The following is a 70594-nucleotide window of genomic DNA, read 5'->3' as shown; positions in this document are numbered from 1 at the left end:
CCAGCAGCCACCTCTGGCTCCTTTTGAAGGGGCTACAAATTGCCCAAGGAGCTCCAGATGTGCTTTACCCTCCGGGGTGAAGGCACTGCAGGCTCACCATCGCCATTTCTGCAGGGCATGAAAACCATTTTCCACCACAGGCCCAGAACCACCGACGCCAGCCCCTCTTGGGGGCTGCAGCTGTTTCCTGTCCTCCCCAGGCCGGGGGGCTGCATTTTGGGATGGCTGGGCTCCAGAGCGGGCTGATGTGACAGCCTTGCCGTGCCATCCATCCATCCACATGGAGCTGAGCCACCGGGGCCGGAGCCAAAGGCACCCTGGAGCCGCATCCAAGTGCCAGATGAGCCGCTGCCTGCCAGCTCTCCGCCTGCTGCTCCCTGGAAAGCTTTTGTCAGCCTGATGTGCAGCAGGAAGGGGGAACAGGCAAGTGCAGGAAGCTGCTGGCACCTTCCAGGGCTCTGCTGAGGCTCGGGAACTTGCTAAGCATGTTGGAGTCTCAGCAGCCAAACCTGAGAAGAAACAGGGCTGTTTTTCATCCCAGGCCGCCCCTCTTGGACAGATGTTTATGGCATTCCCCTGGCTCCATACCTCTGGATGGCCTCAGGCTGGCAGATGCCGCAGGGGACGTGGCCTGTGCCTGCTCTACGGTGCCAGGGTGGCATTTCCTTCAAGCCTTCATGGTCCCAAAGCCACAGCATCTCCCATCCAGCCAAAATGGGAGGCACCTACAGCCTGGCTTCTCAGCGCACCCCGAACCCACCCAAAATGCCTGGATCCAAAGCAGCTATGCCAGGAATGCTCCGGTGGGCTACCAGCCAAAAATGTGAACTCCTCCAGCAGTGCCATGATAGGTAATTCGGACTGGGGGGTTGGCTCCTTTGACTGCAATTTTTGTTTTTTTCCTGCTGGTTTTGCCTCAGTTCTGTACCTTGGAGGTCTCAAGTGCGCTCATCCTGCCTTTGCAGTTCCAATAGGGATGTGATGGCTGGATATTCCCAGTGATCCAAGGGAGAATAAAGCAGAGTTAAAGAGCTTGGGTTGTGAAGGGGGGGGGGAGATGCAAAGCAGAGAGCAAGGAAAAGCTAAGCCCTCCTGAACTCCTTGATGCGACTTATGGGTGTGTCAGACACAAACGGACAGCCAAAATCTTCGGGAAAACACGGGATTTGGGGTCCTACCTGAAACAGGAGACGACGACAGCAAAACAAACCCTGATCCGAGCTCAGAGGTGGCACCCTGAGTGTCATCGGGAGCTATTCCCGGGTGGAGTTCACAGCAGCCCCACCTCGGCACCGCGGGTCCCAGCCCCGGCTGCCCCTCTCATCCCGCGGGGAGGGAGGAGATGCCACTCCCGGGGATGTACAGATGTGGGGATCCACACCCCGCTCTCCCTCCGGCCGCCCCGAGAGCAGCACCCGCAATGCTGACCCTAAGATCTCCCACGGAAAGTTCCCCTCCTCCCAAAACGCTGCATTTCAGAGCAAATCCTGCCGCCAGCATCTCTGTTTACACAATATCGGGCGCTGATGCCATTTAACACCCCCCTCCCTTTTCCTGACGTTCCCTTAAGCTGCCCTGCCAAACCAAGCAATCCTGCTGCCCCCAGCGCGTGTTATTCCTCATCCTTCCCTCCTCTCTCCCCAGCCACTGCCACCACCATCCCTCAAAGGCATCCAAGCACAAATAATCCAGCCCCTGCCACTTGGACTGGTTTTAATCAAAGGATTTGCCGGGTTTTCTACCGTGTGGGACACCTCATTAACAACTTCACACCTCTAAGAAAGGAGGGGGGAAAAAAAGATGTTATCCATGCTGGGAGCCGGCGTTTTGCACCAGGAACAAGTTTTATTTTGGTGGGGAACAAAACAACAACAAGATTATATGTAAAATAAAAAGCTTTGCTGGGCTGAAAGGGCTTGGAGATCTGAAGGAGCGTATTTGTCAGAGAGGAGATTAGAGCCTTAATGAAATTTGTCTTTGTGCATGTGTCTGTTTCTCTCTTTTTTGGGGGGTCTTTGTCAAAGCCAGGCTTATTAAAATGCAGGGAGAACCCCACACAAAAGACACTTCTGAGGGTCCAAAGGCTAGCTTATTCATGCAGAGGTTTTTTGTACAGGACATTCCAGTTTGGGGAGGTTCTGGGGCATTGTTTGGGGAGAAGAAAGCAAGCCTCACTGATCATTTTCTTCTCCACTTTTAATCAGAGCAGCTGAAGCAAGCAGGTGCTGCGATTCAGAGCGCGTGAAAAAGGGGGGGGGAGGGAGACATCACGGGGAAAACTCATCTGCATGAGGGATTTTTAGGATTTTGGCTTCTTGAATCGCAGCACAGCGGTGTTGGCTCTTCGGGGAGGGTTGCAAGAAGCTGCTGGAGAAGCATCCCGTGGGCACCCACCAGAACTCAGAGCCTGCTTCAGCTGCACCAGGCTGGCATCAATATCCAGCAATTTTAATCAAAGCATCCATTTCCCACGTATCTCCCAGGGAATGGGCACAGCCCCGAGGCCGCCAGAGCTCCAGGAGTTTGGACAGCGCTCTCAGGGACGCACAGGGTGGGATTGTCAGGGTGTCTCTGCAGGGCCAGGAGCTGGACTGGGATCCTTGTGGGTCCCTTCCAGCTCAGGATATTCCATTATCTACCTCCTTCTGTAATCCCTGAGGATGCCAAGCTGTTGGCAAGGGGTTGTGGCAGAGATCCTGGTGTGCAGCACAACTCTGGGTTCTCCCGTTGATCCCAAAACACCGCGGGGTCAGCACCCAACACACCTGAATGCCTGGGAGCAGCACGGCTACGATGGGATGGGAAAAGATGGGGCTGGCACCTGACGGATGGGGAGCTTTCCCACATCCCTCAAGGACGGAGTGGCAATGACAGCAGCCCAATCACACCGGCACGGGGCTGGGAAAAGGGAGAGGCAACCACTGAAGGCCTCCTCAAGTGCCTTGGTTCCCCTCCGAGGCAAAGTTTGCACAGTTGCAGAAGCAAACCGAGCAGTGGGTCGGGCAAGGGGTTGGACCCCACCAGGTCGTCTTGTGCAAGAGGTGTGAAAACCTCCACAAGGCACTTGTGGCACTTGCCAGCACTCTCAGCCCAAGGGGGAGAGCCCCATCTGCCTCCAGGTCAGGAAACCTGCCCAAGGCTGCTGCTAACAAGTGTTTCTGGAGCGTGGCTTGTTTGCTGTTGGCAGCAGAGCCCTCGGGAGTGTTTGCTCAGGAGCAGCTTCTGACACTGACAGCAGAGCTGGGTGCACCCAGCTGGCTTCTTTTCCACCCTGCCTGCACGTTTCCACCTGCTACGCTCTGAAAAGTGTGAGAAAAATGCCATGTGTTTTCTTCTGGGATTTTTCCTTCTGAGGAGACGTGGGAACCGGCCCCACAAGTGCCTCAGCCTCGAGAAGAGTGTGCAGAGCGAGGACACGAATGCAGGATGGAACAGCGAGCCCTGGGAACTGACCAGCACGGAGAACCCAGGGCAAAGCATCCCAGAGAGGCACAGCTCCAAATTCCCCTGGCACTAATTTTTCTCCTTAAGCTCCATCTGAGCTGATTGCATCAAACCCCAACTCTGATGCCGAGGATAAAATACCACGAGCTGCCCCTGTTATTAAAGAATTCACATGCATTAAGGCTCTATGAAATATCTGATGGCTGTGTGGAAACACAACAAGGAATGACAATAAAATTCCCTGCAAGCCCTGCATGGAACATCACCCAGCTTGTTCTGCAGAGCCCCAGACAGTCACGACACACACTCAGCAATGCCAGCCAGTTGAGATATGACGAATTTGTGGGTTACAATCACTTATAGCTCACTTCTATCTCCAGTCAAACATCTGCCAACAACTCCTTCACCTCCTGCCGGTGCAGAGCAGACCACAGCAAAAATCTTTGTGCTCAAGCACAGAGAAAGACACGTTCCCTTACTGAAAATGCTTTGATAGATCAACATTTATATGATAACTGCATTAAAAAATTCCGGGGATAGTTTATCCCTCCTTGTGCACCAAAGGAGGGACAGACCCATGGCCAGCAGCAAACAGGACAGGGGAAGGAGCTCCAGTCCTAAGGAGCATCTTTGACCTGTTTTCCTGCAGATAAAAGGAGGATCAGCTGCCTGGAAAAAGCCAAGGAACATCCTGGGAGAATGTTTCCCACCCCAAAGCACACACAGAGATCCAGGACTGTGCTGAAAGGTCAAGGAAAAGACTGAGGTTTTTAAAATGCTGCGTAATTTTCATGTGATTCATCTGCTTTTTGGAGGTCACCATCCCCAGGTTCTGTCAGCACAGCACATGGAGTGTCTGGGTAAGGGTTGAAAGGACCTCACAGGGCTCTGGAGAAGTCCACGAGGAACAGGGAAAGTGTGGATGGTCCAAGGAACTCAGGCACAGCTAAATCCCTCTCTCACAGAGGAAGGCTACAGATGGGAGCATGGAGTATCAGCCAGCTGAAAATGGATATATATATATATATATATATGTATATATATGAGAGAAATGGATATAAATACACACTCATAGATCCATGGAACCCATGGCCACGTTAAAACTGATTTTAAGGTATTATCCATTTCCAAAGAATCACAGAATATCCTGAACTGGAAGGGCCCCACAAGGATGGTCCAGTCCAAAGAAGAAAGAACAGATGGATATTCATGGTAGGAGTTTTGTCCTCCCACTTAGGGTTTTTTGCACACTTCAGGGAGCACACCAAGCTCTGTCCATCCAAAAGCAGGCAGAATTTGGGGATGTTTGGCCATTATTTCCACCTTCTCCTTGAGGCAGCTGTGGGAAGGCAGACCGGGAGCACCCCAACCAGGGATACTTTGAGCAGCCCATCCCTGGCTCTGATGGCCACATTCCCCAGCCCCTCAGCCCACCAGATGGTGCTCTCAGTATTAGTTAATACCGACTTAATTTGGGCCTTTTCCTCCCACTGAGAAACTCCAGCACGGGGTTGGGTGTGGAGAAAAAAACATCAGCGAGCCCTAATAAAGTCCTAATTGTGGTACCAGGGGTTCAGTCACAGCAGTGGGAGAGATGGGAGAAGCCAAGGCAGGGGGGAACATGAGCTCAGCACTCAGGACATCATTCCTTGTGCCAGTGAGCTCTTTGGAAAACCTCAGATACTTCGTGTCTTGAAGGCCTCCTCCGCAGGGCCACTTTTTGGAGATTTTCTGGCGTGGTCACTCACAGCCACGAGAGCTGGCTGGGCCATTGGTGGGCTTTGGTGTTTCTGCTTGCCAGAGGTACAAAATGTGCCCTGTTTTACAGGCAAATGTTGGAATAAGAGGGAGAGGTCACACAGGGATCTCCATCACCCAACAAACCCAGCGTGCACCGACACCCGCCAGCTGCGAGTTCGGACGAACTCCAAAGTCCCTCTCAGCCTTTATTTCTCCCCAGTTTTCTCTGAGAGGAATTCCTGCAGCTCCCATGCCCTCTGCAGACTGTGATACCCATAATTATATCAGGCCTGGAGAACTGGGCTAATTGTGGTGTTGATCCTAAGGTTGTTTCTTCGGCCCAGCGGGACGGCCTGTTCTCCTTTCATGTCCCCAGCTTAACAAGGCTCCCTTTAATTTCTCCTTAATAAAACTTGGGGCAAAGGGGAACATTTAATGCGCGCTTAAATAAAAAACAGAGAGCACACCACGCCGCCCGACTTCCTAAAATCCAAGTGCCTGTTCTGCAGCCATCCCCAGGACGTCAGCAGCCAAATAACACCTCCAGCACAGGAGCCTGAGCGCTGAGCGAACCAGCAGCTCACTCTGAGGCTTTTGTGGGAGTTTTTTTTTCCCCCCAATAATGTGTTTTTATCGCTGGGAAGCCGGAAAAGAGAGAGCATTAAAGGTTCCCTACGTGGGTACACGGGAGCGTCGCAGCACATAATGAGTTCTGCTGCCTCCGAGCAGAGCTCAGTTAATAACAGCCCGTAAAGCAGGTTTACCACCCCAATTGCCAGTCTCAGAAGGTTACTAAAAGCCTGTTCGAATGAGCATGGGCAGAGCTGCCTGGCTGGGTGGAAATCACCATTTTCTTCGGGGTTGAAATGGGAGAAAATCAGGAGTGCAGCAAACAAAGGCGACTTCCTTTTGCCCAGAGCAGTTTTGCCAAAATTGCTTAAATTTGTGTGATGACGCCGTTTGTTTGCTCCATCCAGAGCTGTCCCGTCAGCTCATTGACTAATTATATAATTCCTTATAAAGCATCCCCACACCAGCTAGGGTTAGTCCAGCCCTGGGATGTGTTTTTGAAGTGTCATGCCTGGAAAACCCTCTGGGTTTTTTCCCTTGACGGGGAAAGAAGTACCACCACTGTGTCCCAAGGGCTTGGACAAATGGGATGATCCCCTGGGAGTGGAGCTGATGGAAGCTCTGGGGATAAAGAGTCCCCACTCTCCTTGGTCCCCACTGCCCAGAAGAGCCACGGGTTGATTATGTCTAGTGGGATAAAATCCATCTTTCCTTGTCTTTTAGGATGGGCGGTGGTGCTGGAGCATTTCCAACAGCCTTTATAAGAGAAACCCTGTGATTGTATCACTTTTCCAACCCAAAAGGGCCCAGGAAGGTGGGCAGTGCTCTGGGAAAGAGAAAAAAGCCCCATGAACATTCATTGCTCTGGTTTCAGAGCCCTGTTTTGCCGCCCATCCATGGGATATGGAGAACATCAATTCCCAGCCCACCTTCCCTTATCCCACCTGAGCTGGCATCACTCTCCCTGGCACAAGCACCTCCTTGAAACCTCCACCAAGATCAAAAACTGCTTTTTCTGCTTAGCCTGGACCAGGATGTCTCCTCTTTCATCCCAGAATGGTTTGGGTTGGAGGGACCTTAAGGTTCAGCACGTTGCACCCCGTGCCATGGGCAGGGACACCTTCCTCTATCCAAGGTTGCTCCAGCCTGGCCTTGGACACTTCCAGGGATCCAGGGGCAGCCAAAGCTTCTCTGGGCCCCCTGTGCCAGGGCCTCCCCACCCTCACAGGGAAGAATTTCTTCCCAATATCCCATCTAACCCTACCCTGAGAAGTGCCATTTCTCCTTCTGGAGAAGCCAGCTCCATCTCCCAGACATGCTTTTCCATTTATAGCCAAAAAAAGAGGGGAAAAAAAGCCGTATTTCCATTGTTCACTTAGCCCTTTGATTTCTCTCCATTTTCCTTGCCTTTGTCTGTGTGGGAATGTGCATTTATAATATATTTTAATGTTTTCTGCAGTTGTTTAAGCAGGTCCCTTTCTGAAGCCTTGATGGACCACCATGGGCTGAGAACCCAGGATGGGAGATGTGGGGAGACAGCCCTGCGCAAATCCAGCGTCATCCCTTTGAAGTCCTTGGGGCTTCCACGGCAGCCAGAAGTAATTAGGGAGGGAAAGGGATTGCAAGAGCTGTGCTGGCTCCTTGTCAATGCTTCCCGCTGGCTCGGAATAAAGCCGGGCTGAGCCAGTGCCGAGCACTCCTGGAATCACCACATCGAACGTCGGGAGGCTCGCAGGCAGCTCTCCCTCGACCTCACACCACGTCAGCACCAAAGTCACACCACTGTCCCATCAAGCTGGGTGGCTTTAAGCTCTGATTTCCTTCTCAGAGCAAGGCCAGGTTGGACAGGGCTTGGAGCAACCCGATCTAGTGGAAGGTGCCCTGCCAATGGAATGAGATGGTCTCTTAGGTCCCTTCCATCCCAAACCGCCCTGTTATTGATTCTCTGAAGACCAACCAGCAAGAATCACCAAGTGGCTTTGTGCAGCTCCAAGATTTCCAGGGAAAAGCAGTACTGGGTGATCAAAATGCTGCTTCTCACCTCACTAAACCTTTCGATCTGCTCAGGGCTCCCTCTGCCGTGGGGCGCTGAGCCTACTCCTCCCTCTGGGTTCACACAGTGGCTCCTCCATACGATTTGGGAATTCTGGCTGCCTTTTCCTGCCCTCTCTATAAAGCAAAGGGGGTGAAATTAATGGCCTATTGCTTAATGAGCTGTGCCTTCCCCATTAATGGGTGCACCCCACAGTCAGAGACGTCGCCTTCCCGAAGACACCACACCTGGAAAATCCCATCTCCACCACTAAACTGAGGTCTGTAGGGTGGCTGGAGGACATCACTCTGAGGTTGGACTAGATGACTTTAAAGTCCTCTTTCAACCCATATTTTTGGTAGAAAAGATGGAAGGAATTTTAAATTTGCAGCCTGGAAAGAGTGGAGAAGTGCAAGCTCTATTCCTGCTTTTTCCCTTCCAGGCATGGCTTTGATAAACATGTTCCTCTACCCCATTTTAATTCTCCTCTCTTGCTTTCTTTCCTCCCTCCTCGATCTCTTAGCAAAATTACTCTTTTCCACAGACTGTGGACATCACCAAAGTCCAAAGGGACCTCAGGAGGCCTCTAATCCAACCTCCTGCTCAAAGCAGGGCCACACTCAGAGCTGGATCCTGAATTTTGGATGTGCTTACGAGCTCTGTGTTATGACGGGCACAGATGTGAGAGCAGGCTGTGTTTGGGGCAAACCACAAACATTCCCACAGCAGTTTTTCAGCAGTAAATTCCCATTCATCCAAATTCATTTGAGTATGTGGGAGAATTTTGATTTTGAAGGAGCTGGACAGCAAAATCATTAAGTTCAGACCCAAAAGCTTCATTTCTTCCTTTTCTATATTGATTATTCCACCCTTTCCTTCCATTCTGGATATCCATGATTTGTATCACTTTTACCTGGTGTTTACACTAAATTTTCCACTTCAATCAGGTCACTCCTGCATTTTTGACTCTATTTCACAAAGACTTCCAATCAGTGGAAAAAAAACTTGGACTTTTCTCCCTCATCTGGAACAAAAGCAAATAGAAAACCATCAGGACATTCCATTCCATGGAATTCTACTTTTTGGACAGCTTTTGGTTGCTGTCAAGAAGAAGGGGAGGCTGGCTGAGACAGCTCACGAAACCTTCGGAAGTTCATCCAAAGGCTCCAAGCTGGCAGTGCGTCCCCAAATCCTTGCATCCTCTGCCAGCATCGTGAGGATGGGATCTTTCAGGGTCCCCCTCAAACAACTGAATATTGCAGTTCCCAAAATGCCTGAGGTCTCTAATTCTCCTAGGCTCCTTTTGAAGAATCCCAGCCCTTTTTTTTTTCCCCTCCCCGCCTTGTTTTCCATTCTGCTTCAGATAACCAGAGTGGGCCCCTTGCTCATTGTTCTCTGCGTCACCTCCCACCAAGAAAAGTGAAGGAGAGGGAGGGGAAAGAGCCACATGAAGATATTAAAACAAGCAACTGGAATGTCTACAAACCGGTGGGAGAGTTTATTCCTAATTCACATATCCCTCTTTACTGGTGGAAACAGCTCTTTAGCTATTTATGGCATTCTGAGCAATCGCTCCTGGTTCCTGCTCAGCCTCAGCTGGAGGGTTGGCCCATATGGCTCGTGCTGTACTTCAGTGGGGTGGGAAAAAAAAAACCAAAAAAACCCTAAAAGAGAGTGTACAGAAGCGAGCAGAACTTTTGGGATGGGCACATCTGGTCCCCACGTGGAAGCCCAGCCTGAGGGGAAGGCTGCTGACAGGGAGAAGCTGAGTGCTGTGGTTCTAGACAAGCTTCTTTCACGGATGTATTAAGGATATATAGACACATCCATTTTATGTTTGTGTGTAAACACACACAGAGATTTGTCTCAGGCAAGAAAGAGCTTCCAATATTTTCTTTTCTGAAGCTTGCAGACTCCCAGGCAGCACTGATTTATCACGGAGCAGGGATGCTCCTCCTCCTTGTGTGCAACTGCAGAACAGAGAGGAGCTCCAAAAACCCCTGAGTTTATCAGGGGAGGTCCTGAAAGCAGAATCAGAATGGCCCAGGTTGGAAGGGACCTCAAAACTCATCCCATTCCACCCCTGCCATGGGCAGGGACACCTTCCACTGTCCCAGGCTACTCCAAGCCCCAGTGTCCAGCCTGGCCTTGGACACTGCCAGGGATCCAGGGGCAGCCACAGCTGCTCTGGGCACCCTGTGCCAGGGCCTGCCACCCTCACAGGGAGGAATTCCTTCCCAGTATCCCACCTAAACCTTGTCTGTGTCAGTGGGAAGCCATTCCCGCTTGTCCTGTCACTCCACCCCTTGTAAATAGTCTCTCTCCATCTTTCTTGTGGGTTTCCTTCAGGCACTGGAAAACCCCCAAAGCCTTCTCTTCTCCAGGCTGGAAAAAATTGTGGATGTGAAGTGATGGATACATTTATGTGAACATTTTTTCTTATGCCAATTTTCCAATGTTTCACACAGAGCACAGGTTCTGGTGGAGGGCGAGACCAACACTTTGCCATCCAGGCAGATGGACCAGGCCGTTCCCTGATGCCCAAAACCCAGAGCTGGTGTTGTTCTCTGGCCAGCAAAGCCTGTCCTGCTCTGCTCCCATGGAAAGGAGATGCTGGGAGATGCCTCCCCTTAATTTCAAACCCACCATCAGCCTTTATGCACCTCCTTCCTCAGCTCCAGAGTTCCCACTGACTCATTCTCCAGGGACAGAACAAATAAAGCTTTTGGGATGTTACCGCTGATCAAATGGTGTCTACAGACACCCACATGGGAAACAGGCTGAACAGAGAGTAAAGGAAACTGGAAAATAGTGGAAAAAAATTTAAAAATAGTGGAATTGGTGGAAAAGATTACACAACAGCACCCAGTTCCTTCCACAGGCTGCGCCCAGCTCTGGGCCTCTTGTTTCAATAAAGACATTGAGGGGCTGGAGCGTGGCCAGGGCAGGGAACGGAGCTGGGGAAGGGGCTGGAGCCCCAGGAGCGGCTGAGGGAGCTGGGAAGGGGCTCAGCCTGGAGCAAAGGAGGCTCAGGGGGGACCTTGTGGCTCTGCACAAGTCCCTGACAGGAGGGGGCAGCCGGGGGGGAAATCGGGCTCTGCTGCCAGGGAACAGGGACAGGAGGAGAGGGAATGGCCTCAGGCTGGGCCAGGGGAGGCTCAGGGTGGAGATTAGGAAAAAACTCTTCATGGAAAGGGTTGTGAGGCCTTGGAAGGGGCTGTCCATCCCATCCCCAGAGGGATTTAAAAGCCATGTGGATGTGGCACTTTGAGACATGGATGAGGAGAGGCATTGGCAGTGCTGGGGGAATGGTTGGACTTGATGGTCTTAGAGGGCTTTTCCCACCTGAACAATTCTGCGATTTACATAGATTTAAATTATTTAAATAGATTTTTAATGATTTAAACCTTTTCCCCCCACTTTTTCAAAGAACCCAAAAATGATCCCTCAATAAGGCCATGGTAAATACCAAGGAGCCTCAAATACGTGCATCAGAAGCTGCCATTTGTTGTGGAAACAAGCAGGAAAAAAATCCCAGTACAAGCTCAAATCCTCCATTTTCCCCTAGCAAGCCCCAGAATGCTTTTTCAACGTTCTCTTAAAGTTTTACAAGTCAAATCATTTTAGCCTAAAGTACCATATTTCTGCAGCATCTACTGACACTGAACATGCAGTTCAAATGGTGAGCAACATGAAATCATTAAGAAAAGCCGTCTAAGATCATCGATTCCATGCATGATTTCCTGCTGGCTTTCTCCAAGGACAGGAGCGTGGTTTCATAAGGGCATTAAAGGGGACATTTCCCGAGTATTTGAGGGGGTTTTATACTACAAAACACCCAGTAAATGACAAAGACAACTTGTTGTTAAGAAGTTCCATAGGGATTACATTTTCTTTTCCTTGGATCAGGCCATAACTCTTGAAGCAGGGGGAAAATGTCTTTGGATGAAAATGAAAATAAGGACCAGGGTTTGACTGAAAGGTTCTTGTGCTGAGCTTTCGTGGAATCCTTTGGGTTGGGAGGGATCCTAAAGCTCGTCTTATCGCACCCCCTGCCATGGGCAGGGACTCCTTCCACTATCCCTGGTTGCTCCAAGCCCCATCCAACACGACCTTGGACATTTCCAGGAATGCAAGGCTTTGCCCATATGCATATTTCTTTGCACTTTCAAAGACCATGCAACTTTTCCCCCTTTGTTTTTTTCCTAGCAGGAAATTTGAGCCAGGCAAAAGCAGAAGCAATTGGATTATGCAGGAAGAATGCAAGAGCTGAAAAAAATTGCCAGGTTTTCTGCACAAATCTGGGCATCAGCAGCTTGCAAGATAGAGGAACTCCTGGGGATCATCCAAAATAAAATCCGTTTTCCCATTACAAGGGGACTGAAAATAGAGCTGCAAATCCAACCCTTTTGAAAACCAGGCTGCAGTTTGGATGAGACGCCCCAAGTCTGGAGCTATGGCCTCCTGATTTGATGTGGGAAGCCAACCCAGACCCATTTCATAACACTGCTTCAGATGTGGCTGGAAAACTGCTGGAAGTGACAGATTTTCCCATGTTTTCCTGCTTCCAAAATGGCTGCAAGTCGTGGTTGGAAGCAAGGATCATGAGTCCCGCTGGCAAAATCTGTCAGCATCAAGTCTAAGACCATTTTTCAACGCAGTCACGAGCCTTTCTGAAAGCCCATTCCCAACCAAACTACACCATGGCACTTTTCCATAGCTTCCTTGGAGGGTACTTGAAGCACAAAGCTTTGCATCCTTTTGGAAAATCTGGTTTGGGGTGAGTTTTCTGCATTTGCTTGGCTCCCCTTCCAGTAACTGCTGTTCATGTCCCAGGCTGGTTTGAAAGATGCAAAATATTCCCGTTTGCAAACGGAGCAAGTTTTAATTACTCCCAGAATGGGGCCTGGAAAGGAAGAGTCAAACTGAAAGAGAGCAGATTTAGATAAAATATTGGGAAGGAATTGTTCCTTGTGAGGGTGGGGAGGCCCTGGCACAGGGTGCCCAGAGCAGCTGGGGCTGCCTCTGGATCCCTGGCAGTGCCCAAGGCCAGGTTGGATGAGGTTTGGAGCAGCCTGGGACAGTGGAAGGTGTCCCTGCCCATGGCAAGGGGTGGGACTGGATGAGTTTTGAGGTTCCTTCCGACCCAAACCATTCCAGGATTCATATTAATTAGATAAGAAAAGTAATAGCTTGAGGTACCCAAATACACAAGCCAGGGGATGATGTCAAAAAACAAACCTAAAGCACTGTTTGGATTGTAGGAACGTGCTGTAAAACACAGGAAAATTTACTTGGGAGCCTTTTCTCCACCTTGGGACTTTCCTCTCCTCCCTCCATCCCCAGCCTCTCTCTCTGCAAGCAGGACCTTTGCCAAAGAATACTTCCAGTCATATTTGAAGGATAAGGCCTGCAAAGCAACGGGGCATTCAAATAAAGACTGGAAATCATTTCCTTACAGGAAGGAGCTATCCCAGTTTGTCTTCCCTTCCTTTTGATTATACAGCTCAGATCGGGGAGACTCAGGAAATTACATCGTCTTAGGAAAAATAATACTAATAAAAAAATTTTAAAAGGAAAGAGAAGAATATCAAGGAAAAGGAAATTTTTTCATTTCCTGCCAAGACCAATCCCTTCTTTGAGGTTTCAAAGGCTTGGTTACGTTTGGTTTTTTTTTCATGTCTTACCGTGACAAATTCCACTTTGCACACGCTCCTTGTTTTTAAACCAAACATGGGCCACTATGAGAAGGAAGAATATTTTCAACCAGTTTAATATTTTAATATTAAAAGTGGGTGGATACTGACAGGGAAACCAAAAGCCAACACCTGCCCCGTGATAAATCCTGAGCACTGCTGAGAGGAGTAACTTGGCTCTGTGTATAAAACCATCGTGGAATGGTTCGGGTGGGAAGGGACCTTAAATCCCATCCAGTCCCACCCCCTGCCATGGACTGGGACAATTTCCACTACCCCAGGTTGCTCCAAGCCCCATCCTTTGCTCTGAGCATCCTCTGAGCCAAAGTCACCTTTTCTAGGTAGCAAGGCAGGAAAAAGATGAAACGCCATGAAACACATCGTGCCTAAACACAGAATCCACGGTTCTACAATCATTTGTTGGTCAGCCAGCATGGACAATCCCGCTGTCTTACCTCTGCTCCTGACAAAACTTGGTGGGCAAGAGGGAGAGAGCCAAGATTTTTGCTGGATGAAGCTGAAAGCTGAATTATTTTCTCTCGGTGTTAGGTTAACCACGCCATGGAACGATGGGACCAGGTGGGTAAAACTCATTCATCGAAATTATTCACGTCTGGCTTTTGTAAGGAGATTTCTCTGACAGGCTGTACCAGGCTCAGCTTAACTCCACCTGGACAGTCTCAGCACAGCTGATGCCCTGCAGTTTACACAGAAATAGGATTTTTCTGCAGCACAAAGCAAGTCAGGATGTGCTGCACCCACTTGTATTTTAGCAAACACACACAAAGACCTGACACGGAGCAGCAGATCAGGAGGGAGCAGCCCCCAACTTTCTGATCAACTTTCCTTAACCTTTCACAGCTGTCCTGCACTTGAAAAACAGTCACACAAACCCTTTCATGCTGCTGCTGCCTTGCACTTTCCGAGGAGAGGAATGTGGTCTGAGCACCCCAGCCCCACGGAAGAGGGATGCCCCGTCTCACAGCTTCTCTGAAACCTGTAGGCAATCCCCCTGGCTGCCGCTTTGGTAATGCTCCTTGAGTGTTTCCCTGTCAAAGAAACACTCCCAGCTGTGTGATTTATCATCGAATTAAGGGCTGGGCTTTGCTAGGTGGCCTGGGGTGCTGGGGTGAGACAGACTGGGACAGCTGGGGGTGTTCACCTGAACAAGAGAAAACTCCAGAGACCTTAGAGCCCCTCCAAGTGCCTAAAGGGGATCCAAGAGAGCTGGAGAGGGGATTTTCACAGCTCTTTTGTTAGAAATGTTTTGCACTTTGGTGCTGTGACAGACAGCGATGGCACAGCACAGCAGCCTGATGTCCCCACACAGCTCCCAGCCTTCCTCCTCTGCTCCTCTCCCAGCCCTGCTGCTGCAACCCACTGCCCAGACAAGCTCCTGATTGCTCATTTTACACATCCATCCCCTGGGAGTGCTCCTGAGATAGGAATCTTAGAGCAACACCCACCAAAGCCTCTGTGAGCTTTGGCCCGTGGGCGTTTGAGACGGGCTGGAGAAAATCCGTCCCTTATCCCCGATCTGAGGAGCATCCCCGGACTGAGGTGGAAGCAGAGCATCAGTTTGTTTTCTTTTGCTATTACTGAAGATTAAAACAAAGCCAGGAGCACGGCAGAGGGTCCCCAGCGACAGCAGGGAAACGGGAAGGGGTCAAAAGCAGCATCATTAGCAGAGCAAGGTACCACACGCCGGCTCCCGCACCCAAAGCCGGGTGACCCAGCCCGGAAAGCCTCTCTCGCTCCCTCCATCGCCTCCGAGAGGAGCCTGCGGGAGCTGCAGCTCCGTCCCAGAGCTGCAGGACCCTCGCCAGACCAGGATTCAGCACAACCACATCACCACTCTGCTGCAACATCTCAGCAAAGCAAATCCCTCTCATCAGGCATCCCAAGCCAGCAAAGACTTTTGCCATGGTAAATCAGTGTGACTTTAAGTGACAGTGGAACCCCAGGGTCACACTGAACTGGTGACACAGCTTGTGCCAACCCCATTTGTCTCTTTGGAGCACCAGCCTCACACAGCTCCTGGAGAGCAAGCCATGGCTCCTCATCCACATCCTTTTTCCAATGGGTTATTCACCACATCCCGACACTGCCAGGCAGGCAAAACTCCTAAACCGTCTTTTAAAGGTTTCAGCCTTAAATCCTAAAAAACCCCAGCTGAATTTCCACATCCATTGGGAATTATTCCAGCTGACTCTTGGGGCAGGCAGAAGATTGTTCTGAAATCCTTTGTGGACCACGGAGAAACGTTGCTCCCAAAACCTGGACACCATCTGTCCTAACATCATCACTCAGGGACAGCTGGAGCACTGACTTGGAAACCCTCTTTTTCCCCCTATTTTAAACATTTGATTTAATACTTTTTGTATTCCACCCCTCCTTTCAGGTATCCTATAAAATACAGGAGCTGGCAGACAGCAGTGGTTTCCCGACCTTCTCTGCATCGCTCACTGTTTCAAAAACCTACCGAGGCATCCCTTACTCTTCTCCTCAGTAAATTAAACATCGCTAATCTGTTTAGCCCCCTGTGGAAGACCTTCCAGGCTCCTCATCCTTCCTGCCTCCCTTTGCTGGCCCTGCTCCAGCCTGTAGGAATGCTCCCCAAGGTGAGAGCGCTCCTGTCAAGTGGTAGGATGTCACTCAGATGCCCTCAGGGTTGCTCTCCAATCCTTGAAGCAGTCAGACACCTCCTGGGATGGGAGATGGAGCATCTGGGAATAACCACTGCCAGGGCTGGAGGAGGAAATCACTTCAGGGAAGTGTGAAGCTGGAATTGCCTGCTGTGGGAGGAAGAAGTGAAAGAGTCAAACCTGCCTGTGGGATGGTCCTTTTTGGGGTTTAGAATTAAAGGGTGGTGGGGGAGTGACCATCTCCCCTACATCCTCTGCCAGAGATAGCAAATACCCCAGTTTCTCCCATGTTGGATTTCTTTAGGATGATGTTTATTGCAGCCCTACAGCTGAAATTGAAAATAATACCTCTGGAAGGGCAACAACACAGCGCCAATGCAATTGGCAGTATCCACGAGGTCCTGGCATTCCTGGAACATGGGGACATTCAGGGACCTCAGTTTCAGGAAAAGGATGGGTTTAGCAGCCCTTCAGGGTTGTCAAATCAAGAGTGATTGGATTACTCTCCATCAAAAGTGTTATGCCACGCAGCATCCCTACAGCTAGGGAGAATATTTTCCACTTCCACACTAATTTTATCTGGTTTTCCACTCAGAAAAAAACCCAGTTTTTAAGGAATGAAATGAAACCAAAAGCAAAACCATTTTGCTTCCCTCACAAATCCTCTTTCCCCTTTCTCTGGTGGGGAGATGGAAAATTACACGGGAGGTGGGAGGAAAGAGTATTATTTAGATTAATAATTATTCCTCATGAAAACCTAGAAAAATAGCACAGCTTAATCCAAAAGAGCTGAATTTCCATGCCTCTCCTGGGGTCACCTCATCCTCTAAGCCTCTTGCCCTGCAGTGATCCGGATATTTGGGCTTTCCCGCAGCTCCACGATTTAAACCCAAAAGGCAGAGGTTGCAGACGGAAGAACGGGAGGGAAGAGGGAATTGGATCCCTCCGAAGAGAGCTCCTGCCTTGTGGAAACTCGGATGCCTGAGAGCCTCTCGCAGCTCATTGCTCCACAGCAGACGAGCTCTGGTGGTCTCCATCCAAGGGTGGGCGAGCATCCAACTTGGAGACCCTCCATTCCCGAACGCCGGCAGCTGCCGAACGTGCTCCGGCCAGGGAGAACACCCAGGGATGGGACAGCCAAAGATGGGACACAAGCACGTGCCTGGGGAGGGGCAAGAGGTGGCCAGGGCTATTTTGGCAGTGCACAGTAGCCCACAGCACGATGATGATGATCCCTGGATGAGATCCAGATGTTCCCGTAACAAACTGCTGGTTTTCTCTAAAGCTTCCCAAGAGAAGACCACACAAAAAAAATTAAGGATGGAGTCCAAGCCCAGGCAGGATCCAACCAGTCCAACTTAAATTCTAACGCAGCATCCAAGTGGCCTGCATCCCAAGCTGGGATGTGCAACTCAATCCGGTCAAACTCCAGGACATCCATGGGGTGGGGTGTCCCTCCTCAGATAAGGTGACATCACCAGCAGATGGAATTCTGCTGCCCAAGGCTCTGGGGCCAAACCAGTGATAGCTGCTGTATCCATCCCTGGAAAACCAGAGGGATTTTCCTGCCTGTCGCCAATCCCTTTCTCAGGGTTTTCCATGACTCTCCATGCATATGGAGACTTTATTTTCCCCTTCTTTTTCAATTACGTGCCCCCTTAACCACCTGCACCTCCTGATTTGCTGAAGACTGGCTGAGATTTTCCAGCTGAAGAGGGAAATAAAGCAATGATCTACTGCCACTTCCAGCTGCCACGGGCTGATGCAAAACTCCATCAGTTGTTTGCAAAATGCTTTCAGTAGCAGGGAGAAAAGGCTGGGAAAAGAGCAATCCCTTGCTGAAGATAATTTCCACCCCATCACCCTCTTGATTAGCTTTAAAATAAATGCCTGGGGAAGTGGAAGCCCTCCAAGTGTGTCCAGCTTTAAGCTCTCTGATGGAGAAGGCTCCCAAACTCCTTCCTGCAATGCCAGTGCTGCTGGTCATTCCCACTGGTCACTGGACCACAGGGTCACTTTGCTGACCACCCTCAACCCAACTGGAGGATAAAAGAGCTGCCCTTAGGGGCCAAGAGATCTCCCTGGGGCTTTGCCTGTGGTGAGATCTCAGCAAGATGTAGTTATTTGAATCAGAGACCTGAAGAGGATCCCCCCAGGCTTCCCTTGGCTCCAGGTCTAGAAGTCCTCTCAGGTCAGCTCTGCCCACAATAAGTGAATTTAGTCAACACTCCTCAGGTGGCTTTTTCAGAGCTCATCAGCTCCATTCCTGGAGAGACCATTCCAGTGAGATTTTCTGACCCCATCCTGCCAGGAACGACAGCTCTCTGTGGCTACTCCTCCAAGAGATGGACAGCAGAACCCAGAGCAAGGCAGCCCCTTCTAGTTCACCTCTGCTGAACCACGTGAGGAGGGGCTTCAGCTCCCCAGATTCCACGAGGAATTTGGCCTGTCCCACACCCATACACTCCTCCCCGACCATAAAAACCTCTCCTCTCCCCAACTCAGCCCACGTGAGTCGTGTGCGACGTCTCAGAGACCACCCAGCTTGAGCTGCAGAGCATTCGGTGACTGATAAAAACAACAATTGCATTAAGTGAGCCTGTGCTCCTTGCCAGGAAGATTAGCAGTGGGAAAATTCCTCCTTTAGGGAGTTCTGCAGCCAAGGATCGGCCCCTCAGGGTTCATGACCAACAAGATGCCCCACGCACACTTAACAGCTGTGGGGGAAACAGGGGAAGAATGATGAGGCTGGGGAATTCCCTCAAATCCTGCTTTTGTCCTCATTCCTCAGAGGGAGAGGGTGATCCGGTCAGTGACCCCGGCGGAATGGCCAGTGCCCAGGACCATTTATCAAGGATGCACCAACTGGAGCATCTTCTCTCCCTCCAGCCCACTTGTTCTTAATAACAAACCAACCTGAGGATATTAGGGAAGGAAGAAAATCACCTCATTTGTTTGTCAAACAGATTTCCACCAGGGATCTCCGAGGACAGGGCCGTACGCACCAAGTGAAGAGTTCGGTGGATTATGAAGAGCCGTGAGCCCAAATATGGATCACGGAGGAAAACATTCCACGGATGTGAAAGACAAACACTGACACCCATCCCCCTTCAAGTGTTTTCACTTTGCAGAAATGCAAAGAGAGGAAAAAAGAAGCTCCAGACTTGTCCCTACACAACTGTCAAGCATTCAGAATGCCCGGCGGGGCTTAAATGCTGTGTCCATCCTCCAAACTTTCCCAACATTTGCCCTCAAAGTAACCCAGGAAAACCTCTGGTTTTACACCTGTTTTTGCTGGAAAGAGCACTTCAACGCTGGACCAGAGAGAACTTTGAGCTTGATGCACAGAATTGGATTTTTCTGGCTGTATTTCACCCTCAGAGTCTAATCAGAGGTTACCCAGATCATTTTACAGCATGGACACAACAAAAAAAGATTTGTCACATCAGAATCACAGCAAGGGCTTGCACAACTGCTGGCCCAAGATGCAGAAGCTGATTGATGCATCAACCACTAAATATTTTTTTGTTGTTTTCTCCTATCCATAGATATTAAAGTTCCCTTTCCTCATCTCCAGCCAGTTTCTAATCCCTGCTAGGAAGCTGCCTCGACACCTGGTAAAAGAGCGGTAAAGTGGTGGGACAGGAGAGCAGGCAACAGCAATAATTAATGATTAAAATAATTTCTCCACACCTCAGACTCTTAGAAACCTGCCAAAAATTCTTCCAAGTGAGTTTAGAACTGCCTGGGATGACAACTGTGCATGGATAACCATGAGAAAAAAGGCATCAGAACACTTTGGAAATTAATTAATACGTTCAGACATCACCAAGCCTTCTCCTAAGAGCCCCAGGGCCCAGTCTTCCTGCTTTTGATTGATTTTAATCCCAAAACTTATTAGTCCCTAGCAAGCACCCCAAATTGCATTGTGCTTGGCCTCCTTTGGATCCTGCTCATGCAATTCGGGGACGGTGCCACCCAGCCAGATGTTTCCAGCACCTTTTGACAAGAAATACGTATTTTTCTTTTATTGGCCACCCCGGCCAAAGAACCCACGTGGAATGTAAACTCTGTGTTGAGAGATCTATATTTTCTCTCTCTGTTTATAAACACAGAGAGTCCAGCTCTTCCCCCACCAGTGTTAGATGAGCCCAGAATTTATCAGTGTTGGAGAACATACTCCTGATTTACACGGAAGGAAGAGGGGAAATTGTTTGCAAGAGAAAACAAAAATGGATTAGGCTGTTCCCATTTGCATACGGATTGGGATTCACATGCACCACAATATTTAGATTGTTTGCAATAAACAAACTTGCCTCAACACCCACGAGGGCAAACCTGACATCCAGAGGGGAAGTCAGGGAAAAATACATTTATGTTCCGCAGAGGGAAGCGAGGCTGCTCAGACCTGGAAAATTCCCTTGGCAACACCTTCCTTTGGCAGCTGCCCTGACATCCCTGAGCCAGCCCTCAAAATTTTCTCTTGGAGCAACCTGGTGTAGTGGAAGCTGTTCCTGCCCGTGGCAGGGTGTGGAATGAGATGGTCTTGAAGGTCCCTTCCAACCCAGACCGTGCTGGGATCTGTAACTCCCAGCTCCCTTTCCTTGCTGTTTCTCCTGCCTCGCTCCTGGGTCTTGCTCTGCCCCACAGGGCTGGTCCTAAGAGTCACCAAAGGCAGATTTGCTAGGCTGGGCCTACTTTCTGCCACCCAGCTGCTGCCCAAGCCTTCAGCACCTGCCGAAATCTCCCTGTAATTCCAACAGGATCAGGCACATGGCTTCTGGTCATGTGCATTAATTTGATAATTGGCCCTCATACAGATGAGGCAATAAGGATGGTTTGCATCAAGCATCTTTACAGGATATCAGGGAAGCCACCAATGTTTTGACATCCAGAAGATCATGGTATTTGTAAGGCTGAGCTCTCCTAAAGATGAATTTTAGGGCTGAGCTCTCACAATGATGAATTTTCTGGCCTCAGTCCCACTGTTATTGTTGAAATAACACAAATGCACTGGGAACAGATTAAAAAGCTCTCCACATGCATTTGTATGTACACATTTAGAAATGCACAAACACAGAGAGGAGGGGAGAGATAAATATCTGCAGGTCACAGACGAGCAGTTTTAGGAAGCTGCAGGACACGAGGGAGGACTTTGTTTAGAGTGGGATTTCCCCCTTTGTCCCTCCAGGACGAGATCTCCAACATCTGTCCCCTGTCGCCTTCCAGTGAAGCCAAAGGGTGCTTTGAGCACAAAACTCTGCACAGAGAGGTCACCCTTTGGCAGGGAATTCACCTCATTTCAGATGGATGGGGAGCTCTAACTGAGCTCATCCGCTGCCTGATGGGGCTGCAAAGGTCTGCCAGGGTGCTGCTCCTTTGCCATGTTGATTTAAAGGGTTGGGGATGACAACTGGCCAGAAATAAGGTTAATCAGTGGTGCTGAATCTCTCTCCCTCCTTCCTCACCATTTCACAGCTGTGTCTGGATTTGGGTGGAGATGCCTCACTCCTTTAACTCATTTTTTTAATACTCTTATGGAGGGAATCTGGGATCATCGAGCTTAACGAAGCTCAACATGTTTAGAAAAGCACAGGAGGGCAGAAAAAGGATAAATACACACACAATAAAATCCCAGAAGGGGGAGGAAGCACAAAACAGACATTGCTGGGAACAGGAGAAAACCAACACATGGCAATCCCAAGCAACTGAGTGCCAGGAGAGCATCCCTCCAGGAACAGGCAGGAAAACCCAAAAGTTTTAACAACAAAACCACACTGAAATGGCTCCTGGGGGAAGAACATGGAGAGGGGGTCTCCATGGACCAGACTAAGCCTCTTCCTGGCAAACAGTGCTGCCACCACATCCCTCACGTGCACCCATGTGGGTGATTCATCCAGGGCCACCAACAGCCTGGAACAACTCAACATCTGGTGCCTTCAGGACAAGCAGAGATTAGGAAAGGTGCCCCAGGAAGGGAAAGCTGTGACAGCTTCACTTCAAGCCCCAGCACTCCTTTGGGAGATTAAGATCTGCCAGCAGCAGGAAAAGATTGATATCGACCATCTTCCCTTGCTCTGGAATATTCCTTTGGGAAGGTAGTGCCAAGCCACATGGAAGCACAGCCCTCCTGCACGCCAAGCCTTCCTTCAGGCCAGCCTCCAGCATGGCTGCTCCGAAATCCCTGCTGGGTTTGAGCAGCAATCCCAGCCGTGAATCACACAAATTCCTGTCATAAACGTCTGGCAGCCTGACTTGCACCGGGCTCCTGCAGAATGACAAATGCCTGCCGTTTCCCTAGGAACAGAGCACGAGAGCCCTCCTTCCTTCCATCCTCCCTTTGAGGGGAGTTTGGGTTTCTCCTGCTGTTCCAGACTGGCTGGAAGCGAAGATGGGACAAAGATGTGAGGATAAAAAACCCCAAACCACGACAGTATACCTGTTCCTGACAGTCCTTTTTGTGCAGCTGACTCTTGCTCCCAACCCAAGTCCATCTTCCCCACCATCACAAGGAATTCACATTGGATGCCCAGTGACACCACAGACCTGAAGATGAGCTGGACAATCACGGCAGCTGCTGCCACAACCACTCTGTCTGCTGGGCTGGTTGTTACACAGCACCTTTGGGTAGATCTTCACAAGGGAAAGGCCAGATAAATTATCCCACAGGACTCTGGGATGCGCCATGAGTCCCTGGCATCCAATCCATGCACCAGGGACAGGGTGGATGTGCAGTCTGAGGGTTATTCCACATTTTTTTTTTGCTTTCCTAAGAGAGCCAGGCTAACGTGAGGGACCAGGGGTGCAGCTCCCTGCAGTGATCCGAGCTTGGGGACAGTGCCAAGCACCCCCAGAGAGGTGGCAGGAGCAAACGTGCTGTGAAAGCCACTAGAAAACTTCTGCAGGAAGAAGTTTCCCAACTTAAGAAGCACAAAATCAAAATCCTTCCCTGGACAATATCCCTTTTGTTTAAGGAGGAAAGTAGTCCTGAAAAAGCAAAGTTTTTCTGTTGGAAAACTTGAATAGCCGAGCCCTGGGAGCCTGCTGAACTCACTTTCCACAGCCATCAGGAGGAAGGTGAAGCTGAAGTACTCCATCCAGGAAAAGAAAACAAAACCTATTTGTTCCCTGCCCATTTTCCTGCTGGTTTTTTTTTTTTTCTTTGGGCCTCGAGAGGAGGGGACCCTCCTGCTGCAGCCATCCATGTGGGGAGCAGGGCCTTTTCCTACTCGGCTCCACCTGCCTCCAGTTCAGCCACCCTTTCCCTGCCGACTTGGGAGCTGCACCATCCAGCTCTGTTTGTGTCCCAGACACCTTTTCCCTGGAAAAGGCAGCCAACAGAGACCACAAGCACAGCAAACCAACCTTTCCCAGCTCAAGGAACACAGCCCTCCTCCTTCAAACCCTCTGACCACGCAGGAGAAAGCGGAGGAGAGCCAGAACAAAGTGAGGAACTCCCTCATCCCAAAGGAAAGCCAAGCATCCAGGTATGCAGATGCCAGAGACATGCCCACATTTTGACAACCAGATGCAAGGTTCAGTGATATTTTTCCACAGGGGAAAATGAACTGCACCACCCAAAAAAGTCAGCTGTGAGTACATAAAGAAATAGAATCCTTTCAGACCAGCTCGAGGTGGAGTTGGAGATGTTCCTCTCCCAGTGAAAGCCGAGGATGTTGGAGAAGAACCTGCATTTTTGTGAAGCTGAGCACCACACAAATCCCTCATCTGCACATCTCAAACACCCCAAGGCTAAATCTGCTTCCAGAGCAGAAAAACCCCTCACCCCTTCATCCCCAAAAACTGGGAGCAGAGCAGTGGGTGCTGTGGGAAGGGAGGGAGCAGAGCAAGGCACAGGAACAGGAACCACCATGAACCCAAAAGGATTTTCCCCACCAAAGCTCCTACTCAGCAAATGGAGCAGGACTCAGCCTGGGCAATGTTTGTAAATTTGGGACAGCTGAAGGACTCATACCCTGGGTCCCCTCCCTTGGGAAGCCAGCAGGACTTTTACCAGCACCACCAGCAGCAGCAAACTCCAGAGACGGGCTCCTCATCCAACCACATAGGCCTGTTTTAACTCACAGACACAGCAGGAAAAAGGAATAAAAGAAATCAAATCATTTGGTGTTTTTGTTGGCTCCCTTTTTTGCCAGGTTAGCGAGTTAAATCAGGGGCTGACAAGTGCTGAAGCCAGCACTAGATAAACAGGGAGAGCAGGATTAGGGCAAGGATGATAAAGAAGGGAAATCTCCACCTTTTTTTAAAGGCATTGCATTGTTAGATTGGTTCCAGCTGCCTTCCCAAACCCTGGGAGCCAGGATGGCAAGAAACAGCTACCAAAGCCACCAGCCAGGAAACTCAGAGATTAAAAAAGAAAAGAATCAGAGCCAAACACAACCTGCCCGAGGATCAAACTCTGGGCTGGGCAGCCTGAGAGCTTGCTAAAAGCAGCTAGAAGAGATAACCCATTCACATTGCAAAAAGGGGCTGTCTGGAACCATTGCATTTGTCCTCAAAATCCAAATTCCAGCCCCAAACTCTACTCCGTGGGAGGAAGAAAGCAGCTGGCCAAAAGCAGAGGGTGGAAGGCTCCTCACATCTTTCAGGTTGACCCTCAGAAACAGAACCTGGGAAACCCAAAAACTCCCCTCTTGAAACATCCCCAGACACCTCCTCACATGACAGGGAGCTGATACCTGATCGGGATGGACATGGCCTTGCACAGGCTCCTGGAGGAAAAAGGGAGCACAGAATCCAGCAGTTCTCCCTCTTCTAGGTTCTGGCACCTGCACGTGAGACAGATAAGAGTGAAATTAGTCTTCTCCAGGGGGCTGGAGACAAGAAGCTCTCCTGAAGTCCTTCCTCCCACGGACAGAATTGCTCAGCTGGACTCAAAGCAGCAGCGGTGCCATTTGGGGTGGGATGAACAAGGGAGAGGCAAAATAAAAACGATTGAGAAATGGTGAAATACCTTCAGAAATAAAGCAGAAAAGAATAATTCTGGGAGCAGACTAAGAAATTGATGTCTCCCCCTTGACTCCCTCTGGCTTCACCAGCTGCATCCACTTATCACTCCCAGGGGGCTGGGGGAGGACAGGCCCACAGCTGCCTTCACTTTACAAAATCCCTTCTCCTTTCTCCAGACCAAGCAAATCCAACATTCCCAGTCCCTAACTGTGTGCCTTTGACCCTTCTACCTGTACCTACCTCCACCACACTCCTCCTCAAAAGCAGAGGTGAGAAGAGCCCTCAGTGCTTAAGAGGTTTCTTAAACAAAACCAAAGTTTTATTTATTGGCAAAAGGAACTCTCACCACAGGTTCCATCACAGGTCTTAAAGCACCTGGTAACAGGACCTGAGGTCCCACTTCTTGTGCTACTACTGAGCATCTCTTGGACCAGCCCCACCTGAGGTAGATCTTGGACACCACCAGTACCCAATGCCCAAAGGGACCTTTTCTTGGGGGTTTTAGGACTGTACGGGTTCTTCTTATTCCTAGAAGATCCCAAATTCCCAGCACAGATCCCCCAGATTGTTGTTCCATCCCCCTTTGTCCTGCAGGGGAAGATGCTGCCAGTGTGGGCTGTCACCTGGACCAGGCTGGAAGATCTCACTGGAGCCCAAGAGCAGCCAGGTCACGCTTCCTCACCCTGGAAATAATCTCCCTGCTGCATCCCTAGGGATGAAACGCCAGCAATTCACACTTCACCCAGGAGAAAAGTGAACAGCTAAACATCTCCTCCCTTGACAGAGAGATACAGAGCCCTGGAATTCCTGTTTATAAAACTGCAATCAGTGCCAGCACAAATTATGGAGGATCAGTCAAGAGTAGGAAATTGCCGTCAGAATTTCTCTCTTTTTCTTTTTCTTTTTAAAATAAATAAATAAAAAAGGCAATTTAAACCCACTGTGGCTGCTGAGCTTTCATAAAAGCTCTCCAAGCCTTCATTTCTGTGTTGTGTGTCACCACAGAAGACACACGAGATGCAGCGAATTCCGCCGAGTTAATTTGAATTATGCCACAAAACAGATGTGTGCTCTGGTGCATGGAGAACCTTTCTCTCCTCTTCCATTTCCAAACGACTCCTGCCTCATCCCATTAGTTCTTCTTATCCCACTGCATCCCCTGACGTGACATAACGAGCCTTGACACCCTCATATATCACCAGGAGAGACGGCAGCAACTCCACACGATGAGGGAAGAGCAGGAATTGTGCTGCAGGTTTGATGGGAAGCTGGGGCTACTGTCTCAAATTTGGGAGAGATGAGATTCCCCTTCCCGAGCCAATTAAAGTTTTGCAATCAGGCAGATTGCAGGAACGAAGGTGGAGTTAATCTGGGAATCATATGGAATTTCACCCTCTGGGCTTGGCTCCCAGCTTGTGGGAAGAGACACAGATTGAAGCAGAGGCTTTGCAAGCAGGAAGAAATCATTACGAACACCCAGCCTGGCCTCTTGTGTTGGGGTAGAAATTCCTCCACCAAGGCCAACAAGCCAGGGCTGGGGAGGAATCTGCCACTGCAGGATGGCTATAAACCCAGGACAGAGCTGAGGAAAATGCACAGGACCCTTTGGAGACACCTCTTCCAATGGTTAAACCCTTCTTATCTCTGGAAAACTGTAATTTGATGCCCGTTTCCTGACTTCAGTGCCTGGCTGGGCCTTCTCCTGCTCAGTTCATAGAATCCCAGAATCCCAGAATGGTTTGGTTTGGAGGAATCCTTAAAGATTGAAGCTCATTCCATCCCCTCACCTTCCACTAGCCCAGGTTGCTCCAAGCCTCATCCAACCTGGCCTGGAACACTTCCAGGGATGGACACAGGTTGAGGACACCTCCACATCAAGCTTTTCCTTCCCAATCCTGCCACGCTGAGTGATGACCATGGCCATGGAAAACACACCCTTGGGCACAACCTGATGTTGATTTCCCCAGTTCTCCTCCACTAGAACATACAAATCCTCCACCTAAGACCACCTCTCTCCATTCCTGTTGTTATCATGACCCAAACTAACCCCAAATACACAAAAGTGCATTGGCACATCCCTCCCTCTTCTGCGGCAGCATGCTCAGGGTCACGTTTGATGTCTCCTTTAGGTAAGTTGCTCTGAGAAGAGCTCAGGGTAAGGTGAATTTTCCAGATGTGAATCACTCTCTGCATCACATACAAGGGAAAGAAAAAAAAATAGCCCAATTTTACAGCATTTCTGGAAAAGGAATGCAGGGAATGTGTTGTAAACACTCCCCCCCCACCCCCCAAAGAGGTGGTAAGTTGAGCCCTGACTGTTTGAAACACTGGACTTGGGAGAACCGATGGGAATTTTTGGGGGGTGTTAAGCCTCTTCCAGCCAAAGTTTTGTTCTTCCCACTCCTCAATTTCTTTTTATTGTATTTGAGATGACGAGGGAGTTGTTTCTCTGCCTGACTCTCCTGCTGTACCCCAGGAGGGGTAAGCGAGGAAAAACCTGTGGCTGTGTATTTATTTACGGTCTCTGGCTCCAGGATGGCTCCACTCCAGGGAATCCCAGCCCAAACCATTCCCAAGGGTCACTCTATGGAGCACCTTTCTGCCTGTCCCATGGAAGGCGGGCGTTTTCCCACCTTGGGAAGATCTTTATCCAGAAACGAGGAAACAAACAAAGCACCTAGCAATTTTTCTTCCCCTTAGTGAAAATATTTTAACGATCCCAGATGAAAGAGCCAAGCCTGACAGGGCACATTACACATGTTTTTCATGGATTTGGCTTCTGGGCTGAGTGAAGGAATGCACTTAGAATGCTGTTTCCCCCCATATAAAAACACTGAATTAGCATTTCTGTGTTGGTGCAATATTGCTACGTGCAGGACACTGCAGGATAAGCACAAACCCGTACCAAAAGCTCTTCTAAAACTGCACAGCGCTTGGTTTTCTTCCCCTAATCCCCTGAGTTCATCACTTGTTCCATCTGCTGATGGGAACAAGGCTCTCCTCCACAGAGCCCTTTGTCAAAAACCTCTGCTCTGTAGGATCCAAGGGAGTCAGGGGCCATTGACCAGCTGAATCCCAACGAGTGTCTGGAGATATTACAAGGCCAGGTTGGACAGGGCTGGGAGCAACCTGGTCTGGGGGAAGGTGTCCCTGTGCATGGTAGGGGGTGGAATGAGACAATCTTTAGGTCCCTTCCATCCCAAACCACTCTGGGATTCTGTGACTGCCTGGTGCTTAATGTTTGGGATGATTTTCCTTAAGACTGGCTTTAAAGTGCAGCAGGAACAATCGAGGGTTAACAAGGTTAGGCTTTATGTCCAGATTAGTATTACCAGATGACCCGAAGCAAGGGTTGTATTAAAAAACGCCTTAATTAAAAAATACAGGTCAGAACCAGTTGAAGCTCCCAGCCCGCGGTTATATTCCCTAATTAGAGGGCTTGGACACATCCCTCAGAGTGATGGATGAGCCGTGGCTGCCTCGTGGCACCACACAGAGAGACGGGACACGGCTCCCCAGGCGCGGGGCTCACGCAGGATCGCGCCAGTGCGCTTCATTCCAATTCTCCTCTCTTTTCTTCTTCCCCAGGAATTAATGGACTGTGGGCATTCAGGAACTCACAGAAATCATCCATACAGACCCCCTGCCTGGCTCAAGCCCCTCACCAAAACTGCCAAGCACAGCCTTGGGCCCTACGAACCCCACACTTCAATTCCAGCACATCTCACCAGGTGGTTCCAGGTGAAACCAAACCCCTTCTCACCAACACCATCGCAATTCCATGCTGGAAGAGATGAACCCTCTCCATGAACCTCAGTAGAGGGGTCCTGCTTGAAATATGCACCTGGTATTAGGGCAAAAAGTGCTTTTCCACTCAAAAAAAACCAACAAAAAACTCAACTCTTCTACAAAAGAACTGGAGAAGACCGTGAGGAAGTGTCAGGAAATAGGGTGAGGAGCTGAGTCTCTCACCCCAGATGAATAAAGACCTTTGGCAGCGGAAAGGAAGGAAAACAAGACTTCTACATTACAGTTTAGATGCCAGAAAACAGATTGCACCCTCAGTAAAAGTTTAAACACTCCCCCCCCCAAAAACCCCAAACCAAATAAACCCTTAAAAAAATTCCTTTTATAAATTTTTTATTTCAGTATAACCCATTGCAAATTCAAATAACTTACATATTTCATTTATCTGCTGCCCTAAGTAGAGATTTTGCTACGCAGTTTGCAATTCCTTCAGGAGAGGAAATTGGTAATCTGATGGAGAAAGCCACAAACGGGAGAAGGCTTTCCAAATTGGAGGAAAAACAAAAAGCATTTCCTTCAAAATGAGGTTCATGACTTGGCTACTTCAGCAGGCGGGAGAATTTAGGGGGTGCTCGATAGGTATTTCAGATAAAAGGGAATGGGGACGGTCCCAGGGACTCCTGGTTTGTTTGAGATTCGCTTTGCCGTGCTCTGCGTGGGTCTCCATTAAAGGCCATTATTGCTGTCCTCCTTCATTTGCATAACGAGAACAGATGAGTTCCCAGGGCCCTGTCAGAGGCACCTCCATCCCTTTCCATGCCGCAGGAGGAGAGGGAGAGGTGGTCTCCATCTCCTTGCCGATCCACCTCGGTGACAACAGCACAGCCCTATTGGGATCTGTCGCTGTTGTCCGCAGGGACGGCGCGAAGAATGACACGGGACTCCAGTCCAGGATAGAATGGGAATATTTAATTAATTATCACCTCGTTTATTTAACTTGGTTCGCCATAGAGAAATGACATTATTGGGTGCTTGACCACACACCTCCCAGAGTGATTGGCTGAATGCTACGACGCCTCTTTCAAAACATTTTCTTCAGTGTGGAACACAAGACTGTTCATAACGTTTGCACCTGTGAGATAAAGTCTTGGTTTACAAAATAGCGAGCTGTTTCTCAGCTAGTTTGCGTGAGAACGGAGGCTTTCACAGCAGGCAAGCAGGAAAATTTCTCTGCTAGCTTTTTTAGCATCCGCAGGGATCCGCATCGGGAAGCACCGGCTGATCCACCCTGGATTCATCCTGCCCCCATTCCCACCAGCGGTGGCAGGGACTGCCCAGAGCCCCCACAGAGAGGTTCACCATGGCACCCACAGGGTAGGGAACATCTCCATCGGGAGCAATTTGTGCAGCCCTAATCGCCGATCAGAGCCACGCGGGGCCGCTTTGGCACATCCCGCCGTTCCCTGTAATCCCCGCTCCTTTTGTAATCCCCGCCGGCTCCAGCCCGTGCCTGGGGAGCTCCACAAGCGAGTGCTCAAGCGTGACGGAGGGGGAATGGGGTCTGGGGAGAGCTGCTGACAGCTGAATGTGCTCAGGATCTCCGAGTCAGCGGCATCCTCCAGCCAGAGCCCCCCTAAAAAACAGGGGGGAGAACAAATCTCCTTTTGGAGAGCATCATCCGGGTGTTCGCGGAGATCAGGGCAGGTTTTCCTCCATCCCGGATTTATTAGTGAAGAAGAGTTCTCCGAGGAAGCCTGCGGGGTTCCTGGTTCTCATCTCCTCCTCCCCACAGCTGCGGCGCCGCTCAGATCCCGTAAATCAGCAGGAGCAGCCGGGAGAGGGAAGTGGAAATAGGCCATCGGAGGGGTTTTGAGGCTGAAGGGCAAACCTGGCCCTGGCAGGCACCCTGACACCTCCCCTTCCTCAGCAGGGAGGGATGGAAGGGGTGTAGGCAACGTCAGCCTCGGGATGTGGGATTCAGGGACGGGTCAATGATCCGGGTGTCTGTGGATCAGACGGGGAGATGGCCCAGCCTGATCCGCTTCCCGCTGGCCGACATTTGGATTTAGCAGCTCCCTGCTATTTAATCACCTCAAATCCCATCCCATACATCCCAGGGATTTAAAAGCCAGCAGAGCTCCAGCAGGATGGTGGTGCTCGCAGTAAGGATGGGGAGGATAAAACACGGAGAGCTGAGAAATCCCAAATATCACATCTGAGCATCCTACGGGATGAGGGAGAGAAGGAGGAGGAGAGCTGAGAGCAGAGCACCAAGGCCTTTAATTCAAACTCTGCTTTGGCACCTGTGTCTTAAAATCCTCTGTCCTTGTGGGTGACAAGCCTGGTTTCCTCTCGTAAAGGAGGGGGAATAAATCTTTCTAACCTGCCTCTTTAAAAGCTGGGAACTGAAAAGGAAGAACTCAAACACATTTATGTTTAAAATTCTGGGATTTTAAGCACTGCTCCTGTGCTAAGGGATAGTGCTCCAAGGGGAAGTTGATTCCTGGGGCTTCACGGCTCAGCTTGAGCATAAAATAAAATAAAAATATTTGAAATGATGCTGAACCCCAAAGGGAATTTCCAAGAGCTCCACTGGAGCATTTGCACTCCAAGTGCCACCCAAGGGAGCGGCAGGACTGACATCACCAGGATTTGTCCCACAACACCAGCTCTTCCCCAGGCAGAAGATCCTCCAGCTTTTCCCCTCTCTCCCATCTTGCTTCTCCTCACCTCACACTTTGGCTTTCCTGGGACTGCTTCTCCCCCGGAGCCGAAGGCAGGAGGAATGTGGCACACCAGGGTTGTTTGGGTAAAGCAAGAAGGGCGGATTACCGTGAGCTTCCTGATGGAAAACCGGCACCGCTGCCGGCTCCGAAATTGGTACAGGGTTCTGTACGGAAAAATTGGACACAGGAGGGGTCAAAACTCAAATTCCCCAATCAGATCAAGGTACTGATGCTCTGGGAGTGGTGATTAGGCAGGGTGCCAATCCATAGCTGTGTTTCCAAAAAATAACTGAGTCAAAAGTCCCTTAACATCAGGAATTTCACTCCATGTCCTCCAACCCAGCGAGGAGCCAGCACAGCAGAGCCTGGAGTGATAGTGGGACTCGTGTCCCTGACTCTGGTGGCCCTGGGAGCCATCCCCAAGGAGCATGGCCTGTGTCACAGCCCAGGCAATCCATCCTTTACCCGATGCCCTCCTGTAAATATTTGTCCTGCTGCTGACAAGCAAACCAAGGGAGAGAGAAGGTTTGAAAGGCACTAAAGGTTAAGTTCAGCTTGCTGGTGTATCCCCTGACCCCATCAGCCAGGCCTTGAGCATGCCAACAGGGAAAACAGGTGGAGAGGAATAAATCCTCACCCATCAAATCCCCATGGAGGTTCCTTGCACTGACAAACGCTGTTCCCCACTGAGAGTGGTTTTAGGCTGTTGTGCTGCCTCACGAGGGGAACTGGAGGGGCAGCTCCCATCTCTGCCCTCTGTGACAGAGACAGGACCCAGGGAACAGCTGGAGCTGTGTCAGGGCAGGGTTAGGTTGGATATCAAGGGAAAGGTGCTTCCCCCAGAGGGTGCTGGGCACTGCCCAGGCTCCCCAGGGAATGGGCACGGCCCCGAGGCTGCCAGAGCCCCAGGAGTGTTTGGGCAGCGCTGCCAGGGATGCCCAGGGTGGGATTAGTGGGGTGTCTGTGCAGGGCCAGGGGTTGGATCCATGATCCTTGTGGGTCCCTTCCAGCTCAGGATATTCCATGATCTATGATATGTCTCTCCACAGCATCACTGTTTGCCCTGCAAGCAGGGGATTTTATAGGGAACGAAGGTAAAGAAAGGCAACTGCAAAACTCCTCTTAAAACCCACCAGAAGCAGGCACAGAGCTGGAAAAGCACTTCCCATGCCTTAATCTTCCTTGAATTCCAGTGCCCCCAGAGGTCCAGAGGTGGGGAAACAGGAGTGGATGCTACAGCTGTCCCTACAGATATGCACAGCATCAGTCAGGATGAAAAACCTGGAGAGGTTTCCTTCCTGAACCTCACTGCTGTGGAGGTTTTCCTCCTCTGCCTGCAGTCTGTTCCTGCTGCCCCACATCTGGCTGTGCACTTAGGCAGCAGCATTTGGGAGAAATGCCAAGGACTGTACATTTTCCGTGGCGCAGCAGGCACAGCACAGGCAGCTGGGGCAAAACCAGATCTGTGATGTGCCACATTTTGAAACTGCCTCAACATTGCTCAGCCCTTGGCTTAGCTGAGGTAAAACCCAGGATATAAAGTGACTCCAGGGTTGGGGTTTTTTTTGCTTGGAGATGCAGAGCCATCTATGTGGAAACACTTGCAAGGCTCAGTGCTTTCCCCTGAACAGCCCCAGGAGGAGAGTCCAGCGATCAAACCGAGGCTTTAGCACAATTCCCACAGAAATCTCGTTCTTCCAGTGGTAGGCTTTTATTTCTTGAAGTGATAACCCATCATCTCATTAGCTTGGCTCCTTCAGTGATGCAGAGTATCTGCTTGGCAAAGCAGGCAGGGATTCAGGAAGCAAGCCTGCATCCCCATTAAACACGGGCAGCATTTTTTTCCAGCCTTCTCCTGTTCTAACAAAGCATCAGTATGTACAACGTGTGCTCTGGAGCTGGTTTGGTCTAATCCTCTTTTTTGTTTGCCTTGCAGCTTTTAAACCAGTCTGGGATAAGCCCTGCTGAGGAAAGTGCCAGGCTGGCTCATGCCAAGTGAGTTATAAGAGCCACAAGCTTTGGTTACGTGTGACAGCACTTCCAGAAGCAAATCCTGTACTGAGTCAGGTCCAGGAGAAGAGTTCTGGGATGAGTTTCCATCACCAGTGACAGGTTTTCCATCACCAGAGACAGGTTTCCATCACCAGTGACAAGACAGGTTGGAGAGAACCAACAAGAAGTCAGGATAAATAAGCCCCTTCCCAGAGCCATGATTATTTTTCATCAAGCGCCTAAAAAAAAGTCGTCAGCCTTTCTCAGACGTTTCACAGCTTTCAAGGCATCAGTTTTTCAAGCCAAGTTGTCCAAAAGTCTCATTATCAGTAACTCCAACTATCTGCTTTAAAAAATAAAGGCAGTTAAAATTTACTTTGACATTGAGACAAAAAACATTTTTAAAATCACACCTATTTCACCTTGGGGAAAAACCTCCAAACTCTACATTTTGAAGCCACGTTTGAATTCAAATCCATCTCCTTTACATACGTAGAAAATACTGGTGATTGACACCAGAGTGATTGCAACCAGAGTTTCAAACGAGTCTTTTATAAGGTGAAGCGCAGACAAAGAAAAATTTGCTTTTAAAAAAGACTGTTTTTAACAGATGAAAACAACACCATAAGATAGGTGTCACGACATGCAACCAGCAAAGTGGGTTCTGAAGGATATAAAATAGTGAGGCAGAGCTCAGAAGACATAGAAAGAGAACTGGCATTTATCTGGAAAATCAGGATTTATGTTACCAAGCACCTGTTTTGTGTCTGTAAGTCTGGGGAGCTCCCCAAGTTCAGGTCACTGCTGTGCCATGGGACTGTAGAGCAGAGTCACCATGGAGAAATGCCCTCATCTCAGCTGCAGAGAGCAAGAACATATGAATTCCCTCCCTCTTGACAAGCTCTGCTGGGATATTCAGCCTGGAGTGAAGCTGTGTGAGTAAAATCAGGAGTGGGAAGGGAATCCAGCGTCTGGCAGGTGCCGCAGGGTTTGCCCTCCCATCCTCGCTTGTTCACACCAGGGAATGCCAGGAGGATTCCCAGAGCACCATGGAAAATGCTCTGGTTTAGAGATTTATTCAATGTTTTCCTCCTCAACAAACTGTGCAGACTTTCTGTCTCTTTGCAGCCTCCCAAATCTGGCGTCCTGGAAAGGAGTCAAAGGCAAGGCAGAGCTCTTCATTAAGGTGGGCTGGTGGGACCGAAGGAGATGCAAATCAGCCCTGAGGTCTGCCAGGAATTGCTGGCCAGGCCCTCTGGGTTGGCTCTGGGAGCCCCCAGCCCCTGCCCAGCCCACAATGAGCCCTGGGTTCAGGGAGGGGGTTGCCAAGTGGGCACAGACCCAAGGGCTGCCCTGGCTTCCAGCTGCAGGACCTGCTGCTGGCCCCACTGTGGAGCTGATTCCCTGTGGCTCCATCACTGCTTCTTCCTGCCAAAAGATGATGGCAGGGAAAAGGGAGCCTTCAGATGGCCTCAGATCAAACAGATCAGACAAAAAGTTCGGACAGGCTCTCAGGGAATTTAGAATCTCACAATGGGTTGGGCTGGAAGGGACCTTAAAGCTGATCCAGTCTCACCCCCTGCCATGGGCAGGGACACCTCCCACTGTCCCAGGCTGCTCCAAGCCCCAATGTCCAACCCGGCCTTGGGCACTGCCAGGGATCCAGGGGCAGCCCCAGCTGCTCTGGGCACCCTGTGCCAGGGCCTCCCCACCTTCCCAGCCAGGAATTCCTTCCCAATATCCCATCTGACCCTGCCCTCCAGCAGTCTGAAACCATTCACCCTTGTCCTGGCACTCCAGGCCTTTGTCAAAATTTGTTGAGCAGCTCCTGCACAAGTTTTTACTGTGGGGAAGAAATCAGAAAGACAGAATTACAAGAGATGCAAAATTCCAGGTCTTGTAAGAAGTACAGATCTGTGACCACTTTTGTGTTTCACTTTATTTCTTCTGCTTTGGGCTGTGTGACACATCCAGCAGCTCCTCCATTAGCCCTGCGTGGAAACTACTTGCCTTTCAGAAAACCACAAAATAGTCCAAAACCAACTATTGGCACCAGATGTCCTTTGGGCTGGAGGGCCACACTACCCAGAGCTGGGGTGGAACTGTAAATGATATTAAACAGATTCCTGGGTTTCAGGCATCATCTGCTGGGTTTGAAAGTCAAGTCTCCACCCAGCACGATCCCAGCACAATTCCAGAGGCACTGCAGCCACTTTCTTCAACCACAGGATCTGCCCCCCTCCCACCCAAATTTCCAGCCCAGCATCCTGTGTGTGACCCTGACAGCACTCTGCTTACTCCAAGACAGTCCAAGTCTCGGCAGGAATGCCCCTCTGTTTAAGTGGAAACATTCCTGATGTGATTTTGCAGCTCTAATTACCAGGAGATTAAATTCCACTGTGGATGAGGGTGATTGCTGCCTGCAGACTTGCTGAGGTGCTCTCAGAGACAGGGAGAGGGAAGACCAGGGAAAGGAGAGGAGGAAGGAGGCTCTGCAGACACAGAAACGTGGAATTGTTAAGGTTGGGAGAGACCTTTAAGATCATCAAGTGCAACCATCAACCCAGCACCACCACCACGTTCTCAAAGTGCCACATCACACAATTTTGGAACACTTTCAGGGATGGTGACCCCACCATTTCCCTGGCCAGCCTGTTCCAATGCCCAGCCACCCTTTCCATGAGGAAAATTCCCCTAATATCCAGTTTAACCCGCTCAATGCTCAGCTAGCACAAGGCAGCACCCTTTCCCTCAGGGATCCAGCCTGCCCAGGGGTCCAACAGACCTTCCAGAAGTGATCCAGATGCTTCAGTTCCAGCAGCCTAGTGGGAAAATTCACAAGTGAATTGTTCCTCATCCTCCTGCCCTCCACTTCCAACAGGTGCACATGGAGGCACATGGGCTTGAGTTTCCTTCCCAATCTCCCACCCTGGATGCAGCAGGACTTCCTCCAAGGATGAGCTTAAGCCTCCAGCCTAAACTCTGAGGCAAACCATGGATATTTACCAACTTATTTTATTTTTTAATCTCTTTTGCTGATAGCTCTGTGTACTGGGGTGGGACTTAGAGCCAGCAGCAGTAATGAACTCGCAGGATAACACCCCTGGGGAGAGAGCACGGGAATTTGGGACACAGAAGCTCTCCTCAGGTGGAGGAGATTTGGATTCAATCCATTTGGATTCAAGCAGATCAATGCACTGAGCCTTTCACATCCCATACATTTATTTTTCCGTGCTTTCCACAGGCAATTCCTGCCAGGGTTTTTCGGACGTTTAATCAGCGCTCAGCCTCTTTAAGGGGCTGTCTCTGAGGGAGCGGATTCAGCAGAGTGATAATTTTGGCTGCTTAATCTGGGTTGATTAATTTTAACAGTCTGCTTAACAATAGATACCACATGGCCACAGCCAGAGAAGTTTCCTGGGCTTCACTGAGATTTAAAGTAGGCGTGAAGCACTTTAAAAATGCCTCCTTGCTTCAGGAGAGGTAAAAGCTTCATTTTCCTGATGAGGGAATGGACTGGCCCAGGTTCCAGAGCAGTGATTGCCCTTCTCTGAAAGGTCACTCAGTGCCATCAGATGCCTGGGTTTCTTCTAGAAAGTTGCAGAGGAAAGGACAAAGTGATCCAAGAGGACCTGGATCAGTTTTCTGAACTTCTGCACCACCCTAAGAAGAAGAAATTTAGGTCCCTCTGTCAGCCTCAGAGCAGAACCTCTGTGAGGTGTTCAACTCAAGGAGTTACCAAACTCTGAGAGAGAGAGAGAGAGAGATCTCTTAATCAGAGAATTTCAGACTGGTTTGTGCTGGGAGGGACCTTAAAGCCCATCCCATTCCACCCCCTGCCACGGGCAGGGACACCTTCCACTGTCCCAGGTTGCTCCAAGCCCCGTCCAAGCTGGCCTTGGACACTGCCAGGGATGGGGAGTCCACATTGTCCGTGATGTTTTAATGTTTTTGAGACAAACAACCCCCATGGAATGTCTTACCTCAAGTTATAGGACACGACAAGGGCGTTTCTGGAACACATTTTGCAATTCGGAATCGCAGACGGCCAAGGAAAAGGTTTTGAGATGAGATAGTAACAAAATCATTTTGCATTCCTAAATCAATGCGTGTGCAGGTTTTAAATTACATTTTTAAAAAGTGATCTTTACTCCAAGAGTACGGTGGGTTATTTATGAGTAACTGAGGGCCCAAGACCAGAGCTGGCTCAGGTGTTGAGTCTTCAAGCCACAGTAATGCCAACATTTTCGGAAAACAATGTCTTGTTTAGTCCAGCTAGAAAGCAAAGAATTCCAGCACTGAACTCGCATGTAGGAATTTGGTTTCGAGACAATACTGCTTTTTTTCCACACTGAGCAACCTGGTCTGGTGGAAAGTGTCCCTGCCCTTGGCAGGGGGTGGAACAAGATGGTTTTTATGATGCCTTCTAACCCAAACCACTCTAGGATTTCCTGGAGCATTTCCAGGTTTTTTTACAGCACTATTTAGGTCTGAACCCCAAACTTTATTGACAGCGCTGGACTTGAAATCCTTGGTGCTCACCCACCTACAGTCATCCAAGTTTTACACATAAAATGTATTTTTTAAATATTTTATGCATAAAATCAGCATCATTCCAAAGGCACAAGCCAGGTCAGCTCCTCTCCACCGAGGCATTTGTCCCAGTCCAGCCTGCCCGTTGTGCTCCTGCGCACTAATTTTCTATCATTCCTTAGAAACCAAGGACGGAGCGCAGGCACGTGTGTGAGGAGAGGAAAAGAGGATGAAGGAATGGAGGAAGCCCATCTCCAAGAGATTGCTGATTAGAATTGCTCCCAAGTTCCCGTTTCCTCCACAAACAAAACAGCCTGCGAAAGTCCAAGCTGGGGTGGATAAAATATCAGCCACGTGCCTGACTTACAGCACTGGGACTGAGGTTTGGGCACCATTTCAAGACTTTCCCCTAGGAGTCTATCCAAACCCTCATTGCTTCTGATGTGGAATAATTTGGAAGTGTTTTTAGGCTGCCGGCTGGGATAACACAAGGGCTATTATAAACACACACGCAGCTGATCAGCACCAAACCCACACAAATATGGGCTGTACACACGTAAATAATTGGCGAGAAAAAACACAAAATGAATCAAAAGGCTAAGACAACATTTCTGAGCGGGTCTTGAAAAAACCAAATATTGTTTATGGGAAGAGTTACGTTTCACCTAATTTTAATAAATGAAACTTATTTAAATGCAAGCCACTAGATTTAAAGAGCTCCAGCCAGAGGCAGCTGTCATCCAAGTGTGGGCAGTGAAGCAAGACCATAATTTCCGTGGATGCTGTTTCAAAAACGCTGCTGCCAGCCAAGAAAGTTGGGAAATTTAAGAGAGCATAACCTGGGCAGGGAGAATAACCTGCTGGAGCCAGCCTGGAGCTCCAACACTGATGCTTCCCCATCTCTGATTTGAGTGGAAAAGGAGAGGATTGTTCATTTGGAGTCATGGCTCTCTGGGATAATTTGGGGCTCTCCTCCAAGAAGAAACTCCTCTCATCTGTGAGACTTTTCCCAGCTGGTTTCAGCGTGGAATGGTGTTTTGGACCTGCCCAGCTTTCAGGGCAGGCTGATGGGAGCCTGAAAATGGGAAGGAAAGCCACAGCCAGAGGTTGGCATCATTGACACTATGGGATGGAGAGGCCCTTTCCCAGGATTTCCATGTAGCTCTGCCTCGTGGCGTTATGTCCCTTATTATTTCTTCCAAGTTTCTTGGCAAGTAGATGAAACAACTCAGGCCAGCAGGTGAGCAAAGAAGCCAGAGGCACCTGCAGGAAGTCCCCTTCCTTCTGGAATGCTGAGCATTTTCCCATCTCCTCTGAGAGGTGAGATGGGACAGAGGACACAACCTCACACCGAGGCTGCTATGCACCATGGCAACTGCTTTTCCTGCAAGGAACGGAGTCTCTCCTTCTCTGACCCCAAAAGGACTCGAGATCTCCAGGCCTTTCTGTCCATCCTGCTAAGCCCAGGCTGGGATTTCAAGGAAACAACAGCAAACCAGTCTGTCAGGGAAATGGATGTGGAGTATTTACATCTTGGCACTGGATGGATCTTGAGCAGAACAATTCCACGTGTTGGTCGAGGCAGCAGGAAGGTTTCCCTGCAGCAGTAAATCCATCCGGATAATAACGGAGTGGTACATGATGGTTTTGTGACTGCACCATCTGCTAACAATATTTCCTTGAGTAGGAAGGAGCTGGAAAATGAAGTCACATTCCATGTGGAAAGGCTCAGGTTCTTCGCTCTTCCACCACTGGCGCTGCTTTGACCAGGCTCATACTCGAAGCAATGCTTAAAATAAACAGAAGGAGTTATCCAGGCCTTACGTGGGCCTGTGGTATCCCCTGTAATCGCAGAGCTCATGGGTTGGGTCCCACTGACAGGCCAGAAGGACTGATTAGAGCCCTCTGGATGTGATCCCTGCTCCAGGCCAGGCTGATTTTCAGGAAATAGCAGCAAGTTGACACCGTCTCCTTAGAACAGACTTGATCCAAAGCCTGTTGAAGTCTAATCACAGACTTCCCCTGCTGCAGCAGCCTCCGGGCAGAGCAATGTCATCAACTCCTTCTGGCCCGTTCACAGGGGCATTTCCCAAAGGAGAGGACTGGTGCCAAGATTACTCCAGTCAAAAGCCAGTCACCAACTGTTGTAGAAAGGAAAACAAAGTTCCTGATGTTCAGCACATCTAAGGCAAAGTGCAGAAAAGGGTGTAAAACAATTAAAGCACCTAATAAAGTGTGGAGGGAAGTGGCGAGCATGAATTTATGTGAGTTCATCGTGTACAAGGCTTAATTTAATCAAGATAGCAACCAAAGTGTGACCCTCCACAGGAAAGTCCTCACATCTTTGTCCTTGACCTCGTCTGAAAGGCTTTGCTTAAGCCCTGGAGACTGTGGGCTAAGACAAAAGGGAGTCTGAATGACCCTTTGGTTGGTGACCTGTCCTGATAACCTCGTCAGACGATTTCAAGCACTACTTTATCCAGAATAAATTTATACATTATACATGAAACAATCAGGATCTTGCCTTTAGTTCCCCCAGATTCTCTGCTAGACAGGAAACCCTTTAACTCGGACTGGGAACACATTCAAATTTAAGCCTCCTTTAAGCCTAAGATCTTGTCCTAAGTCAAGTTGGAGCAGGGTGCCCAGAGAAGCTGTGGCTGCTGCATCCCTGGAAGTGTCCAAGGCCAGGTTGGATGGGGCTTGGAGCAACCTGGGACAGGGGAAGGTGTCCCTGCCCATGGCAGGGGTGAGACTGGATGAGCTTTAAGGTCTCTTCCAGCCCAAGACTGACAAGGAACACAGAGGCTGGAGCTGGGATCATTTCAGGAAGCAATGATCTCCCCAGGGCTTATAAATAGAAACGTTCAGGAGACTCTCTCCAGAGAAACAGTAGGAATACATGGGCTGCAAACTCATTATCATCACCCACAGGAAGATAAGGAACATGGATTCAGCTCAAGGCTCAGGACAGTGGAGAATTGGACAAGCATCCTTCACCAAACCAAGGGTTAGAGGCAGTGGGAGCAGGGGATGAGGGTTCATGCCCATCCTTTGGAGGGGTGACTAGCAGAAGAACCTAAGAATATTCTCGAAGTCAGAATAAATTAACACTTTCCTGGGATGCCCTGTAACTTGATGGCATCCAAAGTGCTAAGAAAAGCAAGGTCCTGCCAAGATGGCATCACTGGGCAGTTTAGTTGGAGAGTAGGAAAAATATCTTGAAAGGGTTGTCCAGCCCTGGCACAGCTGCCTGGGACAGCGGTGGAGCTGAAATCCCTGAAGGCATTTGAAATCCACATGGATGTGGCACTTGGGGACTTGGGTTGGTGGTGGCCTTGGCAGTGCTGGGGGGAATGGTTGGACTCCATGATCTCAGAGGGCTTTTCCAACCTTAATGATTCTCTGATTCCATGAAATTCCAGCAAGAGAGCAACCACCTCACCGACAGCCAGGAGTCAGCGCAGAGGAGGAACTGAGAGAAGCTTTTAGGACAACAAGATGAAAGAACCACATTTTTGATTTCCTTCAGAGCTCTCTTGTTGTGACACAGAACAGCAGAGAGGACAGCTGGATTCCCACTATTCCCATCAGCCACCCAGCTGAAAAATCACAGACAGGAGACAGGAATGGATGTGGTTCCAGCCTCATTTTCCTGTGATGATCACTTTGCATGGTCCCAGCTCCACTTGCCTCCAATTCCATTTATGCTGGTGAGAGCACTGAAAACACTGACCCTGCTTCCATGAAGCCAAGCTCTGGCTGAGGTCAATCCCAGCTGGAACATGCAATCCCATAACACCAGATGTGTGTCCAAGGAAAAGTAAAGCAGCACTCCTGCTCCTCGGCCTTCCAAAATGTCTAGTGGGACTTTGGGAATGTTACTTAGGGGGGAATGGGGCAAAGGCAGGTTAGGTGTGTGCCAAAAGGGGTTTGAAAAGGTTTGGAGGTTTTGTTGTTGTGGTGTTTTTTTTATTTTAAGGTCATTTTTTGGCAAAAATTAAAATTCTTTCAACATACTTTCCTCTGGAGGATTCAACCTGCAAAAATCATCACGTATCAACATTGGGGAATGCCTGGTCAGGTCTAATTAACATTATAATTCTAAGACAAAGGGGCTTGGCTCCATGGAGCTCAGCACATGTGCTTTCACATCGGACACCGCTCCCTCTGAAACACTCTGAAATTCCCCCTGCCCTTTTCCAGTACCTTTTCCATGATACTTTGAATCACGAGACTTCAGGCCAGCTGTGGATTGCAAGTCCTGACCCCACTGCCAGGTCTTTGCACAGCATGAAAAGGAGGAAGATCTACCAGTAGGAATTTAGTGAAAAAACTTCTGCCTGGGAAGAAAAATTGGGAAAAAGGGAAAAGGGGTAAAGCACATGGCTTGTTGCAGGGTGGAAGGCACAAGTGTTCAAACTGCCACCATGTATTTTTCACTACAAAGTGAAACATATATCCCAGGAGGCAAGAAATTCCTCCCTGTGAGGGTGGGCAGGCCCTGGCACAGGGTGCCCAGAGCAGCTGGGGCTGCCCCTGGATCCCTGGAAGTGTTCCAGTCCAGGCTGGATGGCACTTGGAGCAACCTGGGACAGTGGAAGGTGTCCCTGCCCATGGCAGGGGGTGGCACTGGATGGAGTTTAAGGTCCCTCCTGGTGCTAAACCCCCCAGTTTGAGCTCAGGCTGCTCAGAAACACCTACCTGAAGGCCTTCGGTGCTCAGCCAGCTTTTCCCCACACTGTGATGACAGCACGAGCCGTTCCCAGCGCTGGCAGCCCTCCAGGGTCATCAGCAGTTAATAAGCCCAGCATTTCTGGGCTCAATAGCACAGTATCTGAGGGGCCTTTCAAGAGTTCAGAAGTATTTAAGAGTTCGGTTTGCTTTGGCTCCGGAGAGTCCAAGCTGGAAACCTGTGTGGCTTCATCCTGGACACTCCTTGTAGGGAGAGAGGGATGGTGCTGGGTGAAGAAGAGGAAGAACCTTAGGCCACTTTAATGGCTCCAGGATCAAGCAGGTTCAGTAGCCATGGGAGGTAAGCAGGGAGGCCTGGACAGTTTCCAGTGTCGGACTTTGGATCCTCAATTCGTGAGGTGTCTCCAGGGAGGATCTGTGCTGAACCACTGCATCTTGCAGCGAGTTCCTTGACTTTCATGGAATCATAGAATTCTTAAGGTTGGAAAAGCCTGCTGAGATCATGGAGTCCAACCCTTAACCCAGCACTGCCAAGGCCACCACCAACCTGTCTCCAAGTGCCACATCCACGTGGCTTTTAAATCCCTCCAGGGACGGGGACTCCACCACTGCCCTGAGCAGCTGTGCCAGGTCTGTTGGAACCCTTTCAGTGAAGATATTTTACCCAATGTCCAATTTAAACCTCCCCTGGCCCAGCCTGAGGCCGTTCCCTCTCCTCCTGTCCCTGTTCCCTGGCAGCAGAGCCCGATCTCCCCCCCGGCTGCCCCCTCCTGTCAGGGACTTGTGCAGAGCCACAAGGTCCCCCCTGAGCCTCCTTTGCTCCAGGCTGAGCCCCTTTCCAGCTCCCTCAGCCGCTCCTGGGGCTCCAGCCCCTCCCCAGCTCCGTTCCCTGCCCTGGCCCCGCTCCAGCCCCTCAGGGTCCCTCTGGCCGGAGGGCCCCGAGCTGGACACGGCCCCGAGGGGCCTCAGCAGGGCCGGGCAGGGGACGGGCCCTGCCCTGGGGCTGTGGCCACACCGTGGCTGGCACAGCCCAGCGGCCATCGGCCTTCTTGGCCATCTGGGAACACCACTTTGGTGGTGGTTTCACCTGAACCACAGCTCAGTGGTTACCTGTCACCTGTCCCAGCTCCAAAGGGGTGCCATCAGCTGTACCTGGATGGAATGTGAGGATCCTCTGGGCTGTATCAAAGCCTCGTCCCCTTTCCCTTTCTGGCAGAACCAGAGTTGAGCACCAGCACCGCTCGTAACACTCATCTCCATCCCAGTTACGGTCCCAGAGCTCCTGCACATCTGGAAAAGCACAAAACACCCCATGAAACAACCTCCCTGAGTCAGATGCCTTCGACCTGAGTCACGGAGCAGGACGAAGAGGAAAAGTCGAAGGGCATTATTCCAAGGAATTGTGCAATGAGGAAAACAAACCCAAACCTAAAGAAGTCACACCCACCAGGGAAGCTGCCTGTCTCGAGGAACCCCACGAGTCAGAACCGCCCCCGACAGCTCAGCTGTCTCTCAGCATCCCTGCAACTGCAGAGCCAAGACATCCGAGCACGCTTGGACCTCCCGGAAAAAACTCCAAGGCTCTGCGGTGAATTAAAGTCACGTCTTAACACACTTTCACCTCCACACCTCCAAAGCAGCTCACAGTGCTCTCCTGTTGGCTTCCCAGTGGGATTTGTGAGTCTCGGAGGCTTGGGAATGGAACCACAGAGCAGCCCTTCCAAAGGTGGCCATTAGCCCGCATCAAGGGGAAGAAGTCCAGCTGCCATCACTTGGACAGTGTTTCTCCCAGTTGTCCCCCAAATCCTTCAATAGGATCAACTGAAATAGCTTTTTGATTTCTTTTTTTCATTTTTATTCCTAAGTTACTCCAGCCAACCAACAAACACTTCAACTGTCCACTCTGACCTCCTGGAACCCCCATTTTTTTGGCACAGCTGCATGGTTCCCAAGCTGGTATCCTACAGATATCCAGTTGCTGTGCTCTCCAGCCCAGCCACCCTTGAATCCTCAATATTAACAAGATTTGTCAGACAATATCTGCTTTTGCTGGATATTGCCCTCAACCAAAGGGGAATCTCCTCTTCCCTTTGAATCTGGCAGCACAAGCCCTGCTGCCTGTAGATTTATATGGAGGTACATCAAGTTCTCCTTCCAGTAAATAGGACTGGATAATCAATTCCGAATGAAGGTTTGGGAAAAAAACCATTCTCAGACAGTCCCTCTCAGGGAAGAGTTTTTCAACTGCTTCCAAGCTGCTAATCAAAAAAAAATTTTTCAAAACCCAAGTAATGACGTGCTAACAGTGCTTCCAATACTTGGTGTCTTCCCAAAGCCACAGCTCACAAGGGCTAACACACGAGCCCAAGGAACTGTGTGAGCTCCCGAGCCTCCTGCCTGCAAAAAAAAAGCACATTTCAGCAGTCCCAGAAAGAGGTCAAACCAACATTTCCCAAGAATCACACAGGTATTGCTGAGCTCGCCTTGGAATGACAGGAATCTGCTGGAAGAGGTCTCTGGTGCCTAGTCCAGGACTATTTCCTCCAATTCTTTTTTAAGTCAGTGCTTCCAAGAGTTAAAACCCCACTGGTTTTAGCCAAGCTCTCATTTTATTTAAGGCATGAAGGGAACAATATTTATCATTCAAAGGAGCCAATTCTGTTTCGTCCCTGCTCCTATTTTTGTCCTCTGCCTCTAGACAGGAGCGTCCCTTCCCTGTGCTAATTAATAGAGGGATAAAGGCACACCTTGGGGTTGAGAGCTTTATAGAAAATTTAATTACAGATCCTGACTTTTTAATTACCAGGCGAGCCTCTCACATTATCTGCCACAGGATCCCCGCAGGCTTTACCTGGCTGGAAAGAAGCAGGAGATGACTTTAAAGGCTGGAGTGGAAGCTGATCTCTAGACAAAGGGTAAGACCTTGGAAAGGCCATCAAAAAACCTCCACAATGATGGCAGTAGGGGGAACATGGACAGGTCAGAAGGAGAGAGAAACACTGATAGGTCACAGACATCATAATGGACTTGCCAGAATGGAAGGGAATGGAGGCTAAGACCATAAGGAGATGATGAACCTGCAGCATTGACACCACGAGTTCAGCTGAGCAGCTCTAAGTCCATTAACAGGCTGAGACTAATTGGAAGGAGATGCAAGACCAGGGCAGAGGGAGAGCTCTCCTTAGACGAGCTGCAAATGTCCCTGTGCAAAATGTGCTGCACATTCTCAGCTCGGCCCTTGGACCTGGGAACACAGAGTGGCTTAACATGATCAAGACCACTCGTGCACTTCCATCTCTGACCTGCGAGCGCTTACATACTCACTCTGGTATGTGCTGAGCTGGTGCCTCGTGCTCCCCGTTCCATAAACCCTCTTCCCTTCCAGGCTCAAGTGATGGAAAATGCTCTCAGAGCAGACAACCCGCTCGCTGAATCAGAGGGGAGCTGCAGCTGGAGAGGTACGGCAGAAAGTCACAGTCTGGGGGACACAAAGAACTCCTCAGTTATAAACCTAAACTTTCAATCACCAGAAGCTCTCCACAGAACATCCTGGTGGCACTCTACATGGCTGAATTCCATGGGTTTTACCAGCACCCTGGGAGCTCACACTGCCTGGTCCTACTTCTCCTCCATGCCCAGGGTGCTCAGAGCAGTCAGGAGCAGAGATCCCAGTTTAAAGAGGAACCATTCATTAATGAGGCACTGGTCCGTTGTACGAGTTGCATTTCTCAATGCATTCAAGGCTTTGCCAGCCAGCTCCATAAATCAGCTTGTTGGAAAAATTGCCTAAAAAAAAGGGGGGGGAAAAAAGCAATTAAACGTCGTGTCAGCAACACAACCATGCAAACAGGAATTCCTCACCTCACGTATTCCCAAGGCATTTTATGGCCCGTATTACAGAGGCACTGCTCTGCTCCTTGAAAATTGTCTTTAAAAATACCCAATGGGATAAAAAAAAACATTTCTGAGTGACTGTCACGGGGAAACAAAGCAAGAAAAGGGGAGGAAATGGCGAGTTGTGGGCCACTGTTGGTGGGCACTTGAATGGGAGCCCCATGCTTGACACCAGCGTGACTCCGAACAAAACCAGAGCCAAGAGCTATTTGTCAAGGGGCACCAATGCACACAAGTGGTGAGAACCTGGCCCTGCTGTAAAAACGTGTCAGGGACTTTTCTGTGGGGCCGTGCCGAGCCCCCTGATGGATCGCTGTGCTGGGAGGGCCGCATTGTGAGCCGCAAGAATGAGACATCTGCTCCCTTCTCCCGCTGAAAGGAGATGCTGGCTCGGCCGAGGCCGCGTGAGCAGCTCCTCGTACAAAGCACGGACGCGGGGGTCTCGTCGCCACCGATCCGCAGAGCGGGGTCCGGCCTCCCTCACACCATCCCTGAGGGCTCAGCCTCGGGATTCAGGATCTGGGATGTGCAGCTGGCATCTGGCACGGCCTCTGCTCCTCCCTGTCTATTCCAACACCGGGGTATCCCTCTGCATCCCCGCTTCCGAGGTCTCCATGCTCAGGACACCGTGTCCAAGCTCGCTCACACACACAGGTTCACACAGCACAACCTCCTTCCCTTAAATCCATTGTGTGGGCACAGGAATGCTGCACGCTGCAGCATGGAATGGTTTGGGTTGGAAGGGACCTTGAAGATTGTCCAGTCCCACCCCCTGCCATGGGCAGGGACACCTTCCACTAGCCCAGGTGGCTCCAAGCCCCATCCAGCCTGGCCTGGAACACTTCCAGGGACCCAGGGGCAGCCACAGCTTCTCTGGGGTACCCTGTGCCTCATTTTTCCCAATATCCCATCTAACCCTGCCCTCTGTCAGTTTGAATCCACCGCCCCTGGTCCTGAACATCCACTTGCCAAAAGGCCCCCCATCCTCTCCCCAGCCAGAGAGGGAAGGAGATGCAGAAGGATGTGAGGATTTTATGGAGCTGCCAGTGCAAGCAGGCTCCCCATCCACAGGTAAGCCAGCAGCTCCTGAGAAGCCATCCCTTTTCCTTCCCGTGCCAGGCAGGACCCAAGGCTCAGGCACAGCCTCAGGGAAGCAGGCATAAATTATAAAGCCTGATCTATGCAAAAAGCAGAAAGTTTCCGTAGAGAGTTTCAGTTCTGAGCACATTTCATCCCCAGGAAAATGGAAAATAAGGGGATGTAACACCTTCAGCAGCCCTCTCCTGACACCTTACACCCTACAAGTGGCGAGGGGAGCTGAGAGCTGCCTGGGAATGGACTGGAGACATAAAGAAAATACGGGAAATAGGAGCAAAGAAAAGAACGGCAAAGCGGAAGAAGCAAAAAGAAGGACGTCTGTGTGCTTCAAATATCTCAAAACAGAGGCCCCACTTTGCAAACGCTGCTTCACCGGGGGAGGGAGGGGGAAGGCTGGTTTCCATTTCATTTTCACTTTGAAAACACCATTTTTCCGCGCATCCACTGAAGTGCAAATTTCCTCGGAAGCCATCTGAAGAGCGAGCGTGCCTCAAAGCTGAAGTTTTTCTAAACCACATCTGTTCGGATTTACAAAGCCCGGGCTGAGGGAGCCCCCGGGAGCCGTGAGCGGCATTTCCCAGCGCAGCACCCGCACTGTCCCCAGCACCCAGCCGGGCACAGGAGGGAGGACAGAGCAGGCAAGGGTGACACAGATGGGTTCCTCCAGCTCCAGACTCTGGCAGGGAGCACGCCAGCGCTGGGAAGAGAGATAAGGAGCGGCTGCTGGGTGTGCAGGGGGTGATAAACGGGGTGGCCACGCAGCGCCCGGCGCTGACCACCAACACCTCCGGAGAGCTGCCCATCTTCCCAGCCTTCTGTGAGGAGCCGAGCAGTGCAGCCAGCCGCAGGCAGGACGTGGGGACAGTGTTGAGGGAGAAGGATGTCACCCATGGCTGTGTCTTTTCAGCTCCACCGTGCTCCCCACAGACCCCAGCACGGTGCCCAGGGCAGGCAGATGGTTTGTACAAACAGCTCACGGGAGAGAGGTCTGGAAACCTGTCCAAATTCCCTGCTGGCACAGCAGCAGCCTCCCCCTTCCCAGCTGGCAGCTGGCACCGACAGCACTGCCTGCCCCCAGCCCCTTTGCCTGCAGCTGGACGGGGCTGGGAGGGAAGGGACAAGGCCCCAGGCGCGGGGACAGTCCCCAGGCTGGCAGCTGCAGCTGATGGCAGGGATGCCCGGGGGAAGCAGGTGTCCCTTCCCAAGGGCTGGGTGGGAATGCTGGCACCCAGGGCTGACGGGGCCTTTGCAGAGGGGTGACCCCCTGGCTGGGTGCCCAGGGAGAGCGTTTGATGTGACAAAGGAGCCGTGCAGCCCCAGCGGCACCGGCTGAGGGGGCTCAGCTCTGGGCAACCCCATCAGACTCCTCCAGCCACTGGGAGCCAAAAGGAGCGACACAAAGCATTGTCCCAAATCTGCTCCTACAGAAGGAGGCATGCCAGGCATGGAGCTGTTCCCTGCCCTGCCCCACACCCTGCATCCCCCCTTTTCTGAAGACTGTCCCAGTCTGTCTGCAAGAGGACAGGGACATGCAGACGGCCCCAATACCCCCAGCCTCTCCACATCCTACCTTCCCACAGCATTCCCATCACCAGCTGTGGAGATCTCTGCCCCAGGGCCACCCCAGTTTATAAACCCATGCATTTAGGGTGAGACAGAGCCCAGCTCAGCGCCACGGGAGCTGCTCCTTTCCTGGAAATGTTAAGGTCCATGGGTTTTGCAGTGCAAAGGAGTCCTTTGGCACTCAGTTGAATGTGTTTAATCCAGCCTGTGGAGCAAACAGACCATGGTTAATGTATCCAGAATGGCTGACGACTCTCTACTGGGCAGACATGAAGAGAGCAGGAATTCATCCCAGTCCACTCTGCTGTGCACATTCCCACTGTTCCAATGAAGAGGTCACGCCCTCTTTTTCCTTCTCACCAGCACCCTGTGCCTCTGGTCTCCCCCTCTGCTCTTTGCCAGGTGCCAGGAATGGCCCACTAAGCCCTTTTACTTTGTTTTTCCCTTTTTTCCCCCAAAGCTCCCTGCAACTCAGCGTGCTGGGCTGAGCAAGCCACAACTCTCCTCTACCCCGTGCCCTTGAAAACAGATGGCAGGCCCAAGTTTTCCCTGACAAGCAAAGGAATCAGAACTGACATGATTGGAAAAAACAAGCTCAATTCCTCTTGGCAGGATATTAATTTAGAAATCTCTGGTGTCGTCGCCCCGATTCACAACGAATTTGAATCCGAGCTCTCCTAGTGCCAGACAATGCAGAGGTTTGACAGAGAAGGTAATTGGAGGAAATGGCTTTGTAATCCAGCTATTGTGCTGGCAAGATCCAGCTCTCCACAAGAACAAGGTTCACTTCCTGGCATGGCTGATTCAGCAGCATTTATTTGTCCCCAGTGCTTCTTGGCTTTCCCCTGCCTAGTGGGGATAGCACGGACCCTTCCAAGCAGTGCCAGAGGTGTGCTGGGCATCCAGGCTTTCTCCAGCCTGGGAAGAGGCAGGAATGGGGTGGTGAAACCTGCAGGGTCAATCCTTTCAAGTGTCCAAGTGGCAGGGAGAAGAGCAGGACTGAGCAAGCCTCCTGTTCCACACACCCTCAGGCAGAACACACAGCAAACATCACCTGTGGTGGCTGCTTGTGCCATGCCAGCTGCAGGAACACGGATGGGGGAGGTTCACATGGGAGCAATCCCACCTGGAGAGCCCCACAGCCTCTCTCTACTCTACATAAATCATTGGGTGGGTGGGAAAACCAGACTTGGAGCAGAGTTCGGGGCAAAGCCATGGAAACCCATCCTTAGTGACATCCCAAGCAGCACATCTGGGAAAAAAGAGTGCTCCCTGTGGAGTTACCTGTCCTCACTGGATCATAGAATCACGGGATGGTTTGGGCTGGAAGGGACCTGAAAGACCTCGTTCCACCCCCTGCCATGGGCAGGAACACCTTCCACTTCCAGGTTGCTCCAAGCCCCATCCATTCTTCTCCTTCTTCAGAAAAAGACACTGTATTAAAAAAAAAAACTGCATTAGGTGAGGGGAAAGCAGCATCAAAGAGCCAAAGAGTCTGCCCTGGTCCCACCAGGAAAAAGTGAGAAAGAAAAGGAGGAAACAGGTCCAAAATACACTGTGAGCTGAGCAGCACTTGCCTAGAAATGCTCATGCATGATTCCACCTACCCAGTTCCTGGATCATCACATGCCACCTCTTCCCGTTGCTCTAACAATCACCATCAAGAAGAAAAACCATTTAACTGACCTGTGTGTTCGTGCCATCCCACTCATCACTCTGTTTCCCCAGCTGCCCCTGTCTGGACTGGAAGCTGAGGAGCTCAGGCTGGATGTGGGATCCACTCCCAGGCTGCACCTCTGAGATGGGATCATTTGGCAGCTGGGGCAGTGTGAAACCCAATCCCTGCTGGCTCCATCAACCCCGCTGCTGCCCTGACACCCCCTTGGGGAACCCTGGTGAAACGAGCTCTTGCCCTTCAGAAGGCTCCTCTGTATTTAAACAAACAACTTGGAGGTGGAGCACAGCAGCAGAAATGTACCCCGGTATATATCCCTTAGCTCCATGGCCTGATTCCCTGAGTGCACACCGAGCTGATTTTGTGGAGGAGAAGGAAGGGAAGAGTTCAATTTTATTTTTTTTCCTTAATCTGCTAGCAAAAAAATATTGGGATAGTAAACAGGCAGCAATCACCCAGGAATGCCTGGAGAGCTCCCACCTACCGGCATGCAGGGCTCTCATCTGGAATTCATTTATTCCCCTTCGCTATTGATGCTGCTCAGCTACAGAGGAGGTTGGGGAAGGAAACATCAAGAGCCCTGAAGTTCCTGAAGTGGCCCATGTCAGCTCTGGGAATAATGAATCCTGGGGGTCTCTCAAACTCATGAAGGAAAGACTGCACAGAAAATTAGCATATATTAGGAAAAAATTCTCCCCTGTGAGGGTGCTGAGGCCCTGGCACAGGGTGCCCAGAGCAGCTGTGGCTGCCCCTGGATCCCTGGCAGTGTCCAAGGCCAGGCTTGGAGCAACCTGGGCTAGTGGAAGATGTCCCTGGCCATGGCAGAGGTGGAACTGGATGGACTTTAAGGTCCCTTCCAACCCAAATCAGTTTATGATTCTATATTTGCCTCATGGGTTTTATTCTGCATCCCATTTTGCTGCTAATTCCCTCAGAAAGCCCTCCTGGGTGCTGAGGATGGCCTGCATCTCCTTTAATTGCATCCAGCGACTTCAACTGCTGGAGCAAAGCCACTTTAGGTATAACCATTTTGAGCTCTGAAGAAATCCCCCAGCCTGGTGAAAAATGTAGATTTAATTTATGCATTCCCCTTAAGTGCTCCATTATACACCTTGCAATGACCCATCCAGAGGTTTACACAGTCCTTCACTTTGCTTATCCTGAACATGGGTCCTGCAGGGTCAGAAAAGCTCAAGATGTGCTGCCTAACCTCTGTTTTGGGGGGGAAAAATCCAGGAGGAAAGCAGATGCCTCCCGGGAGCCCCTCCATCCCAGCTTTCCACAGGCAGGCTCACGCTCAGCCTTCTGCTGGGAAGGGACCACACAGGCTCAGGTTGGAGGGGGAAAAAAGGCACACGAAGATCATGGAAGTCTCAGGGCAAGTAAATTACTGTTAATTGTGAGATATTTGATTGCAAGAAGCACCAGATGGCCGGCCATCTGGTTTTTATTACAAAATTAAACAAGATTAACCCAAACAGGATTTCCTCAGCATTCTTCTCTGACTGGCTCACAAATACATCTTTAACACCTATGCTACAGATAGAGCACAATCAGAAGCCCTTCCTGCCTTCCCCCTAATCTGCTTGGGCTGAATACTCTGCTGAGCAATGCCCTTGCACCTAAAGATTTCCAGCAGGATTGAAAAGAAGCAGGGGATGGAGCAATTAAGAGAGGAGAGAAATGTCAGCTCCAAGAGAAGTAATCCCAGCAGAAGCCCTACCTTCTGCACTGGTTAGAAAGGCACAAGCATCGGGGCAGGAGAGTTGCCAAGGGCAACAGGTTGCCAGAGGCAACGGCAGCTGGGGTACCAACCTCTCCTGGCCAGTGCTGGGATGGGAAGGGATGAAACAGCAAAACTGGGAAAGAGTGGCCAGACCCCCCAACCTCTGGCCATCTCCTCGGAATGGCAGCAGTCAAAACCACCTCTCACTCCCCAGGAATTTTCTCTGCCTTTCTACACCTTTGCCTAAATCCTCGGGAATTTGGTCGCGGTCCTGGCACTCCCTGCATCGCCCAAGGAGCACCCCTGCCTCTGTTCCTGGAAGGGCAGCACTGCAGAAGCTCCTTTTTGCTGTGCATGGTGAGTGATAACAATGCCTTGCACAGGCTTTGGCCATATTTTGCTCCAAAACATAAATGCTGAGGCCAAGTCCTGCAGAATCAACTCAGATTTTGCTGAGCAGGGCTGGCTGGACCAGTTAATCCTGCGAGTTTTCTGCCCTCAGCTCCCAAACCTGCTCTGGGAGCCACTCAGCTGCCTCTGCTGCTCTCCCTGGAAGCTGGGCTGCCACCAAGGTGGCCTTCCCGAGCCCACCCAGCCACCCTCCAGCACGCAGGGAACGGAGTGGGATCCTGCAGCTGGAGCTCTCTCGGAGCTTTTCTCATGCAGATCACACCCGTCCTCATTTGTTCGCAGCAAATCGCTCGTGAATCGAACATAAAGGGTGTTCCAGGGGAGATGTCCCCTTGCATCCTTCCCCCGAGTAAATCCCTGGGACATGATGCATCCAGAAATTATCCATAACACCCCACCCACACCCTCCTGTCTTATCAGGTCTGGGCAGAAAACCTGGTGGGAGATTTCAGCTGGAAAACAGCAGGCCGGGGGTCTAACTCATGTAAACATGATCATTGTTTTTGTTCAGCTTTGAATATCTTCACTTTCAGCACTACCCTGGCAAGAGAACCACCATGGACTCCTTTCTGGGAGAGCAGCCAGCCAGCTCCCTGCACCCCAGGCTGTTTGTCCCCCGTGTCACTGCTACCAGAGCCTGGGCAACAACACACAATTCCAGCCTGCAACGTGACAGGGTGACACGGCTCCTCAGCAGGATATTCCCACAGCCACAGCCCCTTCGGCACATTCTGCAGGCCCCAGGCTGGAGGTGGCCCAAAAGTCCAAGCTGCCCATCACCTGCAGAACTGGGATGCTCCTTTCCCAGCAGCCACGCCAGTTGCCCGCTGGTGCTGCTCCTTGCCAGGCTGCCAGCTGGACCGGTGCAAATCCTGAAGGAAGTCAGCTCTGTCCTTCTAGTGGGCAACTCCATGTCCTGGTGGTTTTATGATCACAGAATCATTTAGGTTGGAAAAGATCTCCAAGATCATTGAGTCCAACCTTTGGCTGTCACCCAGCCCAGAGCACTGAGTGCCACGTCCAGGCGTTCCTGGGACACCTCCAGGGATGGGGAGTCCAAGGCCTGAGCGCCCTTTCCATGGAGAAATTCCCACTGATGTCCACCCTGTCCCTCCCCTGGCCCAGCCTGAGGCCGTTCCCTCTCCTCCTGTCCCTGTTCCCTGGGAGCAGAGCCCGATTTCCCCCCCCGGCTGCCCCCTCCTGTCAGGGACCTGTGCAGAGCCACAAGGTCCCCCCTGAGCCTCCTTTGCTCCAGGCTGAGCCCCTTCCCAGCTCCCTCAGCCACTCCTGGGGCTCCAGCCCCTCCCCAGCTCCGTTCCCTGCCCTGGCCACACTCCAGCCCCTCAATGTCCTCCCTGTGAGGGGCCCAGAACTGGAGACAAAACTTGATGATGATTTTAGGATACCCCAGTGTGATTAATTCATCCAGATTTGAACATGTGCTGGAAACCATACAACTTTTTCCATTTTGAGATACGGCCTGTCTTTAAAAAGAAAAGAAATTATATTAAAAATGGTCTTAAACTTGATAAAAGCATGAACTGCAAACTCCTCATGTTTCCAGCCAGTTCAGTGCCCCTTTTCATCCCACTGGAAGGCACCAAATAGAGATAAGGTTCCCCCAAGGACAAGCCACCCATCTCTCTGTGGCCAAAGCCCTCAGGCTTGCACAAACTAAGGACAGCTCAGAGGAAGGCACTGGAAAGATCAAACATGGTCCAGGTAGAGGCATATTCAGGGAATTAACTGGAAAAGCTCTAGTACAGCCTCTCTTCTTTCCCCTTTGCCTTTTCCCCGAGAGCCAGGCTTGCTTCAACATAATGGAAAATTATTTGGTTTTCCACAATTTTATTCTCAGGAGTGGCTGTTCCACCCTGAGCTGGTGTTTCTCGAGAAGAGCTTGGTCCAAGGCAGACACCTCAGCTGGAAAACTCTGATCCCAACAGGCCAAGGTATTTGGAGCTGAGAGGACATCCTATCCTATTTTTAGAAGGAGCAGGGAATTACAAGATTAGTAATATGCCGCACTAAACATTTACAAGGCACAGCTCAAAAAGCTGGGTTTTAAATACTGGGAACAGATGCTCTGACAAGAACCCTGTGCAAAATATTTCCTTTGCCAAGTGAGTAAAGGAAACCCATTTTGTTTTGCTGAAGAAGCAGCTTTTAAAGGCAATCCCTAGTAAATGAGGTATAAAACTGAATTCAGAGCATTCCCACTATTTTCTTGCCTTTCCAGCAGAGCATCCTTTGGGCTGGGCTTTCACTGCCAGCCAGATGGGGAGATGCCCTCAAGGTGGAAGAACACACACACAAGAAAAAAATAAAAGCAAAGCAGTTAAACAACAATTACAAGCTTTTTAAACATGATTTATCCACTCTGGGTACTTCTCTGTCTCACCAGATGCTTCCAAGTGTCTGGAACTGGAGAAAAACCTGTAACTTTATCCCCATGATGTATTACTAACCGGTATTAGACTTGCACAGAAACAACTGGCTGCTGCTGGGCAGGGGATAAAAATTCAGTGGATTGCACTGTAAACCAAAAGAGACTTCAAATATCTCAGAGGGGTTTCACAAGAAGCTGGTTCAGTCTGTCAAACGTGGAGTGCAAGGGGCTGTGGGCAACCCCTCCCTCAGGAGCCACAAGGAAAAGGCACTTCCAGGGGTGACAGCCAAGAGGAGAGACCTCCACATCTTGGTGAGCAGCTGGGTATGGATGGGAAGCCCCCACCTGGGCTGGAATCACCTGCCATGGGGCTTTCACACAGAGGGAGTAGGAACTGGACTCCAGCAGCTCGAGGCTTGCTGCCAAAGCAGGCACATCCCTCCGGGAACATTTGCTAGCACGGGGAGCACATGGCTTTTATCAGCATGTGAGGCACAGACACCACTGGAAAAAAACAGCATGGACACAACTGGGGAAAAACAGAGCTGCTTGTAACCTGAAGGGTGGCTTGGCTGGTTTTTCCCCAAACCTATTGGATCATCTAACAGGAGATATCGCTTCCTGTGCTGCCGGCAGCGGGACCACCAGTGCTCCAGGGAGGCCTGAGGCACTTATCAGCTACAAAATGGCTTTTACAAAGCATCGCCCCTTGTCACGTGCATCGAGGGGCCCAGAGAAATGTCCCTCAGTAGGAAAGAACCTGGAAAAGATGAGCAGAGAGCTTGGTGGTCATTCCAGGCCGGCTGGATTTCAGGAGCTGGCCTGCCCAGAGCCTGCAGCACCAGATAGGACAGGGCCCTGCTCCTGGCTGTAAGGCGGAGATAAGGCTCCTGGAACTGGAGGAAAAAGAGTTTTCTCAGCCTCAGGTTTGCAGGAGGAGGGCAAGAAGAGCACAGGAGGCAGAGAACAGTGAAGTCAATCCAGAGAAACACCTTATCAGTTTCATCCATCCTGATGAATGCAGTGCTGGCTACCAAGCAGATGCTGCTGCTAAAAACAGCCTTCCACTTCGATCTGGGCTTCTTGGCTCTCCCAAATCCAAGCTCTCATCTTCATTCCTCACAAATGAACAACAGGAGCGCCCAGAGAGGCTGCACACTACGATAAAGCTTAAACAACACCTCAGCTGACTCAAGATCAGAACTGAATGTGTTTCTGGTTAAGATGGCAGCTTAATTTATATCTTAGAGCAGCAAAGGAGAAAAAAACCCTTCCTTAGCTGTGAACCACAGGTCCTGGAAACAGTCAACAGCTTTGCTCTTCCCCCAGCAGTTGTCTCCATCCCTCTCCTACAAGGAATAGGATGATGGGTTACCTCAGAGCCTTGTATTGAACTGTTCTCCTTTATAACCTTCCTCTAATGCACAACTCCTGCTGTCTGTGGAAGGGGAAAGGTGATTAAATCAGCTAAGGACGACTCCCTGCAGGAAGGTACAGTGTGTGCAACACGTGTAACACAAAGCTGCAGCTCATTCCAAGTTCCCTTTTCCATCACCCTGCGAGCCGAGACAGCTTTAGCTCCCCAGCGACGTGGATGTATTCCAACTGCTTGGAAAGTGGGAAGGGTTGGTCACTTACCAGAGGAAAGGAGAAGGGATTTGTGAGATCCCAAGTAATATTGCTGGTGCTGTACACTGCTTCCTTTCACAGCCTGCGTGACAACAACTCATCTTTGGGGCCCTATCATTTCCAAAGGTATCGTTTCCTGCGTAGAATTCCCTTGGATCAAATGGGAAACAGCCTTCCCTTCCCACAGACAGCTCCCAGGTCCAACAGGCAACAAGCTGTGGTCTCACAGGGCAGAGGGGAATCAAGAAACTTCCTAGGAAGAAATCCAGGCTGAGAGGTGGCTGGGAATTTCTTGCTGACTTGAGGGAAAAGAGTCTATCCCAAGACCTATAGGAGAAGAGATCCAAATCCCAAGATCTATGAGAAATTCAGGGAGAAGACCACGTGCACAGGAGCTTTCACCCATGCTGCAAGTCAATCCCCTTCACTTCCCCAAACTGCCTGGACCAGACTTTTCAGACATATAAAGGAGTGTAAGACACTGATGCCAGCAGACACTGGAAATTTTACACCTGGAGACATTCTTAACTCTTATATAAACAGCACCTGGGGGTGAATGCAGTGTGAAAAATGCATTTCCAGCTCTCCAAGAGCAAGCCTACCTGAGCAAAGCGTGAGACTACTACAAGCCCATGACTTCAGAGCTGTCGTGGAGCTCAACCTGTCTCAGGGTCTGGTTTTTGTTCCTTATTAATCACTTTCACGGGCCTTTGCACTTCTGGATTCCAGCCTGACTGGAAGCAGCAAACACTGGAAAGCTCAGAAAGCTTTTCAAAGTATGAACATCCCCCACTCCCTGCTCTTGGAGAAGGTTTAATGCACTTCAGGTTTACATCCAGACTTTCAGGGGCTGAGCCAAGCAGTCACCCCTCTCAGACACTCAGGGTGTTCACCTGTCTGGGAGTTTCCAGCTTGAAATCCAGGCTCTCATCCCAAAGTATCTTTGGCAGAAGCAGGGCCAAGAGCTCACCAGGTGCAAAGGAGCGGAGATGCTGCCCAGGGAAGAACTCGTGACAGCAAACTACCAGGGCTGCTGATGGAAAAATCCTCTTTCCATCCTTTCCCAGTGATCTCCTAGGCTCCATCACCCTCATCCCATAATTAGATTGAGCAAAGAATGCCTGGCATTCGCTCCACGGACAAACACAACTCAGGCAAGGTTTAGAAAGCCTCAGACAATGCCAAAAATGAAACGTGGGTGAGCGAAGCTGCCTCTCAGCCAAGGGAGCCGCAGCGTGCGTGGGGAAGAGTCTCCCTCTCCCTCTCCTGTTTTATTCCCCAGGAGTACAATGAGGGCTATTCTCTCCTGGAAGGAGGAATCCAAAACACTCTGGGTGTTTTATTGCTGGAGTGCAAAGGGAAGGTATGGATTCCCCTCTGCCAGCCAACTTCCTATGAAGCAGCCGTGAGGAAGCACTGGAGCCGAACTGAGGGGAAGCTGCGGGATCGGCCTTTCCAGCTGACTGCTCCCCTCGCTCTCTCAAATCCCTCAACCAAAACATGGCATTCACCAGGCCAGACAGGATGGGAAATGGGAAGAAAACCTCTCTCCTCACCACCACTCCTCTTTATAAAACTGCCACCCACCAAAGGCATGACCTTGAGATTCCAGCCAGCCCCCAGAACAGGGTGGCCACGGTCGGGACAAGAGCTCCAGCTCGTGTCATCGAGGGCTCAGCCTCCTCCTCACAGTGCAGCATTCCCAAATCTTTGATCCTGCTACAAGGAAAAAGAGAGCCAGGAGTGAGCAGGGCTATGCCACAGAGTGCTCCTGGGCCGCTCTGTGGAGTCACATCCTGCATTCAGGTGGTCTGGTCCCAGATATGTTACCAGGAAGCAAAAACTATTAAAATACGCTCTGGAGCAACTCCATATGGTAGTCATGGACAATCCTGAGCTGAACAGCCTTTGTCCGGGACAGTGAGCGATAACAAGGTTATGATGGGATGCCTGAACAAAGGCAGAAGGCAGCTTGCTGCTTGGGAGACCAGAAATGTGCCTTTCCTTCCCTCTCGCACCTTCTGGTCACTCTGTGGTGACCAGTAACAGGAGGGAATGCCATGGAGCTGTGCCAGGGCAGGGTTAGGTTGGATATCCAGGAAAGGTTCTTCCCCCAGAGGGTGCTGGGCACTGCCCAGGCTCCCCAGGGAATGGGCACGGCCCCGAGGCTGCCAGAGCTCCAGGAGCGTTTGGACAGCGCTGCCAGGGATGCCCAGGGTGGGATTGGTAGGGGGTCTGTGCAGGGACAGGGGTTGGACTCGATGATCCTTGTGGGTCCCTTTCAGCTCAGGATATTCTGTGATTCTGCTCTCTGGACACAGCATCCCACAGACCTATCCCAAAGCACACTTGGGAACACCCCAGGGGACACCTCAGTCCCTGTCTGTGCCCCACCATCAGCCTGTGGGAAGCCCTGGGGCCAGCAGGGCCATCTCACAGCCCTCCTCAACCACCTTCAGCAGGGCTGGGAGGGTGAGGCACAGTCCTGCCCAGTGGCTTCGCTCCCCTGGGACTCCCAGAGCCCAAGCCCCAAATAATGAGGACATTGGAGTGTCATGTGCCCCTTGGCTCAAGATCCAGGGAGTCACCCCGATGGACATGGAACTGATGGGAACAGATCCTGGCGAGCTGGTGATGATGGAAGCTGCAGAGAGACCCACCCTGAGGCACAGCCACGACTTTGCCTTATTGTGCATCCCGATTCCCCACTGCAGGAGACACAAATGTGCCTGTAGGTGGCCCAGAAACACTGGCTTATTAAAAAGGAAAAAGGAGGGGAGGAAAAAAAAACCCCAACCAGAATGAATGCAGCGTCTGTCACCCTTTTGCAGAATTGTTACGTTTTTTTGTGTGTAGTTGGTGCTTGTTTTCCAAAGATTTACATTTTTATGTGTGTGTCATTCGCTTTTCATGCATTCGGAGACCTCGGAGCTTAGAAATTCAAAACACTTGTCAGTCACGTCAATCCTTTTGGACAAAACAGAGCTGCCACTTGGATGGATTAAAAAAAACCTCCACAACAAAACAACAAACAAAACACACTTTTCTCTCAAGCTGTGACTCGGTCACCCCGCTCAATGTGGGCAAGACAATGTTCAGAGAAAGCAAAAAGAAAGATCTGAGTTTTCATACTCATCGGTGGAACTAAATTGATTAAGGTCATTTCCTAGGTAGGTTTGAAATCTTCTGCAACAATTTTTTTCTGTTTTGAAAAGAAAAAGAAAAGCATAGTCCCCCCCCTTCATTAAAAAAAAAAAAAAAGGGAAAAGTCACCACTGCAAAAACATTAAATCTGCTTGGGTAACTCAGAATATATGTTGGCAAGGCAACATATCTCAGCTTGAACAGTAAACCTGCTATGTCAGAGGCTCTGCCACATATGAAAGAGGCTTGGGTTTCAATATCTCATGCTGAATTTACTTCTTTTCAGCCTTTCATGGCCAAGTATTTGATGTGTCTCCTTTCACTGCTGCAATCGATAGGGTGACCTTACGTAAAAGTTTCCCGACCTTTGCTGTTGTCAGTATTGTTCTGTTAAAATGTAATTTAACTCTTTTTCTTTAGTGTGGAAATAGCACTGTACAGACAGCAAACACGAGAGGGGCTCGGGGTTTATTTTCCCCCCTTAACCTAAAGGCAAGAGGCACCATCCATCATCAGAGTTGGCTTCAAACCAGAAGATGACAAGAAGCATCGTGTGCTGAGGGTCTGGTTGGTTTCCCAGTGCTTTCTTGTACCTGTTTGGTAAGGTAAAAACCCCAAAAAGCGTTACTCTGATGCTCACTCCAGCACCATCCTGCTCAATATTTGAGGATTGAGGAGTCTCCCTAGATTCACATCACTGGGATGTTGGTATCTCCTTGGCACTATGAAGTTAGAGCATTTCCCTTAGCTAAGGCCTTGCACTTCTTTCACACAATAAAATCAAGACTTCCATGAAGAAAAAAGAAAGAATTGCTTTCAAACAGCAACTACCAGAGTGGAAGGAGGTTGATTTTCCTCGTGACAGTGGGTGTTGGAAAGCCAGCCACATGTTTTAGAGTTCCAGCTGGCTTATCCATCCCAGGATCTCTGGGAGCCTGGTTTGAAACCCATTATAACCCTGTAACACAAGTACTTCTCTGGGAGCAAACTGCCATGGTCATTCTCCGCTGTGCTGCCGCAATTTCATCTCTGCATTTTGGCCAGGCGTGGGTATTACTGCATTGGCCATGCAGATGCACACGTCGCCACTCACACCCCTACATCTGCACAGGATTATGGCTGCATTTCCTGATCCTACTTATAAAAAGCCCTATAAATCCCAGAGAGCTCCTTTTAAATCAGCAGCATTATCCTACTGTAAATCCGGGGTGTAAGTCAGAGCAGAGTCTGGCTCAGATGCTCTTCGGCCACACATCCTAATGGAGCAGGGAGGCTAAAAGCAAACCCTGGGCTCTGCACACACCAATTCCCCCCAAAACCCATCCTGATCACATCATGCCCTGCTCAGCCCCACACCCCTTCACTTTTTAAAGTACCAGCTCCACTCTTCTCATGGAGAAACTCTCAGAAACAGAATTAAGAGCTGGGCTTTGGCAGCACTTGCCCCCGCCCCCACGGGCTTCAATATTGCTCACAGCTGAGTTATTTCTTGCTTCTTAGGAATTTTAACTGGCTTTTATGCTCAGTGAACTCGTGAAAGGAGAGTACCTAAAGTCAGCAGCACTGAAACCATGAATTAGCACAAGGAGAAAGGGGCCAGTTGGGTGTTTCTTACAGTACATTATCTTCATAATGCCAGAGGAGCTGATTTAAAGTCACTGTGCTACACCTGAATGTCATTTATGGCTCATAAAAGGAAAGCTGTGTTTGAGGAACAATAAAGCAGCACTGCACTTTCAATGGAAGAAGAGAAATAAAGCCTTTCTCACAGAGCAGATGTATTTTTATTTGCTCAGTGCCTGCCTCCGAGGCACGTGGAGATGCTTTCACCAGAAAGCCCAAGAGTTAAACAGGAGGACTCGCTCCAGATTATGGCTTATAGTTGATTTGTACTCATTTTTCCAGCCAAGCCTTAACACAGTGAATTTGACCTCCTGGAAAAGCCAAGACCTGAATCCCCACGGACACCTGTAGCTGTCAGAGGAACAAGGGAGATCTCCAGGCACAGCAAGCCTCAAAGCCACAGCAGGAAGAAGCAGGGACCCTTCATAAAACAGAATCACTGAATCATTTTGATGATCTTGAAAGTCTTTTCCAGCCCAGTCCAACTTGTGATTAATCCCCACCGTGTCACCCAGCCCAGAGCACCAAGTGCCACACCCAGTTTTTCCTTGAACACCTCCAGGGATGGGGACTCCATCCAATGCTTAACAACCTTTTCCATGAAGAAATTCTTTCTGAACGCCCCAAGTTCCAGGCTTGGGACATTTGGCCAAACAAATTGACAGCAGCCATCACATCAATCACTCTAAATCACAGTCACATCTATCAGAAAACACCTAGTTTCACTCACCTGCTATCTGCTGATAAATTCCATCATATCAGTCTCCAAGGAGTCCAGATCCACATCTTGGTCTCAGTGCAAACACCAGCTGGGGTATTGTGTCCCACAGGAGAAAACCTTCCTAGAACACAGACAAGTTTTTTCCTATTACACCTCTGCCAGAGTTTTTGGGAGTTTTTATCATGAAACCAAAGTCCTAATGAGAAATCTGCAACAATGGCAAACTCCATCCTCCTGTCCCCCCTGCATTGTTCTGCCCTCCACCCATTTCCCATCCTCTGCCCATCAGAACTCTTCCCACAGAGTCATGGCCACCTCAGGGCCACCCACCAGTGCTGACCCCTGGAGAGGACAGCGTTCCCACTTCCCAAACTGCTGGTGTAAGGGGATGCTGCCTCCCAGCTCCACTTGTCCTTTCAAGGGACAAGGTGGGTGCTCAGCTCCAGGTTTTCCCATCAAGGAGCTGGAAAGGATCCATGTGTTCACAGTACTGACAGCGAGGGTCACAGTCCTGACCTTTCCCTGCTCCCTGTCTGACCCTGCCTTTGGAAAAGGCACCATCACACCACAATTCACCTCCCCAAGGAAGAGGCCTGGAGACTTTATCAGTCTGGTTTAAGCAGCAGGTCTGCAGGATCTCCCCAGCACTCAGCACCACCCGGGGCATATGCAGGGCTGACGCCGCTCTGTGAATACCAAACTGCAGAGGGAAAGAAAACAAAAATACATCTGTGAGTTTCTGCCCGTGTAAAGCCACAGCACCACGTGAGAACAACCCACTGCCTGAGAGGGAACCTGAACTGAAATGGTTCTGCTGCTCTAAAATGAGGTGGACAGGAGTAGGATGCCAGAGCCATAGCCAGCACCTTTGGGGACACCAGGATGCACACAGGGATGCTGAGGGAAGGGAAGCAATGCCCAGCTAAAGCAGGGTATTAATTTCTCACCATTAACCAATTTCAAGTATCAGCACAAGGGAGCACTTTCCATGCAGTTCAGCAGCACCTGGAGGTTTACAGGAAGCTCAAAAGATCCATTGTGTACAAGAAGCATCAGCACAAAAAGCTATGCCTGCATTCCATCCCGACTGCTTCTGTGCAACCAGAAATCCCTTTTCTTTTGGGATTTCTCCCCATTTGGGAATGGACTGGTGCTTTTTTGGCAACACCAGTATGAAGAGGGGATGGCAGACTTAATATCTGTTTTTACAGGATGACCTCTGAGGAGGCAGTAGAGGAATGTGTAGAAAGAAACAAAATACAGTCACTCCCAAATTGTTTGGCTGTTGGGATCGCAGAGGGATGAGGGCACGCTTGGATTGAACAGGAATTTAAGTGCAGCACTGCACTGGAGCAGCAAACACAGCTGGGAGACATCACTGACTTGATATTAAATACCTTGTCCTGAGGTGAAGACGACCACGATTCAAGTCCTTTGCTGGCTTAAAGCTCCCCTTTGTGCATCCCCCAACACCTGGATCCTGCCCCACACTCGGACACCATGGCACTGCAAATCCACTGCAAACCATAACAAAGAGAAGAAGAGATAAAAAGGGATTTAGTGCTGTCAGGACCTCTAACCCCCCAATTCCACTGCCAGCAAAAACTACAGAGGGCTGAACCTGGATTAGTCCAAATATCCGCTCCATCTGCACACTTCCATATTTTCCTTCCCCGTGTTTCTTTCGAAGTTACAAACACAGCTTTTCATCATTCCTAACAGCTTTTACCTTATAAATCCATCAGTTTTACCTTCCCCAGCACCACAGACCCATTCCTCCCACCCCTTCCCTGCTCACCACGCTCCAGTGCCATCTCCCATTCCTCCATCAGTTCTTTCTGGCCACCAAACACCAGGAAAACTCTGACTGACCTGTCTGCTCCCGCACCAAAGGACAGAGGGTGGCCTTGAGGCTCCTTTTTAGCTTTTTTTTTTTGTCCTGAGGAAAAGGCTGGCAAGTCAAACCACTGATAGGCACAGATATTTATTATTTTTTCCCAGATCTTTATTTTACAAAAATAACTTACAAATAGAGACAACTCTCAGCAGTAAGATCACTCACTCTGTGCAGGAGGATACAGCCTGGTGAAGCAGGGGTGTGGGAGTTAACAACTCTGACAATACTGTTAATTTTAACATGTTGGCAGCTATATTACACTACATACATTTCGTGCTCCAGCACGTGGGTGTGACACCACATAAAGCCATGGTCCATAAAGTGTGCCAGCCAGGGAGGATGCTCCAAAGAGATAATTTCCATCCTATTTATCAGCATCCTCTTGGAACCAAATGGCGACCTAACACTCAGACTGCAGCACTCTGGATACACTCATCAGCAATATGCTTCAAATACGTGATAAAAATATATTTAACTTTCAAATACACTTATATAAGGTACACCAAGAGGCAGAAAATAAAGTCTCAAGCTTTTAAATACAACACACTATATATATAAACATATACAAGGAGACAAGAGGGAATCAAGACGTGGAAGGAGAAGCTTATCCATGTTATCTATGGTACACAATGGCTTTGTCTGCTAGGAAGTCATTTCCTTTTGCATAGCGTTGTTGAGGAGTCCACACTAGGCTAGGAGGAAAAAAGGTTTTCATTTTGGTACCACTTCCACTTTCCAACTGATCCTACTCTTAAATTACACTTTGTCCTCTCTCTTTTGTAGGCTGCAATTCACGCCCCGTTCGCAACAAGCACACTGAAAGGAAGGGGTAAAAACAAAAAATAAACAACAAACCGTAACACACAAAAAAACCACATCGGGTCAGAGAGTCAGGGAGGGTTCTTTCTGGGGTTGCAGTCATTTGGCATTTTGCTCCAGAGCTGAGTATTCTGCTTCTGACACTCTGGAGGCATCGATGAGTTTAGTGAGGCCAGTTTTGGCAGAGTACTTGAAAATAAAGGCTTTCATGAGCTCATATCTGTAGTTGCGGTTGATGAAGCTGTACAGGATGGGGTTGACGCAGCAGTGGACTAGGGAGAAACACTGAGTGATGTGCAGGGTGGCGTAGAGGAAGTTCTCCATCTGGCAACTGAAGGGGATGAAATGAAGGCTGTAGAAGATGTCCAGCAGGACGGCCACGTGGTAGGGCAGCCAGCACACCAGGAACACCACGACGTAGGAGAAGATGGTCTTCCCGTTGCTCTTCCGCTCCTGGTCGCTGGAGGAGGAGATGCTCTTGGCGAGGAGGAAGTAAAACACAGCGATGACAGGAAAGGGGATGAGGAAGCCCAGCACCACGGAGATGAGCTCCATGCCAATCAACCACTCCTTGAAGCTCTCTTCGGGGTAAATGGGCCTGCAGTAGGTCTCGTTGTTGGAAGAGACCGTCTTGAGGTAATAGGTGTCTGGGAGGGAGGCGCAGAAGGCCAGGAGCCACACCAGGACGCAGATGCAGCGGCGGATGATCTTCTTCTTGCGGCTGCTGGAGTTGGTGAAATAGGCGACCGAGAGGTAGCGGTCCACGCTCATGCATGCCAGGAAGAAGATGCTGCTGTACAAGTTGATGGAAAATATCAGGTGAGTTATCTTGCACGTGATTTCCCCCATGTGCCACTGGTTGTGCTGGACCAGGGAGACGACCCACACGGGAAGGGTGATCACGACGCACAGGTCGGCGATGGCCAGGTTGAAGATGTACAGGTGGGTTTCATAGCCAGTCATTTTGGCCTGGAGGTTGACCCACACCACCACCGAGTTGGCCACCAGGCCTATGACGAAGATGAAGATGTAGAAGAAGGACAGGGTGTAGAGCAGGGCGCTCTTGTTGAGTGTGCCGGAGCATGTCGTCGCGTCCACCGTGATGCACTCGCCGTTGTTGCATGTCCAGTTGATCTCCGTCAAGTTGGCCGTCTCCAGGAAATCCAGGATGGAAGTCAAGTCAAGCGCGCTCATGGTCGCTCAGACTGGAGTTCAAGTGACCTAAAGGCAAAACAGGATTGAAAGAAATGACGTAAATTACAGAGCTATTTCTGCTGCCATGTCATACCAGGACGCGCCGCTTTAGGAACATCCTGCTCTTCCCCGGCACCTTCCATTAAAGAGCTCCGTGGAGCAAAACAACCAAGGCACTCAGCAAAACTCATCTGCTTGACAAAAGAGGAGCAGCACCAGCTTGCTGTGTGATTTTTCTTTCTCTTCCAGCTCACATGTGACATCATCAGGTTGGCTATCGTCCCCGGGTGTGAAATCTGCAAAGTACACTGTGGCCAAATAAATGTCAGGCGACTAAATCTGTCTCCTCCGGCATAAATGATGGTCCTATCGCTTTCAGCACGGGAATCTTTGAGCCATTTTATCTGCACTCCCTCAAGTGCAGTAGAATTGATCTGGCTGATACACGGTACCGTAAAAAACATTTACCACAGGCTCTGGTCAGCATCTTGTCAAGCCCAGCTACAGCTGCATTAAGTAGAAGTGAGGAACTAAGGGGCTTTGTACCCCTATCTAAACTTAAATTGAAATTCTGCTCCGTCCTCCCTTCCCTCAAATTCTGTTTTACAAAGTATCCCCTGCACTTAACAATCATTACATAGCTTTGAGAAAAGGAAAGAAAACTCAGAGCCTGACTGCTGAGTAGATCTGCTGAGCTTAAGTTTTCTTTTTAGGAGAGTGCTTTGATTTCAAAACACTCCCCCCATCATGGCTGGCTCCACAGCTGCCTCCTTCCCACCCTTTTGCTTTTCTACATCTACTTTTGCTGCCTCTTCGGTGCTTTCTTCTAACTGCAGGCAGTGGACAAAGCAACTTGTTAACTTCCTCACCAGCAGAAAGAAAAGGCCCATCAGACCTTTGTGGTTCATACAAAGCCTAAAGTGGTGATGCTAATTGCCCTCGTACTTTTGAAGGAACATAAAAATGCTGTTCCCCTCCCTTGGACTCTCATAGGACCCAGGGTAGCACCCACAGCCACAGGCCTGTGACCACCACACTTTAGCCAGGCCCCTTTTGGAGCACAGGATCCAGCTTGGGATGCCAAAATAGAGCTGGTGAGGGTGGGTTTCCAAGGGATGGATCCTTGTTCCCTCATAGCTTCACTTAAGCTGGACCATCAGGTCAGCCAGCCCACACATGGACACATCCAGCATCCCCAGCAATGGCCACCCTGCTCCTCCCCATGACCACAGCCCCAGAAGGAGAGTGACCAGCCTGGGGCAACGCCAGTGTGGCCAAGTGACCAGAGAGCAACAGGGGATCTCTGAATATCCTTGACCCCACCACAGGATCTCTTGGCAGGGTTCCCAGGAGCATAGAGGGGAGGCAAGCAGGGAAGAGCTCAGACGTGTCGAATATCCTCTTCTCACCCCCTCTCCCCCAAAAAAGGGACATCAGTCGACACAGCACCTCTCCTTCTCCACCTGCATAATTAGCTCTTCCCAAACCTCCCACCCTCCTCCTGCCTGTCAGGGATAGAGGCTACGGAAGAGAAGGGAGATAAGGGGGGAGATTACCCGAGAGGACTCAAGGCACTATTGTCCCAGCAGAGGGGAAGCTGGTGGCACTAACAATGAGGGGGGCCGTGCACACATTCAGGGGAGATCAAATCTCTCCACAAACAGGCCCAAATTGGCCCCGTGAAGAGATCTGGCCTGTGGCTTTCATCCTGCTGGCCTGATGAAAGACAGAGCCGAGATTCAAACCAAATTAAGCACGGATTTTGCTAAAACACTGGCTAAAGAGGGAGCTGAGACAGTGGCAGCTCTCTGTCCTGGGACAGCTGATCCTGTCTTCATCTCAGGGAAGCAGAGAATGATTTAACCCACACTATGCAGGGCAGAAGGGCTGATCCTCCCCCTGAGAGGCACAGGCCCCCCTCAAGCTGCCAGTACTACCCAGGTGCTGGAGGCAGCAGGGATGGATACATCCCCTGGATGTTCACTTCATCCCAGGGCTGCAAGTGGGACAGAGGGATGGGGCTACTGCCAGACCTCACCCAGGGTCCCACTGTGTCCCCAGCACAAACACTTCCCAAATCTCTCACACACAGGGAGAAGCAGCACCATCCCCAAGACCCCATACCTCAAAACCCCACAGCAACTAAAGCAAACTCCCTAAAAGCCACAAAACTTCCAGCCCCATGGCACAGGCCACCGGCTCCTGCTGGTATTTAGGGGCAGCAAGGGGAGCAGAGAAGGAGGAACACCCAGCTACCACCCTGACACCCCACAAAAGTAGCTTGGGTGGGCCTGGGCTTCTCCTGGAGAGGCACATGGTCTAAAACAAGGAGAACAGGCTCACTCCAAATCCCAAGACCCCAATTCAGGACAGGACTGTGACCACCCACCACCACCAAGCCTCCAGCACATACCTCATGGAGAAGAAACTCAGACCTGGCTGAGGGGTGTCAGATTCCAACAGTGAGGCAGCAACAGGGCAGCAGAGAGCCCTTGGAGCTGAGGCTCGCTCACACTAATGCTGGGGACAGCACGGCCACCACAGTCACAGCTGCTGGCTCAGAGCCACCCTGGGGATGTTAGGGAGCGCGAGGGATGCTCAGCCCGATCCCAGCCTGCCTGCACTCCGAGAGCAGGGCTGCTGCACACACGTGCATCCAGCTGCCTGCGCCTTTCGCATCCCCAGCGCGGCAATAAAAACCCGAAACCGAGCCGGCCTCCCAGGCTCCAGGTCCCGCCGGGGAGGAGGGCTGGACTCACAGATTACAGCCCTAAAAACCAGGCTGTAGTCTGGGATTAGCTGCTGTAACCTGAGCTCCGACTCCCACCCAGATTAGCTGGGAGGGACGGGGGGGAACCCACCAGACAAACTCAATAAAGCCACTCTGCTCCTAAAAAAACACCTTCAGCGCTCTCTGCAGACAGCACAGCATCCCAAACACTCGTGAAAGAAGCTGGGACTGTAATTTCTGGCCACGACACTGTAAAACTCTTGCAGGCCATCACCCCTTCACCTGGCAGGCACATGTGCTGTGCCCAGTCGCTGCTAGTTTATACGAGTTAGGACATGAAGGAAAGGAGACGCACCCAAAACCCAGAGCTGTCCCTGGAGCTGATGCAGCCTTCAGGATTGCAGCTTCCCCATCCCACCTCCTGCCCAGCACCCGCCGCAGGCTGTGACAAAGTGAACAGGCACCAGCATCCCCGCCTGGGAGGGCAGCCCAGGACGGCATGGCACCGTCCAAGTCCTCAACAATTTGGGGAGCTTCCCAGAGCATCCCACAGCCAGCTCCTGCCTGCACTCAGACCTGCCGACTGCCCAGGGGTGTAGGCAAGCTGGGCTTCGCCCGTCCCGAGCGGGGAAGGGCACGAGCCGTGCCAGGAAAAGTCAGGATTGCTGGGCGGGTTGTCACTCGCACACCTTCACCTTTCCCGTGTCCCAGGGCCAGCCTGGCTCTCCAGCATGAGGAGGTGGCCACCACAAGAGGACAGCCATGCCCGCAAGGGGCTTTGCGAGACCGAGCCCGGCACATTTAAACTCTCCCTCAGCTCCGAGCCCAAGAAACAAACAACCGCAGGGGAAGGAACGGAGCCGGGGATGGCACCTGGGCATGCAGGGGCACCCACAGGGGAGCGGAGCTCGGTGCAGTGGCCACTCCAAAGTCCCCCAGACCCTCCCGCCACGGGAAATCCAGGTGGGGGCAAGAAGAAGAGGCTCCCCCCACCCACTGCGAGCCCAGAGGGACGCGACGGAGCCGGGGGACGCTGCGAGTGCTCAGGGGGAGCGGGCCGGCCGCGGTGTGACCCCCCCCGCTGCGGCTCCCGCAGCCCCGAGGGGCTCCCCCGGTGCCGCCCTTACCTCAGGGCCTGGCGGCAGCGCTGCCCGAGCGACTGAGCGCGGCCCTGCGCCGCCGCCGCCTTATATCGGCCGTGAGGGGAGCCCGCCTCCCGGGGGCGGCTCCCGCGGCCCCGGCCCGGACCGGCCCAGCCCCGCTGCGGCCCCAGAGCGGCTCAGCGCAGCC

The 70594-nt window shown here is 50.6% G+C and overlaps 1 protein-coding gene and 2 long non-coding RNA genes across 6 annotated transcripts; all 3 read right to left on the bottom strand.

The window, feature by feature from the left end:
* Positions 1-38715: 38715 nt before the first annotated feature.
* Positions 38716-50732, bottom strand: LOC121673003. Of its 3 annotated transcripts, XR_006019105.1 has the most exons (6): positions 50630-50732; positions 49353-49550; positions 46115-46576; positions 43943-44080; positions 42800-43243; positions 41446-42438 (listed from the first exon to the last, which is right to left on the bottom strand). It is a non-coding gene; the product is annotated as an uncharacterized LOC121673003 (long non-coding RNA). The 3 variants fall into 3 exon arrangements; XR_006019104.1 differs by having other exon boundaries at positions 46115-49550; XR_006019103.1 differs by lacking the exons at positions 41446-42438; positions 42800-43243 and adding an exon at positions 38716-40236 and having other exon boundaries at positions 46115-49550.
* Positions 50733-61751: 11019 nt separating this feature from the next.
* LOC121673002 lies at positions 61752-64414 on the bottom strand. 2 transcript variants are annotated; one of them, XR_006019102.1, is made up of 4 exons: positions 64061-64414; positions 63240-63363; positions 62673-62784; positions 61752-62363 (listed from the first exon to the last, which is right to left on the bottom strand). It is a non-coding gene; the product is annotated as an uncharacterized LOC121673002 (long non-coding RNA). The 2 variants fall into 2 exon arrangements; XR_006019101.1 differs by having other exon boundaries at positions 61752-62784.
* Positions 64415-64631: 217 nt separating this feature from the next.
* On the bottom strand, positions 64632-70534 carry LOC121673001 (atypical chemokine receptor 3-like). Its single transcript, XM_042045990.1, has 2 exons — positions 70432-70534; positions 64632-66600 (listed from the first exon to the last, which is right to left on the bottom strand). The coding sequence occupies exon 2, from the start codon at positions 66571-66573 to the stop codon at positions 65479-65481; it is 1095 nt and encodes a 364-aa protein (XP_041901924.1). The 5' UTR covers positions 66574-66600; positions 70432-70534; the 3' UTR covers positions 64632-65478.
* Positions 70535-70594: the final 60 nt, after the last annotated feature.

This window comes from Corvus kubaryi, unplaced genomic scaffold (assembly GCF_017639235.1).
Source record: "Corvus kubaryi isolate FWS band 111438036 unplaced genomic scaffold, C.kubaryi_AGA036_p1.0 65083, whole genome shotgun sequence".
Lineage (NCBI taxonomy): Eukaryota > Metazoa > Chordata > Aves > Passeriformes > Corvidae > Corvus > Corvus kubaryi.
The sequence above is the reverse complement of the archived record's forward strand: the minus strand, read 5'-3'. Positions and strand labels throughout refer to the sequence as shown.

Coding starts and splice junctions, on each gene's coding strand:
- LOC121673001 (XM_042045990.1), bottom strand. CDS start 66,573: ATGAGCGCGCTTGACTTGACTTCCATCCTGGATTTCCTGGAGACGGCC.